The 71035-nt window shown below is 40.9% G+C and overlaps 7 protein-coding genes across 11 annotated transcripts; 2 read left to right on the top strand and 5 right to left on the bottom strand.

Annotated features, from left to right (window-relative positions):
- Window positions 1-9610: 9610 nt before the first annotated feature.
- On the bottom strand, window positions 9611-13127 carry thoc3 (THO complex 3). Its single transcript, XM_083685769.1, has 6 exons — window positions 12947-13127; window positions 11902-12058; window positions 11579-11783; window positions 11259-11420; window positions 10414-10514; window positions 9611-10323 (listed from the first exon to the last, which is right to left on the bottom strand). Exons 1-6 carry the CDS (start codon window positions 13124-13126, stop codon window positions 10160-10162), a joined length of 969 nt encoding a protein of 322 aa, XP_083541895.1. The 5' UTR covers window position 13127; the 3' UTR covers window positions 9611-10159.
- Window positions 13128-14926: 1799 nt separating this feature from the next.
- On the bottom strand, window positions 14927-29075 carry shtn3 (shootin 3; the record flags this gene model as incomplete). The annotated part of the gene is made up of 16 exons (XM_083685811.1): window positions 14927-15080; window positions 15331-15619; window positions 16707-16836; window positions 16996-17058; window positions 17932-18044; window positions 18209-18279; window positions 18374-18536; window positions 18849-19002; window positions 20717-20863; window positions 21404-21498; window positions 22203-22284; window positions 22575-22672; window positions 22949-23111; window positions 23440-23534; window positions 27836-27896; window positions 28992-29075. The coding sequence occupies 16 exons, from the start codon at window positions 29073-29075 to the stop codon at window positions 14927-14929; spliced, it is 1962 nt and encodes a 653-aa protein (XP_083541937.1).
- Window positions 29076-29706: 631 nt separating this feature from the next.
- Window positions 29707-31649, bottom strand: tmem216 (transmembrane protein 216; the record flags this gene model as incomplete). Of its 2 annotated transcripts, XM_083685775.1 has the most annotated exons (6): window positions 31609-31649; window positions 31238-31251; window positions 31040-31133; window positions 30740-30832; window positions 30376-30577; window positions 29707-30116 (listed from the first exon to the last, which is right to left on the bottom strand). In XM_083685775.1, exons 1-6 carry the CDS (start codon window positions 31619-31621, stop codon window positions 30101-30103), a joined length of 432 nt encoding a protein of 143 aa, XP_083541901.1. In that variant the 5' UTR covers window positions 31622-31649. The 2 variants fall into 2 exon arrangements, with proteins under 2 accessions (XP_083541901.1, XP_083541900.1); XM_083685774.1 differs by lacking the exon at window positions 29707-30116 and having other exon boundaries at window positions 30372-30577; window positions 31238-31623.
- Window positions 31650-32270: 621 nt separating this feature from the next.
- matr3l1.1 (matrin 3-like 1.1) lies at window positions 32271-40268 on the bottom strand. 4 transcript variants are annotated; one of them, XM_083686363.1, is made up of 19 exons: window positions 40205-40268; window positions 38552-39455; window positions 38319-38380; window positions 38149-38187; window positions 37909-37961; window positions 37741-37793; window positions 37525-37641; window positions 37295-37408; window positions 36902-37018; window positions 36692-36816; window positions 35673-36507; window positions 35485-35563; window positions 35302-35327; window positions 34994-35122; window positions 34668-34792; window positions 34184-34481; window positions 33824-33995; window positions 32849-32970; window positions 32271-32699 (listed from the first exon to the last, which is right to left on the bottom strand). In XM_083686363.1, the coding sequence occupies exons 2-19, from the start codon at window positions 39428-39430 to the stop codon at window positions 32667-32669; spliced, it is 3378 nt and encodes a 1125-aa protein (XP_083542489.1). In that variant the 5' UTR covers window positions 39431-39455; window positions 40205-40268; the 3' UTR covers window positions 32271-32666. The 4 variants fall into 4 exon arrangements, with proteins under 4 accessions (XP_083542489.1, XP_083542490.1, XP_083542491.1 ...); XM_083686364.1 differs by having other exon boundaries at window positions 34241-34481; XM_083686365.1 differs by having other exon boundaries at window positions 38552-39404; window positions 40205-40244.
- A 590-nt stretch (window positions 40269-40858) lies between these two features.
- matr3l1.2 (matrin 3-like 1.2) lies at window positions 40859-49162 on the bottom strand. The gene is made up of 21 exons (XM_083686243.1): window positions 49107-49162; window positions 47024-47979; window positions 46647-46708; window positions 46518-46556; window positions 46212-46315; window positions 46067-46128; window positions 45760-45876; window positions 45428-45553; window positions 45153-45314; window positions 44876-45000; window positions 44064-44646; window positions 43766-43889; window positions 43575-43594; window positions 43313-43435; window positions 43080-43208; window positions 42867-42989; window positions 42556-42686; window positions 42135-42441; window positions 41893-42043; window positions 41586-41701; window positions 40859-41175 (listed from the first exon to the last, which is right to left on the bottom strand). Exons 2-21 carry the CDS (start codon window positions 47813-47815, stop codon window positions 41116-41118), a joined length of 3456 nt encoding a protein of 1151 aa, XP_083542369.1. The 5' UTR covers window positions 47816-47979; window positions 49107-49162; the 3' UTR covers window positions 40859-41115.
- A 125-nt stretch (window positions 49163-49287) lies between these two features.
- On the top strand, window positions 49288-51422 carry LOC310816198 (polyadenylate-binding protein-interacting protein 2-like). The gene is made up of 4 exons (XM_083686244.1): window positions 49288-49382; window positions 50041-50206; window positions 50292-50468; window positions 50645-51422. The coding sequence occupies exons 2-4, from the start codon at window positions 50060-50062 to the stop codon at window positions 50699-50701; spliced, it is 381 nt and encodes a 126-aa protein (XP_083542370.1). The 5' UTR covers window positions 49288-49382; window positions 50041-50059; the 3' UTR covers window positions 50702-51422.
- An 11527-nt stretch (window positions 51423-62949) lies between these two features.
- Window positions 62950-63600, top strand: neurog1 (neurogenin 1; the record flags this gene model as incomplete). The annotated part of the gene is made up of 1 exon (XM_083686567.1): window positions 62950-63600. The coding sequence occupies one exon, from the start codon at window positions 62950-62952 to the stop codon at window positions 63598-63600; it is 651 nt and encodes a 216-aa protein (XP_083542693.1).
- Window positions 63601-71035: the final 7435 nt, after the last annotated feature.

Genomic DNA, 71035 nt, shown 5'->3' with positions numbered 1-71035 from the left:
TGAACTTACATCTCACTCTCATCTCACCCAGTTTGTCACAACTCACATCATAAGCCTACAGAGAGACATCATCTACACCATCTGGAATGGAATGAGGAATAGTACAAAGCACACACGTTTGATACATTTCTCATTCCATTGTATGCATTACAATGAGCCCATACACCAATTTCTACCTCCACCAGCCTCCTCAGTCATCAAGATACAATACCACTTCAGCTGTAATATGGATGATGCCTTTCCTTCACAGTACCTAGAAGCTGGATACCTGTGTTGGTTAGAACCTTGGCTTAGGCTAGGCCTCTCCTAGGCCTATGACAAATACATAATAGACACATCACAAGGCGATTGATGTTATCTTTTTAGAGTCCAATCAGATAGTTTAGAAAAGGGGAGGATATTCTATTTGTTGGTGACATTGGTATGTATCACTCATTTTTGTATTTCACAGAGAAGTTGCTGATGTGCTCTCTTTATGAAAATACATGTAGTTAAATGTTTCATCTATAGGGGGACATACCATATGCAGTGACCATTTTTATAATTATTCCATATTTGTTTTTAAAATAACATATGTATGTGGATCAATACAGATAATTTTTAAATATGTCGACCAGTTACAAACATACTCTTGTAATTACAGAAATGTTTAGAATGTATGATTGGTTCCAATTTAACATTAAGGATTCATAATTATAATGCACATACATTTCACTATGCCTTGTTGCAGCAATTGAGTGAATTTGGTGGCTGGGTGATTCTCCCTGGAATATGGACATTCCTTACATGTTCAAACAGGGATTCCCACAGACTTTCTCCTGTACCTAGTTGTATAGAGTAGGGTTCATCTCACAGGAAAAACAGCCATATTTCCTCTCCTCGGACATTTCTCAAGGCACCACACCATGTGAACTGCCTTTGCAAAGGGCTTTTTTCATTTCATTTTCACAGAGGCAAATACATTTGTCACAATGTTTGTTCTCGTACATTTTAGGTATTTCATATTTTGGTTGCATGAGAAGATGTTGAAAAAAAACAAATCTGGAGCAGTTTTGACCAACCATTAAAGCTAAATGCAGAAGGCTCATTGACTTGCATATTGAAGATATACCCTTGGGTATTAAACACAATGAGAGATTGAAGAACAGGGAGGGTAAAGCATTCTATTCTAAGCATACTATAATTTAACTTTAAAAAGCTGGAAAAGACGGAAGTATGTCTTTTCCCCCCTCTATGGATTCTATGTGCGTTCGGAATGATGGTCTTGGGTTTAGATTCCAGGATTACTACAGAATTGAGAGAAAATAAACAATAATATAAAGGTCTGATTGTCAATCAAATACTGGATTACTTAATCAGTTTCTGTTGTCAGGGATACAAAACCCTTCAGGAAATCAATGAAATGGGAAATAGTTTTCATTCTACAGCATTCAAAGGCATAACACTCACAGGTACATTTTCCCAAGGATGAATTGAAAGTGTTTTACCTGACCACTTCAATGTCTGCAAATGGTCAAAAATATCAACTTGGTATGGTGATATTTCTGAAATAAGTAAATATTTTACAATATCAAAACAAAAATGCTATTGTATTGATAATATGAGAGATAAATGTTTACTTCTTAAATGTAATTTTCCTAAATGCAATGATATGGGGAGATTTCAGGGGTGATCAGGGTACAGATCACAAATCATATTTTAGAATAAAACTGACAATAGACTACTCCTTTCAACTTTATCATCTGTCAGACTTGAAACATTGTCGAGCTGGATATGTGACTCATATTTTAATGAATGGATGGCTATTGTGTCTCTGATTACCTTATATTAGTCGAGGCTGGTGGAGGCAGAAACCGGAGGACGGGCTCATTGTAATGCATGGAATGGAATGAGGAATGATATAAAACATTTGATACCATTTCTTATTTGTTCCCTGCATTACAATGAGTCCGTCCTCCGGTTTCTGCCTCCACCAGCCTCCCCTGCCTTATACAATATGTCATGTTTCCAAACACCTTTCTCTAAATCTTAAAACAAGTGAAATGTTTAGAAGCTTCTGATTTGCCATGCTGCTGTCCTGCCGAACAGCCCTTGAGGTGTTAAGTAAAGCACTGTGCACAGAATCCCTCACTAATGTTTGTCCTGAGAACATGGAAACTGCCTGTTACTGTAGCTCCATATATCAAGTTGATCCACCAAATCTGCAGAGGATATAACTGAAACTAGTGGTGAGAGATTGAACGCCAAACCTTAAATACATTCCAATCTTTTGGTATTTGCACTAAGATATCTTCGAACATTCAGTACAACGCAAAAATGTTCTGGGATCAACCTTTCTGAACCTTTGTCAACCTTTCTTTTAGAATTCTACTGTATGTGTGATGCATTGTTCTGTACTGTTTTAAATGTGACTCTGATAAAGTTGAAAGGCATCGATGTTTTAAAAAAAGGGAAATAAAAAATGTTTGATGTCAGTTTGAGGATTTTTTTTAAAGATTCAGGGTATGGAAGTTGAGAATGTAAAACATGAGTTATTATAATATTTTTTCCTTAACTGCATGTCATATACTCTATGTGAAACCAAATCACTGTAGAAATGTCTCATCAATGGAAATGAATCATACTTTTGGGAAAATAAATGCATAACACAAATAAAAATGGTTTATAAAAATAGTTCAATTGCATTTTGTTGAATGATTAAGTTTGTCAAAGTACTGCCTTTTCCAATGTGAATATGTATTTCTCATCCTAATTTACTTATACTGTACCATGTACTTTCACTCTATCATATCCCCTGTTTGCTGGCTGGCTAGCTGGCTGGCCTGCAGGCTGGTGGAGGTAGAGGACGTGCTCATTGTAATGCATGCCTGCTTCCACCAGCCTCCCCTGCACTGTGTGTGAAGACTTTACCACTCATACAATTAAAGGTTAAGACTTAGTTAACCATTTTGGGGAAGGTGGTTTTCTCGAGTTATACCAACATTACAGACTGACATGAGAGACAGATTGAACTAAATTCATTGTAGCTTGTAAAATGGTCTAGTCACAGTTAACCAAACTGAAGCAGAGAGTGTACCACAGTTTCTTCTCCTGACTCCCTCCCTCTTTAAGTATTCCCTCTGTGACTGCCCTTAATTAAAGATGTCTGTTGTATAATTAAACATTTTGCTCCTTGTGTTTCCAGCATTGATAAAGCTCCCTCTAATGTGTTAATCATAAAAATGCAGCCCCACAAATGTTTACCAAGCCAATAAACAAAGCCATGGTAGTTGAGTACAGGAAGTGATAAGGGCGGGGATGAAATAGGCAAAGCCTTCACAAACAAACACAAAGGTAATATATAGACTATAGGCTACTAGAGCTCTAACACATAGAAATGAAAATATGTAATTCCTATGAATTACGTATTTGAGGCAAAGTAGTTTGTCATATGGACAGTACATTTTAGCAACCTAACTAGCCTTCTGCCCAACATTAATTCCCACACAGTCTGTTGTTCACATAAGGACAATTCCTGTCTGTTTTTGCAGGGTAAAACATCTGTTTTGAGTGGTTTGAACACATGTACTGAAATAGTAGGGTTGTGAAATACATTGAAGGATTATATTCAAGGAAACCTGCAATAATCGCAAAGAATAAATGCTAATATAGAGTCTGTCCAATGCAATTCATTTAGCCCCCCAAAATGTATGCATACCCTATATTTAAAAAGTGTAATATGAAAACTGTACATAATAAATTAGATTGAGGCTCTACATTTCATTTTTACCGTCTTGTTAATCCTGAAGAAACATATACAGGGATTAGTGTCTGTGTTGTGTACAGCAACCAGAAGAGTAGGCTTCCTTGTGTGTAGCTTCAAATGATGGACAGTTGAAAGTAGCTTAACAAATTTCTGTCTCATAAGAAAAGTGGCGGTCTACCACAAGGCATTTGCATAGTGATTGTGTTGGACCTTTATTTTCTCCAACTAATTCTAAGCAAACACCATTGGCAGTGTAGGTTGCATAATTGTTTGTTTGTAATTGCCTCCCCCAAATCCTCTTGCCTTACATATTGTACAGTACAGTGCATACCCTACTCATACTGTAACAGTATGTACGGTATGTGTGTTTGTTTTATGTATCTGGTGTTGTTAACAAGTTGATATCACGGTAACATTTTATTTTAGTGAACACACACTGTATTAGGCACTCATTTGTAGCTTATAAGTGTTTGCTTTTTACCTTGACCCTCAAGACACCCACACAACAATGTTATTGGGGGCAAGGTTGGCCTTGAAGTTAGGGATGCCTGGTGGTAACAGTTGCTGGTTCAATCCCCGGAAGGTCGCTGAAATCACATCTAAGTGGCCAGCTAATACATGACTTATAACATGAGAATAAGAAAGCACTGAATAAAGACCTAATAAATGGCTAGTAATACCCCAAGAACTGCCCAATTGGCACATCTGTAATGACTGGGGTATTTAGGCAGAGGACTCAAATGCACGACTTGGAGACAAAAACTTAAATCCAATAGAGTAGTCTTTACTATCAAAAACGTTTTGGTACACAGGTAGGCAGTCAATGGGTAGGCAGACAATCCAGGAAGAGGGTAGGCAAAGCAGGGTTTGGTACACAGGTAGGCAGTTCAAAAAGTCAGGCAGATAATCCGAAAAGGGGTAGGCAAAAAGCAAAGTCAGAAACACTATCAGAGATCAAAATAACCAGGAATACTCAACACTAGGAAAAAAAATCACTGGAACACTTGACACAAGGTACAAAGGCGAACTGGCACAGCGGCAGGGGAACACACAGACTAAATACACAGGGAAGGATGATGAGGAACAGGTGAAGCCAATCAGGCGAGGTAGACAATCACACAGGCGGGAAACACACAAGGGCAGGTGGTGAAGTGTCTGAAACAAGAGACAAGGTGAGTTACACAAAAATAAACAGGAAACAATAAATGAAATAACATGAAACAAAGACAAACATAAACTAAGGAACAGGGAGGGATGTTACAAAATCTTATAAGCTACAAATTAGTGCCTTATATAAAGAGTTACCAATATAACCAATGAACGTATACTGAGGATTAGCTCTGGGAAATCTGACTCTAGAGGAAAAGTGGGTTACACTTTAATTAATTTCATTAATTAGCCAAATACACACATTGAAGCTTATACATGCTTAATGAATACTTACATTGCAATGCCTATTTGTTGTATATAATGTATATAAATACTGAAGTAGTGATAGTAGCCTTCATAAACTAGGCACAAATATCTTAAAAATGCTTTATTCTAAAGTCTTACTGAGAAGGTCTCTCAGCATTTGTTGCTTCCCCCTCCTCTCCCTATACTGCTGAGCCAGTGATGTGAATAGAACACTGGCCCATTACTCACAGTGATGCTACTAGTTTATCATATCTGAACAAGCCATCATCCCTCCTACAGCAGTGGATCCATCATTCCCTCATTGTATTATCTGTTTTGGGTCGCTCGGAAAGAAAATGGCTAATTACGCTTATATCCTTTCCCTCGTGCGATCACATGGTTTAGACACAATTTTCTGCAGTCTTTTTGTGCAGACTTTGTGGAAACTGTCCTACATTCAAGACGCTGCCATATGGACAGGGATGAGCAATAAATAGTATTCATGTTCAGCCGTATTAGAGGCAAAGCATCTTTAATTTCCACCGTTTTGACATGCTGCAGTGATTGTGACAGGTGAACGAGATGCAGTCTCCCCAAATCAACAGGGAGTCTATTCAGGTACAGGCAGGACTAAATGGATCACCAGATGCAAGTATTAGTGAATTGCATGTCGAAAGTGTTTTGTCTCAAAATCAAGTACAGTAAATGAGAATGAAAACCAAGGACAACAAGTAGAAGCAGATGCTACCAATATTGTTGCTGGTTGGATAAGGAATGAATGAGCATACAAATAAGGAGCATTTCAGACTGTCAAGAAGTACTATCAAACAATAAATAAGATGGTATGGATCTTGAGTGTGTTGGTCCTATCTAACGTGTGTTTCCTAATCCTGTCAATCCTTGATATTGCTCAAAATGCTCAACAGTTAATGTGGATTCCACTAGTCATGAATCCTGCACATTTGCTCATCATTTAGCCTGTGATCCCATTGCTTTCCCCTACTGTGACAGTATTATGCATTGCTTTACATTTCTAACTTGATTCTCATGTTTTTCTCTGTCATAAACCTGCCCCCCCCCCCCTCTCACTCTCTCCCTCTCTCTCTAGCCAGAAAAGAGCCAGGAAACATGTGCTGTGCTGTTTGTAAGGCAATTTAGAGGTCTGTTTTCCTGAGCCAGTGATTCTATTTAGAATCGAAGTCACCATTATCATTCTTCTTCCGCTCAAAACGTTATTGGATTCCACCAACAGGATATTAAGTCAGCAACTTAAGGATTGCCTGAATTTATATAAGGTGGGAGTAATGTCAGTGCTCATCCAATTCAACTGCTGTAAAAGTTGTATTTTACAGTGCCTTCGGAAAGTATTCAGACCCCTTCACTTTTTCCACATTTTGTGTGAAAATACAGAAATACCTCGTACATAAGTATTCAGACCCTTTGCTATGACACTCTTAAAATTAGCTAAAATGCAAAAATGTCATCAACAAATCACTCAATAAGTTGAATTGAGTCCATCTTAATGCAAGGATAATAGTTCATGTAATTTTGAATTATACAATTGCAACTCTTACTGTATGTAAAAAGTACTTATATTGAAAATTAAGAAATTATATTGAAGGCAAATGTAAGCAAAAATTGGCCCTGCCCCTAGCCTTGGTCTCTGACCATGTTCTGCACAATAGGCCCAAACTTGAGATCTTGAAGATATTCAGCCATTCAAGCACACTGATGATAACTATAGTGCCAAGCTTTGCTTTTTGATGATAAAATAGTTATTTTTCTATTTAACTCCTCCAAGAGTGGCTGAATATCTTCCCCAATATGAATAATAATATGCCAACAGTAGGCATGATTGTGTGTTTCCAGGTAAATGATTCAGCAATATTGCTTTGGAGGAGGTAACTGCACTTGTAACTAATTGATATCCAGATGTTGTCTTTCAGATTACATCATTTCACATTTCGACCTTGTAAAAGTTGTGATTCACAAGGAGTTCAAGGAGAACGCATGTACTGTATTGGAAAATTGCTTAGAGTAATACATCATATGGGGAAGCATATTCATTCCTCACACAGACTAATTAATAAACTTTATATCTTATAATATATTCAAATACTCAAAATCACTGTTCCTGATTATTGATTGCTTCTTGTCCTCCTTACATATGAGTGATGATCTGGTGCAAAAATATACATAACTTTAAATAGTAGCATTGGCTATCGTAGAAAGTCATTGAGGGAAGTAAGTGGGCATATGGGACTATAGTGAAACACACACTAGTACTAAGGCAGAGGTAGAACATGGTGAAAGGGCTATGAGCAAATCCAGATAGTTGACAACCGTTATCTCTGCTCTCTATGGCTACCAACTATGTTTTGTCCAAAAGAGAAACAAAGCAGTTTGACGTCTATCTAAGAGAGCATGCCTGGGAATCAAAGGTGCTCATGACTGAGACTCGAAAAATCCATTAGAGAGCCTCCTGCCAATGCAATGCAGCAATTATCTAGAATGGCAGAAGTGGCCTTTTACTGGTCCAGAAACTAATTCATTTTGACTGCAACAAATGGATGATCTGTTTGCCCACCTCAGCCCTCTTTTTGCATGTGCACGTGCACACGCACAAGCATACACGAGCACACACACACACACATACACACACACACACACACACACACACACACACACACACATGCATGCACGCTGTATTCTGTAATTCTTGTTTTTAGACCATTTCATCAATTTAGAGACAGGCCTCAAATTTAGTCAACATAGGGTTAGGGTTATCAAGTAGGTTATCACACTGTTAACTGTGGTTTTATTACTGTTTTCCAGTTACAGTATCTTATGAGATTGCATTTTTCTTAGTCATAATAATACAACTTTCTGTGACACAAATATGGAGTAGACTAAGGACTAGTTTGAAAATTAGTAACCCAAACCCTAACCCTAATTCAAGACAGTGTTGATCAGAAGTGCAGGTGACAGTATATAGTTATTCAATATCTGTGAGACATTGGTAGAGCAGGTGAATAGATACATTACTGTTCATACAATAAACACTCAGATGTGAGACATATTTCAAGTAGATAGATTTGATTTATTGTTGGATACATTTACATTGACTAACAATTGTCCTTGACCCTCTCCACAAAAGGGTCCAGCCCAATAAATCTAAATTGTAATTACTGTGATTGATTATGGCTGAAATGTCCTTACAAATAGTACAATAGGCATACAATCCATACAGCATAAGTCCTTCTTTCAAGAACAAATTAGCATTAGGCCTGTACCTGTAGCATCAAAATGATCCCACACAGCACAATCTGGCTAGCATACGGAAGGGAACATACTGTAGATTTCAGTCCTTTGTTTTTTTGGAACACACAACGGATATGGGTTGAACCAAATTAAATGAAATTAAGGAGTAATCAGGGGGTGCCTGTACATCCCTGCTAAGAGTAGGAAGCTGCAAAGTGACACATCCTGAAGCCTGCTGCTCAGAACCACCAGAGAGGGGAGAGGCCAGCTGCCACCGCCCCAGTCTGAAGCCTCCAAATATGGGCACAGAGACTGCTCGTGCTGGGCGAGTCTGTCGCAGCTGAGGAAGATGAACGAGGCCACTATGTCTAATCTCAGACACTGGGGTGATTCCCCAGGGGCATTTGACTGGTCCCCAATTCCAAGCAGATCGTTGTTGTTTTTTTCCATCTGCATCGCCGCTCACCTTCTTTATTAGACACAAGGCAGGCACGACTCCATCCTGCAACTGTTGACATCATTGTGTTCTAAGAACAGTCTGTGCTCCATCTCTCCCAAAACAGGCAGTTCTTCCTCCTCCTACAGCTATGGCACTCTGCCATGGTAACAGTGCTGTTGTCTTATACCACACACACAATCTCCTATCAGGACTACTGTGTAACCACTTTGAAGCTACAGGTTTACATGAACCACTCTGCATTATCTCTGCAATTAATCTGTCACGACTGCAATTACAACTGCAATATACACTCACCGAACACTTTATTAGGAACACTATACTAATACTGGCTAGGGCCCCCCTTTGCTCTCAAAACAGCCTCAATTCTTCGTGCCATTGATTCGAAACATTCCTTTGAGATTCTGGTCCATGAAGACAAGATTACATCATGCAATTACTGCAGTTTTTTCAGGTGCACTTTCAAGCTGTGAATCTCCCGTTCTACCACATCCCAATGATGTTCTATTGGATTCAGATCCGGTGACTGGAAAGGCCACTGAAGAACACTGAACTCATTGTCATGTTCATGTCATATTTGTATTGTAAACAGGGCACACCTGCAAAAGACACCTTGGTCTCAGTGTGTCTCCCTGGATAAATAGAAGTTAAATTAAAAAAATACATGCTATAGAACAATTGACAATCTAGATAGTAGATATACAATGCATTCACTCATGCATACATACCAATCAATACATAATACATACAGGTTAAGAAGAAAGCTCTTTTAATATCAAAAACCAATGTACAGTTCACAAAATATAATACAGTGTGTTCAGTTACAAGTTGCATGTTTAAACCAGGGAATGTGGAACACCGGGAAACAACAAATACAACCATTTCACAATTGTGAGGCTATGCCCCCTGGTGGTTTCAGGGGAAATGGTCTTGGATCCATTATCCATACCTCACTGTGAGGAGCCAATGCTATCTTTATTTCAGTCCTTAAACATACGACATCATCAAGTACGACAAATCTGGACTCCCTTTTCCTTTGCAGAGTTAATGTAGCATTTACACGTTCTGCAGCTAAGGTGGCACTCTTTCTAGCAAAAACAGAAGAGGGAGGCATTTGACATCAACTATTGAAGCGTACATTTGTACTGACAACATACCCATCTCCAATAGGTAAATCACACAAAAGTCAAGGACAGTGTGATGAACATATCAGAACAAGTATAACAGTATTGGGAGATTCAGAAAAGGACCAATCATCATATACAATTCCGTTAACAGCATTGACAAGCTAGCGATCCCTCTCAGGAATCATTGGGCAAGCCAAAGAGTTTGACAGTCCCTGCCTCTCGATTGCTGTCGTACTTTCCCTCTTTGTCATCGCAAGCGTACGCCAGCAGTGGTCTTTTAGGATGCCAGGCAACTGTGAATGTCGGTGACTCACACTGGACTTCCCACAGTTTCTCTCCTGAAAAGGACACAAGAGGAAGAAGACAATGAGACAGGAAAACAGGGAAAGTATCAGATCTCAGGCTCACATTTTGTGTATTCAACTAACCTGTTTCAACCTCTGCTATGTCTATGAAGTGATCCTCAGAGGCTGATGCCAGCATTTTCCCATCATGGCTGAAACTCAATGTCCTCACCGGCCAGTCCAACCTAAAACATTTTCAAATGACAAATCAGATTCAAGTAGGCCCTGCAATATAAACATATGACATAGAAAGGACCTGATCTGAGTGTTTGATGCAAACACAAGCTAATAGGTTAGCTGCTAATGAGAGAATGTGAAGTATAACAGCCTAAGCCATATACACTCACCGAACACTTTATTAGGAACACTATGCTAATACTGAGTAGAGCCTCTCTTTGCTCTCAAAACAGCCTCAATTCTTAGTGGCATTGATTCCACAAGATGTTGGAAACATTCCTTTGAGATTCTGGTCTATGATGACATGATTGCATCACGCAATTCCTGCAGATTTGCACTTTCAAGTGAATCTCCCTTTCTACCACATCCCAAAGGTGTTCTATTGGATTCAGGTCCAGTGACTGGGAAGGCCACTGAAGAACACTGAACTCATTGTCATGTTCATGAAACCAGTTTGAGATGACTTTTGCTTTGTGACATGGTGCATTGCTTGAAGTAGCCATTATGAGATGGGTAAATTGTGGCCATGAAGGGATGCACATGGCCAGCAACAATACTCAAATAGGCTGTGGCATTCAAGCGATGGTTGATTGGTATTAACGGGCCCAAAGTGTGCCAAGAAAACATTCCACATACCATTACACCACCTCCTGAATGAGAAGGTGTACAGGTGTTCCTAATAAAGTGTGGGGTGAGTGTATTTGTTGGGGATAGAAATCTGTCTATGGTGTCGGTTCTAAATCAAGACTTACCTGGAGAAACAGCGAACACAGACCAGCTCTTCAACATTCCACAGACTGACCAGGGCATCTGCACTCCCTGTGGCAAAGTACTTCCCTGTGGGGTCAAACTTGATGCAGATGCAGTTGGAGGGATGGGCATTGATCGACTGAATAGGCTTCAGTTCAGGATAGCTGAAAGTATTAAGGTAAACAGGGGAACTATTTTTATAACTAAATAGTGTAATTAAATACTTCACACAAGTCATAAGCATTCTCGTGTACAACACTGACTTCCAGCAAACATCTTGTTTGGATAGGACTGTAAACTGTAAAATAACTAATAGTTTCACCTTAAAATGTTAATGCATCCATTGCCGTTGGTCAGGAAGAACATGTCGTTGGTGTTGTTCCACGAGATCTCATTGACCTCAAACTTGAACTGCTCCTCAGCTCGGGAACGATTGGTTTTGGCATCGATGAAGGTGACCACATCATCCTTGTTCCCAACTGCTATCGTTTGACCGTCTGGACTCCAGCAAATATTTATGTTTTCCCCTACAAGCAAAAAAAAAAAAAAGAGCAAAGAGAGGTTTTGAGCACAGTACAAATCAGGTGTCTCAATACAACAGTCAGAAACTCACATGAACTCTATTCCAAAAAGACAATTATTTACCCTTAGTATTGACAGTGGCCATGCACTTGGTTGTTCGAACATCCCATATGCGAATGGTCTTGTCCCCCGATGCAGTGACAAAGAGATCTGGGTTGGTTGGGTGCCAACAGAGCTGGTCAACACTGTCTCCATGGCCTCTGTAGTTGTTTTCCTTTACCTGTAATATTATGAAGTGTTACAGTGTGAGCTAGCTACATGACAGTGCTCTATATAATCACAGACAAATACGTTAGCTAGTGGTTAAGAAAACTGCTGAACATGTTCTACCAGTCAGTGGTAGCCAGCGCCCAGCATCAAGGAAGGTGACACCAAGAGACTGAAACCAACTTATTAGGAAAGTTGTCCTCCGTGTCACCCTGGACACTGTGGAGGAGGTGACCAATAGGAGGATGACGACCAAACTCCTGGCCATCATGGACAATACCTCCCATCCCCTACATGACATTGTGGCAGAGCAAAGAAGCTGCTTTAGCAACAGACTACTACAATCAAGTTGCACAAAGGAACGCTCTCGGAGATCTTTTCTGCCTGCTGCAATAAGACTGTACAACTCTTCCTCCTCCGGCTGGCTCGATCGCGGTGATCTGAGTCAGGCTGGGGGATGTTAAATCATACTGGACTGCTCTTACTGTATATATAATGTTTCAGATGTCTATTTTATTATATTATTGTCACTTTATTTTGTTGTTGTTTGTGATGTGAGCTGCTGTAACGCCTTAATTTCCTCTCTGGGATCAATAAAGTACCTATCTATCTATCTAGTTTACTGAATGATAAAGCCAAAGCCTTGGAATGGAAGCAGCTAGCTAGCTGTGCCATTCTCATTGAGCTAAGAGGAGAATTGTTCACTTGTCCTAGCAATTTACAATTTCAAACAAATTATTGTTTGCTACCTACAGCTGTTGCTTGCAGGAGCTTCAAAAATCTAGTTAGTTAGCCAGTGTCAGTTTGGTTTGCTTAGACAGTCCCCAGCAGACATGCATGCACGCATGACTCATTCATCAATGCAGGCTAACGTTAGCTTGCTAAATGGCCAGCGACTTACCAAACGGTCTTTTTCCAAGACAAATACGCTTGCAGTTTTATCAAAAGACCCCGACGCCAACCTCCTGCCGTCGCAACTCCACGCAACAGAATGAACCTTAGCGCTGTGTGCCGGGAATTCCCGACTTTTGTTGTTATTTCTGAAGCTTTCTTGCATCTCTTGATAATACTTCGACGCCATGTTGAAAGACTGTACGAACTAATATGACGTAGGGGGGTGTCGTAGGTTGTAACTGGTTTTGGACTTAAGGGTAATTCATGAATCCTTTCTGCATTCACCATTTATAATGCATATATTCAGGGGTTTTCCACATAATCGTTTTTTCACATAATCATTTTCAAATAATACTCATCTTAAAAGTCTTGATAGAGATATGGACATGACATCCAAATGGACCTGCCCATCTAAATACAATATAACTTTATTGATTCTAAACTCTTGACATTTAAAGAAGTGAGGCATTATTTCTCAAGTGTTGTTTTGTAACTGAATTGTAACTTTGTTCTATTTTCAACGTTTTACTTGTTCAATACAATAAGGAAATACACATTATATGAGGCGTTCATTCATTCAAGGGTGTATTTAGTAATAATAATGTAATTCAGTAATAATAATCGTATAATTAATTACATATTTTGGAAATATAGAGATTTGAATAATAACGCAAAACTAATTGTTTGAATTGTAATTTTATTTCATACAAGTGATGCTGAATGAACATCAATGTTAATGTTTAAAAAAAACTGTAACACTCCATTTTTAGATCCCAAACACACACAATACCAAGATTCACACAAACTCAGTCAAATCATTTAATGTGTGACCAGCTGCTTGCCCAATAAATCAAGATGTAACTGTGAACAATGTGACAACCAGCATACAACTCTGTAACTCATTGCAACATCTGGAAACAGAAAATTGCATTTCATTTTTGATGAAAGGAGGCTTCATATAAAGTACTAACAATGGAGTTTGCTCTTTGTAGTTTATGTGTTTTAAGAAAGACCAACAAGGTGAATGAAAGTATGTCTTAAATGTATTTATGTACTATAATGTAGTTGCTATATCACTTTGCATATGTATTCCTCAAATCATTCAGTTGTTTTGGGTTAGGTCTCTGGAAAGCATTATTGCTAACCATACCCAGGAATGCACATTGAATGAAATCAGTTTTTAGTAATGAAACAATGAGAGTATCCAAGCAAATATGAACACAGCGCTGGATGCAGTGTGAACCATTTTGGGAATGTAGGTGGACGACATGTACAGATGTTGTGCCATTCTTTGACGATGACAATGTCTCATGTTTTTTCCCATTAAATACAATTTAGGATAGATAGTCAAGAGGCAAGTGTGTCTATTACGAGGTAGACTGAGGCTACACAAGCACCTAATTCCTCAAGGATGTTCTTTTCAGTGTTAACACGTGCATGGCTTTTATATGTATCCCTACGCTGCAGTAGCATTACACATTGAAGATATAATCCTCAAACTGAAACACGGAGCCCCAGTTGAAACAGCATAAGTGCCTTAATGTGCAATTCTGTATTATATTTGCTTATGATGACCCTGCTTGTAAACATTGCTCTTTATAGATGTTTACGGTGGTGTTTCGCAGGTTTTTATTCTGCGTAAGTAAGCCGTAACATTACCAAAAATCTTAAGTTATTCATTTCAGGAAGTGTAAGGAAGTGAGCAGAGCTAGCATCAAATGATTTTGTGCTGTTAAGATATCATAAGATTCCTGCCGACTATGACAGGGTGAGGAAGAGAGAAGACTAAAGAGGTTGGATTCTAAACAGTGCATTCCTTCCAATGACACAAAAGTCACATCAGCATCATTTGTGCATCAAATACAATAACCTAAAGCTTTTTTTTTTTTTTAAGTGTCTGTAACTGAAGAAAACTGAGCTTCTGTGCAAATAGTGCAGCTTTCCTCATACTGCCTGCCTGCCTTTCAGGGACCCCAGGAGCCCATGTTTAACACTCTGCATCAGCATTCCCATTCAGCGGGTTGGGCACCGCAGGGCAACTTGGAGAGAGCGTGCCATGCGTGTCCTCACTCAGACCGGCCTTGCTGATTCCATTGGACTGCGCACATTTCTCAGGCTTCTGCTCTTCGTTCTCCTCCCCACTATGGAACACAAGCATCAAGAGAAGTCAGCAGGACTCTTTTCAAAAACTGTTGTGGTCGGGTAACATTTTTCAATATGTATTTCCAGAGATGCACCAAATAATCACGTTAAACCATTTTGGAACAACAGCATGTCCCTTTGTTTTATATGCTCATTATATTTGCTTACAATATCTATAATAAGACAACATAATTGAATGAAAATGAAAATAATGAACATGTGATGATGGGGATGATACTGCACATTTACCTGACAATGCAACCATTGGTGACTGGTGGCTCGGAGGCCTCTTTCTCTGACAAAGAGCTGCGGGACCTCCTGTCCTGCCAGGCCCCTTTGGGCTCTCTGCCAGAGTCAGAGCTCCGCCTGGCCACGGCGGGCCCCCTCCCAAAGTCTGGACTGTGCCTGTGCCCAGCTGGCTCTCGGCTTGGGTCTGAATGGTCCCCCGGCCCCTCTGGCTCCTTGCCCAAGTCGGAGCTGTTCCCCCCATTCAGGCTGTCTGACGATGAGACCTTGCTCATTTGGCCGTCCCTGTCATCTGTGTGTCGGGGGTGGGGGGTGGGGGGGCGGAGAAGCATGTGCTGTGATGTAACAGTTCATCCTGTCCACTCTCTCTGTGTCATTAAAGTTCAGACTCTGTTTTTATAGTTTGAACTTCCATGGCTGTCATACTTTTATCATCCTAACCCTCTGTAGACCTTTGTGTGCAGCGCTTGCTGTGCCACATTGGTGTAGCTTCAACTAGGCTCACATTGTATTGCATCTGTGTATGAAATGTACTATTAATAAAGCTTCATTTAATCTTAATTTGATCTCGACAAAGTACATCACGTATTTGGTGAACATTCCACAAATACAATGTGATACATGCTTTTAAAAAAACTGTTTTTATCAAACACACTGTAGCCTACCTATGTCTAAACAAAAGCTTGATACATTTGTCATCTTAGGACATGTTCTAAGACAAAAAAGAATACATTATTTGTATTCTAAGTACTGGATACAAAGAGTGCACTGTATCGGGTATGGAACACTAACTGTGTACACAAATTAATGTGACTCAGCACTAATGAACACTGACATCAGGCATGCCTTATACTGTAGTCCCCTGAAAAGAAAAGCTGTCTGATGACAGGGGTTATTCTGCCCTCTGGTGGGTATACTGTACATAGAATGTCTAAGACTCAAATCGTTATCTACGCCCATATCAGGAGAATGAAAGTAAGCAATTGTAGCATGATACATCAAGGTCGCTCACACCTACACATTAAACGTAAAAAAAACTAATTGTAATGATAAAAAGTACAGTTGGCTTTAGCCAACTCCTATGGCTACATATATCATTAGCATTAACATGTAGGTCTATGGCTAGACATTTATGGCTAGACAATTATACATAGTCATGGGGAGTAGGCTAAAGCAACAACAACAACAAAACACTCTGGAGCCAGGCGAGGCTGGTGGACGTAGAAATCGGAGGACAGGCTCATTATAATGCATGGAATGGAATGTGTTTGTCCTCCGTTTGTCCTCCGTTTGTCCTCCGTTTGGCCTCCTCTGCTGCATGGGTTACTATAGGGCCTGTAACTATTCTAGTGGACATAATGAGATGAGGAAATGATTACCTCCTGAGCCAGGGTCACAGGCCTGTTTACGCCTCCTCCTGAGGATGACTTCCAGCTCGCTGTCCTTCTTCCCTGGAGGTAACGGAACTGGCTCCTGAGACCCTCGACTCGGACTCTTCTTTACTGTCTCCTAAGGGTTCAGACAGACCTCATGTTTCTTTTCAGTTTCACTATTTAAATGACATCATTTATATTTGCTATTTGAATGTATATTTAATCAATTTCATCACTTGAAAGGAGAAAAGGTGTGTTCTTTGAGTTTAAAATACATATCTAGAAGAGGAAATACCAAAATGCCCTTCAGTTCCTCCATAGCGCTCTCCTGTGGTTTTTCTTCAGTTGTCGGAGGTTGCTAGAAAGGAGAGAATATGCAGTGTTTACAAATATATATAAAATAAATAACATGGTATAAGTATGGTTGAAGTCACACAATGTATGTAAGACAATGGAGAGACTATGGAGAAGATCACAGTCCTTGTAGCTTGTGTTCTAGCCACATTATATAGTACAGCTACCTGCATTGTAAGATTAATAAATATAACAGAACACACACATCATCTTACGAACACACTAATCAGGTCTGACATCTGGTGTGAAAGCTTGTTATGAAGCTAAGGTCACTATTAGAAAAAAAAACACTTGAGGGCATTGTATTGATTTGGTTCTTTACAACCTCTCTGAGTCTGCAAGTTGTCATGGTGTTTTAGTCAATCAATATCACCTAAATCAAATCAAAGCAGTCTGTTGGTAGGCTACCTCATGGCCATCTACATGATGCCTTGCTCCCTGGACAATTAGAGCCAAAGCCAGAGCGAGAGGCTTAACTCAAGATAGGCTTTAGAGATTTTAATAGAACAGAAATCACTATAATCCTTTTTACTCTATGTAGACAAAACCATAGATTTGGTTTGATTACTAAGGGAGGGTAGTATTCATGAAAATAGATTTAAGCGTCAATATACTCACTTTTACGGTAACTCGCTTTGGTGAGACAGCCAATGGATTAAAAAAAAGGGTGGGTTGAAAGAAAGGGTCATCAGGATGAGTACATAATGCGTACTCTACATATTCATAAATATATGCACATTTCTGAAGACAAACATCTTTAGAGACAAGATGAGAATGCAGACTTGGAGAGATGGGTATGGATATTCTTAAATTCTTCAGCCTAATTAATGCTTTACTGATTTTGATTTTCTAAATGATGGCAAAGCAAAAGCAACACATATGTGTGTCTAACCTTTGTGTCCTGTCCCTTGACGGGCCTCAGAACCACCCCATGTTTGATCCTCTCCATCATCTCATTCACTGCTTTCACCTTCACTTCATTATCGCCCACTGCACAAGCAAAGAGGGAGGGGAGGGGAGAGAGAGAGAAAGAGAGAGATGCTTTTATTCATTTTATCTACCCAGGAAGTCCCATTTAGGTCAAAAGATAGATGGCATTTCATATTATTGAGAAATGTCAAGGCAGGTGCTGATGACAGTGAATTCAAACTGACCAGGAGCTTGCTCTGACTTTGGTGATCCTTTTGATCCCTTCGATGATTTCCTCATGATTGCAATTAGCGAGCTATTGAATGGAGCAGATGTGTGAATTAAACATAATTAACAAGTGAATTTATTTCCTCACTGCGAGCCTGTTTATAGAGCAGTGCTTTCCTCACCTGAGGGGGTTGCAGCGTGATGGGGGAGGGGGTGGAGGAGGGGGAGGGGGAGGGGGTGGGGGAGGGGGCGGCTGGGGAGGGGGGGCTGGGGGAGGGGCGGTCCCAGGTGCAGGGCCTGGTGCAGGCTCCGGAGTCTTCTGCTGGACCTCCAGCAGCTCTTGCACTATGGAGGGAAGACAATTATGATAATGACGTTTGTAATACGATGCCTTGGTCAGCCTTGTCCAGTCAACCAGATGGACACAGTCTATTCTACTGCCACTGATGAAGGCACATCTCAACAACTCTCTACGAGATTAAAACGTATGTTGAGGCCTGATTTAGTTGCCTTTTCTATTATTGACTCACATGAATGTATTGAATAAAGGTTCTTAACAAACAAAGCCGATATGGTTTGGGATATACAGGAATAGAACATTGTGCTTCTACAGTTTGAGATGAATGGCAGGTGTGTGGGTGTTTCCTCCGTCCTCACCTCTGTTCTCTAAGCTGCCGTTCTTCTTCTCCACCTCCTGAAGCCGGCCATCCACCTCCCTCTTCTCCTCCTCCAACAGCTCCAGCTGCTCACGCATCTCTGCTATCTGCTTCCGGAGAGTGCACTCCTGCAGCTCAGCCTCCAGTGACTTCACCTATAGATAGAGAAAACATCTTCAATGTCTGAACAGACTGCACATACTGGGGCTGAAGGACATACAAACCCACAGTTTGATTCATGTTAAGCCAACATATTCAGTTCATTTTTTTTAGCATGAAGCTGTGAAATTCTGGAAGAAAAGGCTAATGTTGCTTTTCCACTGTCACTTTAGGTACTGGTGTTTGGCCCAAAGCCTCAGACCTTTGTGTTTCCACATCTGAGGAACAACTGTTTTCTCTTTGATTCAACAAATTGCCTCGCCTATTGATTGCACTAAAGCTTCCGTCTCTGACACAACACGCACGCACACACCCACACACGCATGCACGCGCGTGCACACACACACACACACACACACACACACACACACACACACACACACACACACACACACACACACACACACACACACACCACACTCTCCCTACCAATTCCACTACTACTATTTGCAAGGACAGGCCTTTTTGGGCAAAGTGCTGCAGTAGTGGACTGAACAGACTCAGCAGTCTGGAATGCAGTGCTTGAATGTAATACAGTATGGGGATCAGCTCGTCCACATGGTGCTCCGCTCAGCTAGACTCTGTGACCTGCTTTCTGTCTGTCTTTAACTCATATGAAGACGGTGGGTTGTTATGGTGATAGGTAGCCTCTGCAGTGATACTCCATAAAGGCCAGGTGAGAGGTTTTTTTCTATGACTAAGGCTTAGTGGAGGCTGGTGGAGGTAGAAATCGGAGGACAGGCTAATTGTAATGCATGAACGGAATGAGGCACGTGTGTTTGATACCTTCCTTATTCTGTTCCATGCATTATAATGAGCCCGTCCTCCAATTTCTACTTCCACCAGCCTCCCCTAATAAGGACGTTGACTGCCATTAATGAAAATAAATGTGATAAGAGTGAATGGCTTGTGGCTTTTGAAGATGCATACAATTTATGTACATCTTGATACCCAAAGAAGAAGTCAATTCATCACCTTGAACAAGTGGGCTTCCTAAATATCAAATACATTTTAGATGCCATGTGTTTAAAACAGCCATACCGACAAACAGAACACATACGAGACCAATTTCTAACTAGTATCAGTTTGTCATGAAAGTTGTCAGGCCCACGGCTATGCTCCCTTGATCTAGTGGGAGTTAGTTTGATGTAACACCGGAGGATCCTGACATCTCAGCACAGATGTGCGCACCGCACCCCTTAGATCCTCTTAATGTATGTTGTGGCTGCTGGGGGTGGAGAGAGGTTCTGAGCAGCTGAGTCGGCAGGTTTTGTCACAGCTTGAGCACAGCAACCGCTGCCTATAGGCAGTTGTTGAAAGCAGAATTGGGAATGTTACCATTAACACTCTCAACGTTCTGGATGCTGACTGAGTGCGGTAAGACAATAGTAATGTTGCTAAAAGGAACCATGAAACGACAAAAAAGCAACCTTATCACATAGGCGGTGCTTATTGATAGACATGTTCAATTTAGCTCACCGCGTCAGCAGGATGGGCAACTTTTCAATAATTCCCATTGGTCCCACAATGCAAACCCCGCCGACCAGGAGCACTGGGCGAGAGAAACCGTATGCACCTCTACTTTAATCCTGCTGAAGTGTCTGGAGATACATCCCCCTGTAATGCTGCATGGCTACAGTACAGGCAGCCCAGTGAGGGTAGTAAGTCCTTACTGGGATCTACAGTACAGTACTATGTAGTCTGATGTACCTTCTGCTGATGCTGCAGCCTCTCCTCCTCTAGTGTCTTGGTAACGTTCGCTACATCCTCCAGGGCCTTGAGCAGCTGTAGGCTGGGGTCAGCGTTCTGCATCAGGATCATACTCTGACGGTTGGCCTCTTTCTGCTTCACCAACATCTGTAGTGTGGAGGGAGGGAGGGGTGGAGGAAGAGAGGTAGGGAGGGAAGGAGTTAGAAGGCGTTGTTCTAGACAGCAACGACCCTAGCCTACATTCTCCAGAGAGACCCTCACACACACACCAGAGACACATACACACACACACCCTGCCCAAGGCCCAACAGTACACCCTTCTACAGTGGGTCCCGCTAGCATATGTGTGCTCTTCAAACCAGGAGTTTGCGCTCATCCTTGAGGGTTTCTGCTATTGAGGTCAGTAAACATGAATTTAGGAAATCAATACAAAATCATTCACACAAATATTAATTTGCTGCAGAATGTAGGTCAAAGCCTAACAGCTATCTAAGATAATTTGAACATTATTTTGGGTAATAAAGGAACCATATTCTCAGAGAACATTTGAAGTTGATGTTATCACACTTAAAGAATCCAACAACAAATATGGGTAATAGTATACTGCGCATGATGAGACTTTTGCATTTCTCCTTCATGCAGTGGCTTCACACAGTCCCAGACAGCTGTGTTTGAGTCTCCCCCTACCTCGTGTGCATAGGTCTCAGCCTTCACCCTCAGGCTCTGCTCCAAATCCAGCTGCTCCTTCATCCCGTCATACTCATGGGTAGCCAACATAGACACTGAGGAGAGAGAGAGAGAGAGAGAGAGAGAGAGAGAGAGAGAGAGAGAGAGAGAGAGAGAGAGAGACAGAGACAGAGACAGAGACAGAGACAGAAACAGAAACAGATAGACAGACAAAAAGACAGACAAAAAGAGAGAGAGGAGTGAGGCATAACCACGCCAAAACACAGCGACGTGGGGTCTAAAGATGGTGCTAATGCAATAATCTACTTCAAAACCTTTTACAGAACACTGTGATACAGTAATCGCAGTGGAGCAAGACAAGGTGGCTTACATGCAACCCTTTCCCTCATGATAATGTCTCTTGAGAGGATTCTCAGATTCTGTAGCATGCTGTAAATAGTTTGTGTGTGTGTGTGTGTGTGTGTGTGTGTGTGTGTGTGTGTGTGTGTGTGTGTGTGTGTGTGTAGGTTGGGAAAAGGGGCTCATCTTCACAGGAAGCAGCTGCCAGATGCACAGATACCCACAAGAAATTACCTCATAGACAGATGAGCGGCTCTGGAGGCAGCAGCATCAAACAGATGCATCATACAAATCAATGCTCAAACATTGTTTCTATTTCTATATATAACTGGCCCAATGCCTCCTATACCTGATGTCTGTGAGCCATAAAGCAGATTGGTGTTGTGAAGCAAAGGCTTGTGCTGCAGGAATGTGCACAATTGGCTGATTCAAGAGGCTATACTTGCTTTTTTAAACTCACCTCTATTGAATCTCTTGATGGTCTTGCTTTGCTGCTCTATGTTTTTTTGAAGCTCCTTCATCTCAGCTTGCTCCTTCTCAGTCTGCAAACACCATAACAAATCAGAAAAACCCGTCCAACAAGTGAAATTCAGGCTTAAATACTTACAAAAAAACTAACGATGGCACCAGGATATGTGAATACAGGATTATAACCATAACAACTGCTCTCACTCTAATAGACATCATCAATAAACAGAGTAATTCCTCTGCCCCCTCTCCTAGAATTCCCAAAACCAGACAGTCAAACACACTTCCTACTGAGTGTCTGACCTGACCATTACATCTCCCCGGAGAGCTGTTAATACAGTAGCTGACCAGGCCTGGTACTCACAATTGCAGTGAGCTCTTCAATCTGTCTTTGCTGATCCTGCAGCTGACAGGCTAACAGCTTCTTCTCCTCCAACAAGCTGCTCACCGTCTCCTGAAGTTCTGGAGAGAAAGAGGTTCCTTAATAAATAACACATGACATGTGTTCACTAAAGATGAAATTCTCATTCATATAGCCTAATTCAGAATTATGACAATAATGTAATAATGATGAGAATGAACAGTTAAAGGGCCCAACAGAGAAATCAATGCATTTAATAAGAATATATCATGAAGGCAAAATAAATAACAGGAAAAAAAACATAATTTTTTCACAATGTACCATGGAAGCCCATGATGCAGTCAAGTCAAATTAAGCTGATAAGTTCAGCATTGTACCTTTGACCTGCTGCTGGTACTGGCTGTAGGGGTCTGGGCTGGTGTCCTGTGTGTCTGCCTCCTCTTCCAGGGCGATGCAGTCAGAGATGCTGGGCAGAAGCTCTTCCAGGCATGGCCGAGACGTCAGGCTCAGGTACTTCAGCTTTCTGTTCTCACAGTTCAACTGGGGGACAAGGCATAGTGTACAACTAAACCCAGTGACAGGCTGACAGCAACTCAAATATCTATTTTCAGTTTGTAAGTGTACAGTATAGCCCTGTTTTTCTTCTAACAATGTCAGCAGCACACACATTTTACACAGGCTGTAATATTGCCTAAAGTCATGCGCATATTCAAAGCTCATGAAATGGCAATGATGGAAAAACACACTGAGCAAAATCATACTATCATACTACATTCTCTTAATGTGCGAGACTTGGACAAAATAGCTGAGCCCAGGGGTAATGTTATGCTATTGATGAGGTGCTAACTAAGCAGTATCAGTGTCTTACCTTGGTGGCCAGGGCCTCAGCATTTTCTCGACAGGACTTCTCGATCTCCAGCTGAGTCTGCAGAACGCTTACCTCCTCAATCACCATCTGGGAAACTATAATACAAAACAGGGCTACATTAACTACTGCAATGACATACTATAACTGCTGTTCGAATATAAACTTGAATATGAGGATTAAATGTTATTACTATTCAGAGGATCCCAATGTTATTACTATTCAGAGGTCTATGCAACGTTCAAAGTATTTTGTGATAAATTGACTGAGTACTGTATATGGTATGCTGATTAAACAAATTTGCTCAATGCCTGGATAATATGAAAAAAAGTTGTACTGTTTCTACACCGTATAGTTTCTCTCACAATTTAAATGATGAGAGGGGGCAACATGCCCTTTGTGTTCAGTCATCTCCTCTTCATTGAGATATTCAATTTCACTTTGGCAACAGAGCTGGAGCAGCGTCCATTTGACATGCTGATGGGGGCAGATCACATTGCATAGTAAGAGGGCTCTGGGGGTTTTTCAGTGTAAACCATTACAGTATTTCCGCTATCTCCTAAATACTCTAAAATCAGATTACAGTAGGTCACATGAGCTTTCATTGAAGGTTTAATATTTTTCCTGAATGGGTGACAGTGGTTGTTTTTTGTTGACAATCGTACTGAAATGCTTTTACAGTATTCCCCTCTGTAGAGGCTCAAAGCCTCAAAGCATCAAATAAAGTCTGTTGAAAAAGCATACAGAAAGACCTGCAATCGATCAAGGCTTGGTGAATAAAAGGTCAAGAGGTCCACATTCTGAAAGCAAGTAGGTCTACAAGCATACTGTCTATTTTACATACAGTACTCCCATACATATTGGCATATAACACAAGTATCTTTATTTATATGTCACAAGCATCATTGTGCATATAATGTATGTCCTTGTTCATACAATTCTTTGTAATGTGTACGGTATGCTGCTTGTTACTTAATGAGCTCTGCCTCTGCTATACAGTAACCCGAGCTTCCAAAATGGCCTCACAAAGGAGGATTAGGTTTCATCGCCATGTCAGATCAACCAACACCCTATTGTCCCCTACCTCGTCGACAGAGAGGATTTTGCAAATGATGAAAGGTATATTTGTATAGTGCACTGTACTAAGCTACAGCTATTATCTACAATATATTGTATACATATATTGCATACGATGCATATATGTTTCTAGGGTGGAAGGGTGGGATGTACTATTTACAGATATATTACTAATGTATCTTTCACTCTCATTTTTGACCCTAAATACAGTACATGCATTGAAGTGAGGTTTAAGGCAGCCATTTTTCATGAAGTAGTCTATGAATTATGCATTAGGGCTGCTTTTAGAGAACATTCTTTCAGCAAGAAGCCAGTCTGCAATAGTGCAATTCATCATCAGGAAAGCTGCTCAGATATGGACTCAAGTTCAATCATATTTCCAATCCATCTATGAGTTGATATGCATGATTCATGATACTGTACAAATAAGTTAATTTTAACTTTAATTTTAAGTCAAATTTGTACTCAAAGAGCAGCAGAAAACATCTCACATTCAGCCTGCTCCCCTATTCACACACACACACACACACACACACACACACACACACACACACACACACACACACACACACACACACACACACACACACACACACACACACACACACACAGACATACACACAGACACACACACAGACATACACATACACACCACTCTTCATTCACTATGGACAACTGAGCTCTGTGCTAGCTGTGCTAATCATGGTCAAGTAGCAGAGGCCTTATTCAGTATAGTAGTGGTTCTTATGGAGCAGTGGGATAGAGATCCTTCCCCACGTGTGTCACCACAGTTCATCTCAATCCCTGAACGACATCACACACTAACACTGATAACTGGGCGGCAGCTCCACAGTAGTCTACATATTCGTTTTATTCATCTTTGAAAGGATTATGTTGGCTTTCTACAGCTATTTCAACCTCCCAGCTGACAACTACATGTAGTAGCTTATTCCAAATAATAACACAGAGAGGCATATCAGAGAGGCATATTCACTTGCATTTACTGCCTATTAGGCCATGGCATATTATCCACTGCTCGACTGCACCTGACAGAAGGTCAATCCCAGTACCAACATCAGAGCATACTGTATGAGTCAGCAGGGGACCGAATAGGTGGATAATATGCTGGTCATGCACAGGTGCCTACAGTAGGCTGGCCTCTACAGCAGCACACTCTGGTTATGTGTAGATATCCACACTAGCATTATCCCTTGGAACACATGGCCAAGACACGGCTTCATTCTATTTGGTATATGCTAGCATGGATATCGGAATATACCCTTTGAGAGCTCTATTACTCTCTTAAGGAAACACTCCTGACTCACTCACTGAATATCCACTTGTAGCCATATAATGATGGACAGTAAGAGCTGTGCTTGAGGGCTGTCTCTCTCTTGTGTCGAAATTCTAGGTCAATAACTACTCTGTGTTTAATGCTGCATGAGCTAAATGTTGCCCCAAAAAACCTGCAAAGAAATCATAGGAAATATGGTGTTTTTTTTTAGGGGAAAGCCTCTTTAACATTAATCCATGTACACAGACAATTGGGGTATTAAAAGATAACAGTAATTATATTTCCCCATGTGTTCAGGCCAAATCCTACCACTGCTTACAGTACAATACCTAGGACTGACAGGGTAAACAAGGACAGGGTAAACAAAGACTTGTCAATATAACACTGCCCCAAAGCTCTTTGGGGGCAGAGGCACACTGTACAGTATGTTCAGTGGGCAAGCCTGTTTTCTGTTCCCCCACAGCAACCAAGCATTTACTGCCAGTGCTTTCGGGAGGGAGCTAGACCTATCAACATTGACATTTGCAGCGTCATGACAAATATGTCTACGCTGTGAACTTGAGTAGCCTATTCTTCTTTGGCAATGAGGTCTTACCACAGCCTGCCATCGTTAGGCCATTACAACATTGATATAGTAGGCCTTTTGTTTGTTTTCAGGATTTCAATATCATATCATTAGAAATATAAAGAAGCAGTCCTAGCTTTCAGAGGTAGACTTTTGGGAACATTGTAGTTAGTCGGTACTGATCTCCTACTCATACTCATTTATATTTTCACCATTTAACTCATCTCTCATCTTCAAAATGCATGTTTAGACTGTATGAAGCTAATTTCCCCACATTGAGTATAATGGGCCTATAAAATATGGAGTAGCAGGTAAAAAGGACCACAATAGACAAACTGTAATGCAGGAGCAGCCCCTCATTCTCTATTAATGAATAATTCATCATTGAAGATTTGAATAATTCAATGAAATAACATGGCGTGGATGACTGTGGTCTTCATCGGTGTCTGTGGCCCTCCCTGGGGAAATGAATGAATGACGATCCCAACATGTAAAGGATTCCCCTGGTTATTTTAAGACTTGCAATATGTTCCAGACACTATTTGTCTTTGTTTTAAATGTTGCTTGGGTTAAAGTCAGGCGAACAAATGCATATAAGTTCAAATGGTTCCAGGATATTTGTCTGTGAAATACTACTTGTTGGCAAAACTAGCTTGGTTGAGTTTAGAGCATAGATAACTGTATTAGGTCATTATTATACTGCATAATGCACTTAAAAGGTAAGTGTTATCATAGGCCTGCTACATTAAAAAGGTATCAAACAAAGCCATACATGAATGTTAAACAGTTACCGTCTGATCTACCATCAGTGATGACATTTCACTCAACAACCCCAAAAACAGATGAAAGCAGTGAGAGGGTAGGAAAACAAAAACTGGACCATAAACTTAAAATGTTAACCCTAACTCATATTTTCTTACCTTTCAGAATAATTTCCAGACAGTCAGCTTCAGCACTCAACCTTGTTTCGAGCCAAATCAATTGATAATGGTGGTATTTCATTACATGTTGCTAGGAAGGATTGGGCAAGGTCGCCAAAACACAAATCTATCATCACTATGATTGGCTATATGTAGTCATGGAAACTGAGATGCCCTCTTACACACACCCATTCAGAAGCCAGTTTGCGGATGCTGTCATCATGAGAGGGGAGTGAAAAGAGGTGTTAAGGGGGCGGAGACAAGTTTGGGCAGGGGGAATAGTGTCAAAGTACAAACATGGAGTGGATTATGGAAAATAAAACTGTGGCACATGTTAAACCACACTGTGGAGGGAAAGAGATTGGCACACTGTTTAATAGCAGGAGGGGTTAAAGCTCTACAAATGCACTTTAGATTCCTTTATGGTGGAAAAGGTGATAAAGTGCAATCATGCAAAACTACAATTGGGGAAGTGACAACATTAGAGGTGTCTTTTTGTTCCTGTCATCATGTTCCAATCATGTTAGGCCGTATGGGACTCACCTCGCTTGAGTTGTTTCAGCTGTCTTTCAGCCTCATCTCTCTCCTCAGCCAGTCTCTTGCACTACGGAACAGGAACGGGTGGTCATGGTTAAGTCATGTCGTTCTACAACAGACTGTGTGGTTGAGGTGTATAATGGACATCTGACTACCTGGATCATATTAACCCCAAAATAGGATAAACAATAACATGGACAATGCAATGCTGTGCCAACAACTGTCTACCACAGAGTTTCAGATACACGCGTATTGATGTTTCTCTCTAGCATGGTCGAATTGTTGGACAGACAAGAGAGCACTTTCAGCATAGATCATTTGAAGAGGTAATTGGACATCAGAGGGCATGCAGAGTTTCTCTGCAATACAGATCATAGATTTGGAGTACATACAGTATTGTAATGGATTGTTAAGCCACAGTATATTTTGTCTATTTCCAATTATTCTGTAACGATGGCTAAGGCCTTCCTGCAAGGGATGCTCATGACTATTGTGAAAGTATGTGGCCCACTTTCACCTACTGTATTTTGACCTGCTCTCTCAGCCACAGTTATTTTAAAGGTAGAAAACTAAATTGGTATATGACTTCATCACACTTCCACAATTAAGTAATATATACTAACTTGACTGAAATTATCGTTATAGCCGTTTTAAAATGTTATAGTGCTGATATAATTCATCGCCTTTTGAGTAATTATAGGCTTCTTTATAAATAGGCCGAATGAATATAGCCACAAAATATGAAGGCCCACAAAAAGGCCCAATTCGATGCAGCCTATAGGCTATTTCTATTTCAGAATGGAAATAAAAATGTTGTAAGATTTGCAGTAGCTTTGCTATCGAAATCAAACAACTCTCAAATCCCATTCTTGCAAATGTACTAGAATAAGACTTCATTTCAGATTTGTTTTAGATTTTTTTTTTTTTACCAAAACACCGCTGACACCAATTTGTTCTGTCAATGGCAAGAATAGCGACAATTTAAGGGAGGGGTCAGCTTTGATGTCTAGAATACCTACACCCAAACCGCAACACAAAAACGTGTCATCTTGACCTAGATAATTTATGATAGGCTAGTCATACATGTTTTTTGTTTCCTTGATGTTAAAAATAACCAAGATAAAAAAGCAGTTGGTCTATAACAAAGAAGAGCATCTATTACCTCAGTGGGCACTCTCTGATCGTCTCTCTCATCCTCGCCACATCCCTCCATCTGCACCAACGCCGAAGATGAACAGGGTAGCATTATTCACCCCGGGATAATAAAAAAATAACAATCTAATATCTAGGCGTGATTACTAACAGTATATTGTCCAATGCACAAACAAATGTTTTTTTTTTCCTAATAATCAAACTGGCAAGCCACCTAAATATGGGCCTCCGAGTGAAAGACCATTGTATCTATATGGGATGAACACCGCTACTTCTACCATGCAAGCGCACTGGATCCTTTCACTGACAGCATCGCCTGCACCGGTACCCCCTCCCCGCCCCGATTCGGGGTTTATGCGCATGCATCCGGATGTCGTATACGCGACCAATACGATGAAGGAGCTACAAGCTCCACCCTGTAGATTGCTCTTGTTGGAGCTGGATCAATATTTCATTCCATTCAGACAATTTAGTGCTAAATTAGGAGATGTGTTTATTGTTGCAGGGTTTAAACCGCTGATCTAGCCTTAAATGTTTGGTTTAAACACATCGAACCCTCTTACTGCATTCTCAATCGTTTTCTATCAGATGTTTGCTTTTTATTGTTCGACAATGACACTTATCTAACTAATATCTTTCCAATTATGTAGTAGGTAATACTGTAGGCCGTAATGAGATTCATTATCAATGGATTCAGTCAGGACACAAAGTCAGATGGTGGAGTGCAGAATTGTTTTAATCACGCATTCAATATGTGGATGTGTGCTGGAGTCTTGCTTTCCATTTAATCTTTTTATAAAAAACATTCTGTATTCCACATATATTTAAAACATTTCATAATCAGATACAAAAGTAGATGGAATACTCCCATAAGACAATTCCATTGGTCTTTAACCACACAGTATGTTAAACAGTGCATACAAAAACTAGTAAAAAAATAAATACTTACAAATTGAGATTTCATCATTACCAAAAATATAAGTATAAGGCTATAAACAAATATAAATTAACACCAAAATGCTCTAAATCCACACTACAACAAAGTGGGATTGAAACAGGTCCACAGTGCAGCTCCAGTGGAATTCCATCTTTCATGTTTATTGCACGCTGGACTCTGCTTCAGTACATTTTCGACCTAAAAGCGAAATGAAAAATCACATTAAATAGTTAGACAAGACACAGATCAAGTGAACTATTTCTTTCAACATCGTTTCACATTGGCATTACTATTGAATAAATACCAAATGCTTAAGTAAATGCATCTGTGAAATCTATTCAGTTATTTATGCAGTTATTGTGAGGGAATATCTAGTGGGCCTAGATCACAATTGAATGAAACCAAGAAAGACATACACTAGTAATTTCAGTAAAAAAAAAAAGCTCCCAATAGTTACCTGGAGAATGCCGATATTGACATCACGCCCAGCAGAAACTCTAGGCTATAGAAGCACAGCAGCACAGCATTGAGAATAAACTCTAGACGCAGGACAAAGGTCTGCAGCAGAAGATAGTACACAGCCAACACTGTACATGGCACCAGGACCAAGACCGACACTGACATGGCCAGAGAGCGCTCACACAGGTTCCCCTTCCACCCTGAGAATGTGTGTGTGGGGGGGGGGGGGGGGGGGGGGACATCACAACATTGGCTAAAGAGTGGCAGATATGATGAAACAGAAGGCAATGACATACCGGTGCCAAATTCCAATTGAGACAATAACATGGTATCTTAAAGGCACAATTACAAAATACACTAACCGTAAAAGATTCTGAGGGTTTCGAGGCCAAGGTAAAGAAGAAGCAGGACAATGTCCAATGTAAGATTGGCTGGGGGGTATGGGAGCAACAACCCTGTAGAAAGACATTTATCCTTATCCTGCACAATGCATTTCAAAAGGTGTGCATGATAGGGACATATCTACAATTAAATAATCATTCATAGTTAACTATTTCTGTCTGGTAATGGGGCATGCAAGGGAAATTATCTATCACTGAATAGGAGACAAGTTAAAAACACAGATCAATTTTGAATATGGTCTTATTGGACAGACTACAGACCTTTGTAGACAAACATGAGAATCTCAGCAATGAAGAAGGCAGCAAAATACCAGCTGTTGAGGTAAAAAAGGACCTGCAATGGTGTAGAGGACAACTGAGAGGTACGGTTAAGGCCATATCACAACACTTTAAAACGTTTAAGGCAGCCAGCCCACGGGCAAACAATTTTGAAATGATCAAACATGGTAGAAAGGATACAATTGGAAGTTTCCCTGCAAGAATGAAACATGTGAAACAAATAAGCAAGTTCAAGTTACTTGGTAACGTTAAGCTGGTTATAATTGACATCGGAATCATTTCACAACTAGTTAAACACAAACCTTTTTACAACATACAATAATTCATGTTGGCTCAAAAGACAACTTGCTTGCAACGCAGTAGCTGCATTCATTTAGCAGTTAGCTAGCTGGATCTAACTGTAGTGTCGTTAATGGCGTTACTAGGTCGTCCTACAAGTGTCGGATCTAGAAAGCCCATGTTAATACTACCACTCTGATATACTTATGGTATGTGGTTAATGACCATTCATTAATACATTCACTCAAATTAGCTACCTAGCTTTGACTCACCAGACCCCGCCATGTTTGTTTACCATGGAGACAGACGCCAAGTCAGGCAGGGAAATGACGACACACCAATCAATCAATGGTGCGCTTGTTCTTTCATCTGACATGCCCCGAGTGCGGAGCTCGCTCGATTATTTCCATCGGACATACGAATCCATTCCATGTGCACAAATTGCTGCATAGCGCTGTAGGAGTATTTGTCCTGGTGTTACGATGTTGGTGTTATTGATTGCTATGCATGTTGATGGATTTTGTGCCTAGAATAAATAATTGGGTGCTGTTGCCCCGAAATTGCCTATTCGGTTACTGAGTCCATAGCAGTCTCCAACCACACCCTGGCAGATACAATGAGGATGGTGCAGGAAGACCAGATGATGGCATCACCGTCACAAGTCCCCACCTGATGAGGTGGTCATCGCAGGGTCTCCTGTTCATCTCTGCGTCCTTCCCACATGACATGCAGTTAATCCCTCTAAATTTAAATGTAATCCCCTATACTCCTCACCAACTCAGCACAATTCTAATTTCTGACAATCCAAAAAGCGAGCGGAATTTCTGAAAAGTGTGTGATTTGGTTGATGCTCATCTGCAGTCAATTCGTAAACTTGCTTGAAGGTACAGGGAATCAAAGCATGCAATTGGAAAAAGCTAAACCAAAACCAATGTCACAACCAACAGTTTATGCATCTGTAGTATCACATCGTATTTATTTACACAATTATGTTACATAATTAGTAGCTTCATGGATATAATGCAATACTTTACATAAAAAAACTATTTGAAGTTTTTCATCCAATACAATTATCCAACACATTTAAGGTGTTTCCATTCTAAAGTCTAGTGTGATAAGATGCTAAATAAACTGAGAAAAATACAACAAATCACAGAGCATGTACAGTTGTTCATACAGTATGACCCATACAGTAACATGAATAGTCTGTAGTAAATCCTGTGCCATTTTCGAGGAGTCATAAATAGTGTTACAAATAGCTCTCCATTTAGTTGATAAAGTGACACCATTCTTCTGAAGTGCAAGACCTTGTCACTTTCCTTCAGGAGTTTCAGCTGGAAGCAGCATCTTTTCCAGAATGTTCCTGAGAAACAAACACAATTTTATAAACGTGAAAAAGGTGGAAGATATACACAGCAAATAATAACACATATTGTACACATAGTGAAGAAACACACACAACACAAGGTGATACTCTAATGATTAACTCCCAAAATAAACAGAGCACTTTACCATAAACTTCTGATAGTGGGATAGGCTGCTACAGTGTTGGTTTTTCGCTTCCTCCTCTTCTGCATAGATGACTTTACACAGGTTGCAGAAGTAGCCCACAACAGGACGAATAAATTCCCTTCCTGTAACAAATATGTAGTGTTATGGGAAATACATTCATAGAACTATTTTCGGGTTATACACTTTCATATGACTGATACAACTTGTGTAACTACTGTGATTACATTTTCTCTTGCCACACCTCTAAGGTTCTATAGCCATTGTTCATTCTCTCCCGCCCTTTCTCACGTAAGCACAAGCCCATCAGCCGATAGCCTTGGCGGCGCCTGGCATTATGTTCAAACTGTATAAAAGACAAACCTGTTCATTGTCTCTTCAGACTTACGCTGAACTGACCCCCGGCTCTACGCTGGGCTGCTGTTACGCTCTTGTCTCTTGTTTGCAAGCAATAAATACCAGACTCAGATATTGTGGCTACTCAGGATTTGTTTCTTGATTCTTGCCTCCGAAGAGCTAAAGTACAGAGTGGCAAATCCTAGACTTCCACCACAGTAGTAAGTCAGAAAACATTATCCATGCGCCTCCCTACACCAGTCCAGAGAACACAGTAGTTAAAATGAGCATCTTGCACCATTAAGAGGTGAGGTTTCTATATAAGCCCTCCTGGGTTTCACCCACATATGTATCATTTTGATTTCTTTGGGGTTTTTTGGCATCACCAGTCTGCTCTTTCTTGTGGGCAAAATACTTTTTATACTTAAACCAACAAGTTAGAATCTTGCTGCCTTTGTGCTGAGACTACAACCTCAGCACCAGGAGAGGCTGGTGGAGGTAGAAATTGTAGGATGGGCTCATTGCAATGCATGGAATAGACTGAGGAATGGTATCAATCACACGTGTGATACCATTTCTCATACCATTCCATGCATTACAATGAGCCCATTCTACCACCACCATCCTCTGCTCATCACTCACCAACAGGGTTGTTGGGCTGGTATGACTCCATACATGGAGTCACTGTCTCAACATTCTCTGGCCTTGGTTCAGCCTTCTTCTCTTGCCTGGTTACCACCTTATCCTCTGAGGTGCAGGCCTGCTTCTCCTCTTCATCAGCACGGACATCCTTTGGACCATCGCAACTTGCGTCCTGAAAAATAGATTGAATAAGTTTTGTTACAGCACCATCTACAACAATAACAAAGCAACAATCATAACAAATAAGACTTCAAATAATTTGGGTGAGGTTGCATCATTTACAAACATCACTAAGTTACAGGAATTAAATGAAAAATAACTACCAAGATGCCCAAAAATAGTAAAAGAATGCAGATTTACAATTTTTGCATCTGATATCTGAGAATGTAAATTGTTAGAGGGTTTATCGCCGGTCACATCAGCCTTGTCTTTGTCTTCCTTTTCATCCATGGATGGCACATCCGTTTGTTGACACTCCTCCGATTGCGCAGTTTTCTCGTCCTTGACTGAGGTCTTTTTAGGCGAGTCCTCTCTCTCAGTGGTCTTGGACTTGGAATGTGATCGGCTGTTCCGTTCACTCCTCCTGCTGCTGCTGCTCCTTCTCTTGCGCTCTTTCCTCCGCTCACTATTAGAGTCAGAGTCAGATTCAGGCACCCACCTGGGAAATAAGATTGAGTGTTTTACTCAGACAAGGTTTATAATGATTCCCCTTTATCTGGATTGCCACACTACATCTCGGTGCATATACTGCATACTAAGGCATATTCAAGAGGAAACCATAACATCTATATTTGAAGCTTCATGTTGGTGCGCAATCAATAATCAGGTGGTCTCTATTACTTACCCTGTTGTAAGCGTTTGGTATTTTCTAGACAACTGGACAAACAATTTTCTATCATTGAAAATAACATCCTTTAGCTCCTTGACAGCCTTCAATGCGTCAGCAGAGTTCGACATCTCAATGAAGCCCTTTAAAAACACCAAGACCATGGTTAGATGTCAAACATTTTAGATTTTTCAATTCAGGAATTGCATTTCACTGCCAATTCAACAATGCAAATCTATCATTCAATATCAGGTAACAATCTTCTCATCTTTAATCACACTACAACTACAAACATTGCTGTATTTCTTGAGTCGTTAGCTCTATTGCTCTATTAAAAGATGTACCTCTCGACGACTGCGAATGAGGAAATACCGTGACACTTTTCCAAAGCCCTTAAAGAGCCTAAGAAACTTGGAGTCTGTATAGAAGCCTTTGGGAAGCATTGTTATGTAGATGACTCTTCCAAAAGAGGTCTGAAAGAACAAGAATGCATGTCCATTACAAAATACAGAACCTCAACAAAAGTAGCTGACAAATGTAATCTTATCTAATGTAAACCTCTCCCTTGTATATTTAGCAGATATTTATTGACAACATTAACTTTTTACAATCCAAACTATATACCAATAACAAGAGGAACAGTTTTGCTGACCTCGGACACATTTGTTGATTTCTCATCTGCAACAAAGACAATGAAGAAAAGAAAGTCTTACAATAAGTCTTGCTTATGAGAAATGTTCAGCTCATTCAAAGTGATGAACAACTCCCAACCATTGACTATACAATATACAGCATACATACAAATACAATGTGTGGATAGGTTTTGTTAAAGTACCTTGGTCATCTGACAACTCTTCATCTAGCTCATCTAAAGTGATACATTTATCAAGGCTCTCAGGGAAATCTGGCTCCTCCTGTGTGCATAGAAACAATGCCAGAGTAGAAACATTCACCATGTCATAGAAAAATCTACAATAAATTACACAACACATATATATTCAGAGATCTGAAATTGTATGTTACCTCATCATCATCTAGAACAGCTGCATTTTGGTCCTCGGCATCCCCCTCTTCTTCTTGTTCTTGAGCAGCTGAGAGCTCCACTGGTGGATTGGCTGTCTCAGTTGGAGAGGTTGGGTTCTGGGCAGGCTGCTCTGTAACCTCAGTCATTTCTTCTTTCTTGTCCTCCCGTTTCTTCTCCTCCTCCTCCTCCTCCTCCTCCTCCACAGCTTCAACTGCCTCTGAGGGACAACCGTCCATGGCATCGTCCAAGGCATTCTCTTCTGTCACTTCCTCTAAGAGTTCAGCCTCAATGTCAACCAGGGATTCCACAGACTCGTCTTCCAACTTCTCCCCGTCCTCCCCGATCACCTCCATTCCTTCTATGTCGCTGTCCATATCACAGGTCTCAGTAGCCTCTTCCTCCCTGCTTTCCTGAGGCATGATTTTGTCATGTCGATTGGCTTTGTCTGTGTCTTTGGGTTCCTTCACAGTTGCAGATAGGGCCTCCTTGGTTTGAGGAGCTTGAGAGCTTGTGAAAGGATCTGCCTTGTTCTGCTTGGATTCTGTTTTGGCAGGACCTGTGGACTTCTCATTGGACACACTCTCTCTGATATGGGAGCGTGGGCTCCTGGCAGAGCGATCAGTGCTATCACTGTGTTTGCTTAAGGACCTTGACCTGTTTTTCCCTGGACTTTTTGACTTATCTCCTTCTCTGCGATGACCGCTGTCCTCTCTACTCCTGCTCTTTAAATGTGGAGAGTCTCTCCTGGGGCTGTGGGTCCTCCTTCTAGGACTTGGGGTCCTCTTCCTTTTTGTCACAGATCTGTCTTCAGACTTCCTGTCAGTGGTCACGTTCCTGTTTGAACGGGCAGAAAGTTTGAAGTTTGACATTAAAAACAACGGCTGCTGTTGAGCATAAAGTCAACACTCCCACAAGTTCAGCAGTTCAAACACAGGTGCCTTCAATATTTCTTTACGTTAATATTCAGTAAAACAAAGGAAGTAGCATGACATGGAAAACCACACTTTTAATAACTTACTTCAGTGTATTGTACTCTGAAGAGAAGGTTACTTTAACAGCTATGCCATCAATTTTGAGAGCCTTAGCCGAGTGATGTTCCACCAGCTTTTGAGCATCCTGCGCATAGGTCATTTCCACATAAGCCTACAAAGACAAAAGTATCAGTTAGCAAATTCTACTATAACCACCAAACAGAAAAGTAAAAGGTAGGTAAATAAATAGTCCTTACCCGAGTAGGTAGGAATAATGAATACTGGACAGGTCCAAAACGTTTAGCGATGGCAATCAGCTCAGAGTCCCACTCAGTACCAGAAGGTACAGGGGAAAAGCCAACCACCCGGGAACTCTGAAACAAGCATTTACAGAGTGAATCAATGAGAAATTATGAGTGAGATTGCATGATTGTTACAACTTTTGTGTTTAGCATCTATCAACAATCTAGTTTGTGTTCATCTTGTTCACCAGCACAACTCAACCTGATAATGGTTTGCATGCAAATGAAGTGCTGCAATGAAAATTGTGCCAGACTACTAATTAAGAAGTTGTTTTCACCTGCTACAAACATTCCCTTTAGATTTTGTAAAAAAAAATTCATTAATATGGACTCACTAAATTAATTTACCTGAAGGAAATTAAATGTAGATGACACAGAAAAGGAGACTTGTCTTCCTGGGTTCTTGACACAAGAGGCAACGAGATCCTCTGCCTGATTAGTTGAGCCCATCTCCACAAACGCCTGAAGTTACAAAATTCAAACAAATATTTTTAATTGATTTACATTTTCAAAATGAGAAATTAAAGTGCAAATGGAAACTGTTTTAAAACATAAAGTAAAACCAATACTTATCTTACCAGTGCAGGAAACATAATAATTTTCACAACTTCCCCAAATGGTTTTATTAAATCCTTCAAATAATCTTCAGTGACAGATTGGGCAGCAAATTTGGCACAAACCACTTTGCCACTCCCCTGAAACACAAAAGCAATTGAAGGGGAAATGAATGGGGCATTATTGGCACGAGTACAGTATTACCATCATTTTTGAGCAAGGCGAAAGAGAAACAATACCTTCCTCTCTTGGACCTTTTCTTTTCCTTCTCTTCTTGAATTTGATGTTTGGCCTATTGGATGGTGTAAAGTTAAAGTTACCTTACTGTTATATAGGCCTACATGTCTTTAGAAACAATAATCACATGCTCTTAAAAACAGAGAGAACAAACTGATGTCGTCACTTACCAGAGTACTCTGTGGGTCTCTTGGAAAGTCGAGCAGGTTTTTCTTCATCAGGCCTGAAGTGATTAAATGCCAGGAGGTACCATAATACAGTACCAAGCACCTTTGTATAGATCTCATTCATTGCCACACCTTGATTTATCTTATTTATAGGTCAAACTTTGGGCATAGGCATTGATCTTACCATGTAATGTGACACAAAGAATGATTTAGGATGTACATTCAAAACACAGATGCACTTACTTTCTGGTGGTGTCCATCCGACAATCCCAATCAGGATACCTTTAAGATAGGCACAGGGGTAAGAGATGGAAATATGGAAAGCTTAGAGATTTCAGTCATCAATCAGCTACAATGAAAATACTGGTTTGAAATGTCAAGTTGGTGTGGAAAATGACAAATGGACTACTCACAGTTGGAGGAGTGTGAGCTGTCCATCGGCATGTTGAGCTCCATTGATGTGCACAGTCCAGTACTGCAGGGAAAGAAAACATATTTCAAAACCATTGGTTGAACATCAAATACATTCTTTCACATTTAAACCATTACCTACCTCCCTGCTTTCAGTGTCCAAACCAATAGCTGCTGAATCACAGACCTTTTGACAAAAGACCCAGATTGAACAAAAATAAGAGGATGTACTTACCTTTTCAGAGAGAACAGTAATATCACAGAGAGAGCATGAATAGGGATACGTCTGAGGAATTTCTCCATGGAAGTCATATGCAGCCTTTCGGGAGGGAGTCTTGTGAAGTGTGCTGGTGTTAATCTTTAACAAAGCATCCTGATCAAGTCGCTCTGGCCGTTTGAAGTCTGCAGTTGATGGGTACCTGTAATCAGCAGCTGGCTGAGAGGAGATGGGTGGTGGTTTACGGCTGCTTTCTCCTGATGGTACACTGTAAGCAGGCCTTTCGTAGTTTGAATTTACACTTCCTGTATTACCGTAGTTGTAGTCAACAATGTAGCTAGATGGTGCACTAGGGGGTGTGTACATAATTTTACCAGTCTGCCTAGGGTTGCCCCAACGATCCTGCCAGCTGTGAACCTGTTTTGGTGGAAGGGGTTGTGGTGAACGAAGGGAAGGGTCCAACGAATACTCTACTAGGTGACAACCACTCTGCTCCAATGTACGGGATTGGGGATTGGTGGCAGGTGGACGAGGATGAGATGTGTTGGGATGAGACGTAACTGAATAAGACTGTGTCCCCCTCTTGTTCCTAATCTGCATAAGCAAGTGTGGGAGATTGTCCATGGTGATGAGATCCTCAGGCATCTCTGCTAGCAGAGCCAAGTCATTGGGTTCGAGCCCACAGCTGTTGAGGACGGTCATAGCTCTATCTGACCTCTGGGCGGAGTAAGACTTCACAGAGCCTCGAGATGAGGATGGGTAGGATGGCATTGTAGAATGAGATGGCTCTTGAGATGTTCTGTAGACATCATACTCTCCCGGGCGCAGGTCACCTGAAGCATTGTAAGTTTCTGGATCTTTTGTTGATCTTCTATAGGGATAGGTGTTGTGAGACATATTGGAAGGTAAACGTAGAGAATATCTGCAGACAAAGTTGCCAGGGAAAAGATGAGAGGTCAAAGTGGTAAGCTAAGGGAGCTACATTACGTAAATCTTGATCGTTGAAGCTGATTCCATGTTGTCATGTCAAAAAGCATAGAAATGAACAGGTCCTTATGCTGAAGGTGCAAAACTCAATAACAAGTTAGTGTACGACTTCAGTTAGGAGCCTACCATCTGGAAATAGCAAGTCTGACTGAGACAAGAAGACATCATTCAGGGAAATCTAATTAGAATTGGGGCTGGTAACTGTAGACTAATCAAAGATTAGCCTATTGTACTACTACAATTATACTGAGTGTATTAAAAGTAGAGAAAACTCAGTGGACAGATTGGTTTTTAAGGAGCATAATCGAGCTAGCTAGCTCTAGTCACTGCAAGACCAGACTGGATAGCAGTCGCTGCTCTCCAATCCAAAACCAATATATGACGATGATATGATACAGAGGCTAGAACAGCTTAAGTTAGCTAATAACATAAAATATGGCCACATTAGAAGTGCAGTCTACATAGCTATATTACAATTAAGAGTGACAAAAACGCCTTTCAGTTACTAACTAGTTAGCCAGCTGTTTTGCTAACTTGTTTTGGTAGCTAGCTTTGACTTGACGCCGGCTTGCACACACCACATCATTGCTCAAATAACTACCATACAAGCAATAGCAAATTAGGAAGGTGAGCAAAGTAGTTTCATTCCAAGACAGAAACGGTGTTAGCTATTAAATCTCTTACCTAAAACTGTAGTGGAGACTGATTTGCGTAGGTAGGTAGCTGCCTCGGTTAGGATGAAATGTACGTCTTTTCAACCACATTTAAAAAAAGTACTTCCGGGTCACGGAATTTTTCTAAACAAAAGTCCCAAAGTAATAAATAAGAAAGCTGTATTTATTCATGATTTATTAAAAAATAACTGTCTAAACATTAACAATGATTCATAATTGTTGATATTTAAGTGACATTTGTATAAAATGTGGGGTTTAAAACATGTTTCATGGTCAAATAAATGCAGCCAATGCAAATTACTATCTCAAATATACAGTATATTGGCTTAAAGCGGAATAATTATTCTAGGCGGTAAATCGTAGAAGAGTCTGTAGAGTCAATATATGCTGTCATATCACGGGGCGCTGCATAATTGCAACTTTTGCTGGCGTTTCGCTCCCCCTATACCATTGGCCACAATGAAAATCTATATATATTGGCTAAATATATATATTGGCTTATAGGGCAAAATCTATTCTCACAAACTGTTTCAGTCTAAAATACAACTCAGTATTATCATAAGAGCAGATCTATCATCAGAAATTGAAAAAACATGATAAAGCAAACTGTAGAATTGAACATTTGTTACACCCCCCCCCCCCCATCAAAAAGACAATCAAAAAGTCCAAGGTGTGAGGGTTCTTTAATAAAAATGAAATTCACTGACACAAACAATATTGAATCTGAAGACAAGAGGCAATACCGCACTAGGTACTAGGCACACACACACTCATTCAATGTTTGATCCTTGCACAGTTTTAAAGTAATAGTAACTAAGCTTTTGACCAAACAAACAAAGCTTAAACAAATAAAAGTGACCACCTCTGCACAACTATAAACTCACAATGCATGCACACTTGATCAGACTCTTCGAAATGTAGTTACAGAGATTTCTTCCCTGTGTTACTTTGAGCTTTTGCCTTCTCTTTCTCCAGGTGTTTCTAGAAGAGAGCAGGACAAAAAGTTACTTTTCCATTTTTTAAATTCAAAAACACTATTGAAAGGCAAAGGTTTGTTTTCAGGAATGGCTAACTGTTAGTACTGTACTCATTTGGGTCATGGTTTAAAAGGTAGACTTTGGGGTATGACATCATAGTAAAACAAGCAGCGGGTGACGCTGCCAGAGACTTTAAAAAAACAGAGATGCAACAGACTAGAATAGTCTGAATAGAGCGTGTTGTGATTATACACGATTGGCGCATACAGTCTGCCATCTTATGTCGGAGGGCAGTGAAACGAGTGAACTCTCTAGTTCACTACAATATCTTTGATGGAAGTTGCTCTGTTTTCACAGGCGTGAAGTCATATACCAGAGTCTACCGTAAAGGTGAGGTTTGAATTCTGTGCATACCTTCAGTTTTTCATAATGAGATTGACTGCTGCAGTGAACCTTTTTGGCCGCCTCCTCATTGGAATAGAACAGGAAGCAGACTCTACAGTAGTATCCCATCTTCACATACTCAACACCTGCAATCATAACAGAGTATTTCACTTCCGACTTTGAAGAACCAACAACATGTTTCTTTACATTTGAATCCCAGAATTGCTATTAAACTTCCAATCACCTTTGTGATCATACATTTGAGATTTGAGCAAGATGGGCATCAACCATGTCAGTCTGATGTCTAAAAAAGTAACAAAACAACAGATGCCCTCACCAACAGGTTTGTTTGGCTCGTAGGTGCCAAGAGGAGTGGGACTGCTTGATGGCTTTGTCTCAGCCTGGGACTGTGAGATTGCTGTCTGCACATCCTCCTCAATCTTCACCCTGGTAGAGATGGTGGTTTCCACTTCTTCATGTTTGACCTCCTGCAGAGTACAGTTTTGGAGTATCAGTTACCAATACAAAAGATCAGGTTACTGGTAGACAAGCCAAAATACTGAGGACAATCAAGCTTACCACATCAGTGTCCATCTTTTTGACATCGGAGCTCTCTGGGGGTTGGTCAGTGGTCTGCTGGATGACCTCCTTGATCACCACCACACTCTGCTCTTTGGGCATCTCAATGGGCTCCTTTTCTTGTGCTTTTTCATCAGTCTCAGACTCTGTAGCCTTCTCCTCCTTGGCCTTCTTGACTGGGGGCTCCTCGTCTTGCTTGGCTGCGTTTTTGGCAGGTGTGCCACTACTGTTGGAGTTTCCTTCCCCCTCGACTCGCTCTCTCTTGGACGGCCGCTTTTCCTCCGCCTCAGGGGGTGGTGGTCTGTGTCTGGTGTGGGAAAGACCAGTGTGCTTGTGTCAGTGCAGACAAAGTAACAATGATAGGTTACATGCATCAATGCAAAAGGCTCCATGTAAATAGAGAAAGGACAGTTTCACTCACCCATACTTCAGTTGTTTATACTTTCTGCTAACGTACACCGTTAGGCGTTTGCCTTGGAATTTAGGTGGATTGTCCTTGTAGGTTTCTGCCATTCTCTCTGCCTCTTCCCCACGTTCCATTTCAATAAAGCACTAACAAAACACATAAAAACATACATATGTATGAACAACTATGAATCATTTAGATTAATAGACAGGTATTTACTGCATCCCTCTCATTCATTTATTCCTCTGGCTTCTTACATGACAATTTTATTGACATTTATTTTTTCTAATGATAGGACAATATGAAAAATTATAGAGATTAATTACCTCATTGCGAGATCTGTTGAGGAAATAGCGTCTCACTTTCCCAAATGGCTCTGAGATTTTCAGGAGGGCAGCATCAGAGTATTTACAGTGGGGAATCTGGCCTACATACACCACTCGACCACTCTGAAAGGGAAGCATTAAAACCAGATTGGGTCAACACAATCATCAAGCTCTGTTGAATCATAGTGACCAATCTTCAGATCTGGAGCTTACCTGGATGGTAGCATATGTTTGTGAATGGTATATTTTCACAGCTTTCCCACAAACAGTGGCCTGCACATTTCCGCTGTAGAAATTGACCATTGCTTTCGCCTCTTCTTCAGAGGAGAGTTGCAGAAAAGCCTATGATTTGTAAACAAAAGATTGTGGAAGAAAAACTCATACTCAATAGTTCAACATTCTGTATAAAACAAGCTATAATCAATTCAGGAATGGTGGAAACTTACCTCAGGTCGTACATCAAGCACCAGGTTTTGGACAACTTTACCAAAGGGCTTGGCAAGTGACAAGATTTCATTGACAAAACCATAGCCTCGTTTAAATCCAACAACATTGACAACCCTTAATCCCTACAAAGGAAAATCACAAGATTGTTACCTTCAGCAGTACCTCAAAGTAAATATCTGGCACACCATACAACATAAAACATGTTGTGCATCATGTTTAGCCACTTCAAAATGTATGCGACAAATTATAATGGTCACCAACCCCACTTTTCTTTGAGCTTCCTACAGAGAGAGAGAGAGAAAGAGGGGGGGGGATGACATGACTTTACGTCAACTAAACCAACACAGGTTGCACTGTATTTCATGAGGGTGGCATTCTCCAAGTGGTTTGCTATTCCAAAGCCAATGTCATCATAATATCATTGATGCCTGAGGTTAAGTTTAAACTTTTACCTGAACCGGAGTCTGAATGTTTGGATTGAGAGTCCTGTCTATCAAAGTCTTCGTCTTCAGCCAGCTCATCTAAAGTCACAAAGTCATCCATGTTCTCAGGAAAGTCCTGCTCCATGCTTCCCTCCTGACGGACAGGGCAAAAAACATTTAGCCTACATATCTACAGAGTAGATATGGCATTATGTTCAAAAGCACTACATCACAAACTGAAGAACAGAATAGCCCAAACTAGTAGGCAAAACACATTTCAAAGACCAAAAATACTCAGGAAATAAAAGCTTTCGTTTCACTACTGTACCTGGCCCTCAGCAAGGTCCTCAGTCAAGTCAGAGCTCTCTGCTGGTACTGCGTCATCTTTGGCCTCTGTCTCCTCTGGGGTGGCTTCAGTTTCTGCTGGGGCATTCTCAGCCTCTGTCTCCGCCTGCTCCTCTGACACAGCCCCCTTCTTTGCTCCTTCCCCATCAGGATGTTCTGTGACATCAGCATCACTGCTTGGAGCCTTCTCCTCCGAAACGTCACCCGACTCCGGAGCTGATTCCTCCTCCTTGGATTCAAGAGGAGCGTCTGCAGACTCTTCGTTGGCAGCTTCTTCAGTTGTGTCCTCTAGCGCATCTGCATCATGTGAATCCTTGTCTATCCCGTAGTCCTCTGCATCATCATCTCCCTCCATAACACCAGCGACCTCTTCACCGGACTCCTCAACCACCGCCACATCATCTTCCGCAGGCTTCGATTCTTCCTTCTTGTCCTCTTTGCTTTTGGTGCTAGCGGAGGCAGATTTGGTGCTCTTGGAGGAAGCTTTAGTCCCTGTGCTGCTACTCTGCTTCCGTACCCTGTCGTCAGGCCGCCCTTGGCCTTGGCCGCCCCTCTGGCGATTCACACTGCAATGGAACAGCCCCATCAGTCCTGATAGTTGCCCTAATAAACTAACACATTTTGGAAGCAGCAACCAGCATGTAGATCTCTCTCACTTCTCTACTGTGGTCACTTCGATCCAGCACCTGGGCTAAGTATTTTTGGATGTGGCATCCCATCTTCCCACACAGCTCTAAGAGTATGGGCATCTCCACTGATATGACATCTAACATCATACAATATGGGATTACTTACTTTAAGGTCTTGTACTTTGTGCAGATGTTCAAGCGGATACTCCTGCCTCGGATGGTTAATGGATTTACAGTGTAGTACTTCACCAGCATCTCGGCATCTTCTGGGGTCCCCAGTTGAACAAATGCCTTGAAAACAACAGCGGAGGATACGTTTTCAGTGGTTTTGTGCTGATTTCTTATATTGCATTGAATCTATGAATATTGCACCCACAATACTGACCCAAACACTACATTATAAATAGAAAGAGCATTTTTGGAGACGGTCTAATTTTTTTCACCTCATCATTTAAGAAAAGGTGTTTGTCTACGGTGCCAAAACGTCGAGCAATGGTGAGAAGTTCCATCTTCCTCTCAGTCTCCCGTGGCATGTTGGAGAAGAAGACCACTTGGCTTCCATTGCCTTTCACCTCTCGGTTGGTTCTCTCAGATCTGTCGTCTTTCTATATTCAAAAAGAAAATATCACTTAATACGTATAATCTCACCACTGACTTTCATTATTTGGTTTTATGAGTGCCATCATCACGTATACAAAGAAAGAAGTTTGAACTGTACCTCGATCACCAGAAGTTCTTTGGAGAGATAAAAGGTGATTTCTTTCCCATACAACACTGCTGGTTTCTGCTGGTAGTAATGCACCATGTCCAAAGCTTCCTTGTGAGTCTCCATTTCCAAAAAGGCCTGTAGAGTAGGCGTATGCATGAGCACAGAGTTACAAAATCGCCGAGGATGAGATCTAACATGGCACAGTGATCTTGTGTCAACCAAGCAAATGTATGCAAAAAAGTTGGTTGCACAGTTGTTTGGGATGGGGTTTCAAACCATTTGAAATCCTAACAGTTTTCTTCTTGAGCAGTTGACTGTCTTATAAAAGACAGGGGTTTTACCTTGTTCTTGAGCACAAGGTGTTCACAGAGTGTTCCAAAGGGTTGAGCAAGGGCAAACAGGCTTTTGTTAGAGAGAGGTTTCCTCTCATATTTGGCCACCACGACTCTGCTTCTTATCTGAGGATCAAAAACACATTTATGACATCAGAGATATTAGGAAAGTGTTTGATGACTACACTGGATTAAGTAGATGGGGTTTTTTTTAATCAAGAAAATAGTATAGAAAAAAATCCAGAAGATTGAGATCAAGCAGCAACAGAGTTGCAGTTAACAAATATGAAGGTTACCCTATGACAAATAGATTTACCTTATTAGGCGGAGCAGAGTGAGGCTGAGATTTGTTTGAAAGATTGGATCCAGCACCACTGCCTAAAACAAATCATAGTGATTATCAAGCTAGATAACAGAAACTATGCATTCAACAAAGCATTCAACATATGCATTCACATTACCCCAGCTTGAGCTCATGCCCCCTGTCTGCTGTCCAGTGGCCATTGGGACAGGTCCCAGCAACCCGGCGGAACGGTTGGTTGTCTCCAGTAGAAGTGAGCCCGAACTGCAAGGGACAAACATTTGATAAATAAGACAAGACTGTTTCAATATATCTACTTTCAAAACACCTCAAAAGGTTACAAATTATGTTTGTGTTCTTGATGTAATGTTCTTGGGACTCCCAATATAACAATATATAACAGTCTCATATCATAACACTTGTGCGTGCGTGTATACATGTATCATAACGAGCAAGAGAGACAGACCTTCTGTTTGAGGCCACATGAGGATCCCAATCTGGGTACCTACAGTGTATGGGAGAACATTTGGGTGGTTATTTAACATTCAAACATCAGAACAAACCCACCATCACAAAAGGTGTGTAGAATACTTACATTTGGAGGAGGAGCCTCCGGTTTTCTGCATGGCGTAAGCCATTGATGTGTTGAGTCCACTCCTACAGATGTAAACGAACATTGTATGAATGACTAAATTACTGCAGACATTCATTGGATTCCAAACCAACTATAAATCAAATGGTAACTATGGCTCTCAAAGAAATCCAGAAGCTGAATAAGTGAGGATATGCAAATACAAAATAAGAGACTGATGCTGAACCATTACTTAATGTAAATTGGCTTTGATAATGATAAACAAAGACTGGATCATAAATTCTCAAAAGCTGTCTTGAAAGTGGACGTGCTTGCATGAGAGCAATGAACTGGGTTCAGTGTGTGGATGTTACAGGAGGTAAGTCAGAAGAAGTACTCACCATTGTGGAATGCACATCAAAATCACAAAGTGAGCACACGTGGGGAAACATGTGGGGCATGACTCCCAAGAAGTCCTGTACTTTGCCTTGGGACGGAGACCCCATCCTTCTCTGCATAAAGATACTGTCTGATGCCGAAGGACCCATGCCGTGGCCACTGTAGGGATCACGGGAAAGCTCGGAATACTGCCGATCTCTGCCACCGCTGCCATTGTTGTGACCGTAATCAAACTCATAGCCTCTAACTGGAGCATCTTGCATGGAACTGTAACCAAAGTCTCCTTGCTGAGCGCGGGCTGAAGTTTGCCCCATGGAACCGCCCAGCCTTCCAACACGCATATCCTCCCAGTCTTCTCTGTTGGCTCTGTAGGAAGTCTCGGGGGACAGCGATGACAGGTCCCTAGGGTTGCCTGCCATGCGTCGGTCAGACTCCACCTTGCGATTCTTAAGCTGCATGATAAGGTGTGGCAAGGTTTCCACACTGATGTTGTCTTCGGGGATCTGCGCCAGCGCGTCTAGGTCTGTGGGCGACAGCCCCAAGCTGGCAAACAGCTTCATGGTGTTGCTAATGTGGCTGCCGCCACGGCGGGACAGCTGGGAGTCACGATCTTGTCCCTCCCCACCACCACCCATACCCGAGCCAAGGCTGTTGAGCTGTCTGGACGAGGTGCCATGGAGGCTGTCCGAACGCTGCTCGCTCATGCTATAATTCAATGTCTCAGCGGCCGCCAGGAGCCCACGTCCCACAGCAAAGCCCTTCTGAGCACTATCAGAGGGAATCTTCTGGGACATCGCCTCTAAATGGCTGGGCTTTAACTCTGTTAAAATGGCACAAGAATAGAATAAAGCAGTTGGCCAAAAAGTCTTTGAAGGGAAGATTTCGCAGTCAATTCAAAGAGTGAAACAAGTCAGCGTGATGAAAGGAATACTCCTCTTCTCAGGTGGAATATATATTTCTGCAGAGACACAATGAAGCAGTAAGTTCTTGTATGCCTCCTCCACAAAGTAAACATGGGGAAATGGCAGCGCAACATTATCGTCCGCAGGTTCGATTACAATGTATAGCAAGTGAGGGAAATGACCCAATTCAAACAGTCAAATGAATTGTGTTTAGATGTTACGCTAATATGAAAGAAAACAGGAAGAGTCATTTATAAAGCATTGAAGAGAGTTAACTGATAGAAAAGCTGGGAAATGTAGCCTACAAAGATTCAGGCTTGAATTTACCTCATACAAAAGCAGAGGAAGATATATAATAATGAACTACGAGTCATGCCCAGAAGAAAAGATGGAGCAAATTAGGTTAATCTTCATTAAGCCAGCCCAGGAGGACAATGTTCAAAATTAATCATATGACCTCTAATTACAAATGAAAATCAGAAAAAAGGTATAACAACCCTGCAAAAGGTTTGGCTAGACAGTGAACTAAAAAGAGAGCTTAACTGTGTGTCATTACGAGGAATTACTGTGACAAGAGGCATTGGATCCCAGTCTTCCTTGAAAGAGTTAAAATAATTAGTTAGTGCACTGGGGTCAAGTTTCGAAAGCTCCGAATTGAAGTGAATGGAATCGAATGTACTTGCCGTTTGAACTATATACATACAATACTAATATGATTGATCAAAGCTGACAGTTTTCCCCAAAACAAATAACATAAAATCGTGGCTAACCACGCTAAGGGTAGAGGCCTGCATACACAACGCTGCAGGTTTCAGTCATCGTCAGCTCAAATACTCTCTTTGTCGTTATCATCACCATCCTGGTAGAAATGTATTGATGTCATGTTGGCAATCAAGAAGTCTGATCATGTTAATTTCAGGAGTTTGCAACAGTAAGATCACAGAGTTTCTGTCTGGGTGAGATCACAGTGGCTAAGCTAGCTTGCTTGGTTTGGCCTGCAGAACTGAGCTAGCTTGCTAGCCTGCTGTGTGTATATTATCTGTGAGGCGAATATGTGAGAACAATAATTCACTCATAGCTAGATATATACGTCGCTAGTATTCGTAATATTGTTGCAAGCTCGTTGTTTCATACCACTAATTCAGATTTCCAAAGACAGTGAACTCCGGTTTGTCGTCCTTACCTTGGCGAGGTCTTGCAGAGCTAACGACGTTCACGCGGTGAAACCTAGCCCACAGGAGCAATGGGCACGCGCGGGGGGGTGGGACGTGGCGAAATTCCGATGTGTCCAATCACAGACGAGGAGATTTTTCACGTTCAAAGAACATGTAAACAAACAACAAACGTAGTGTAGACAGCAGCAGCACAGTCAGCGACGGAGAGCAGCAGCCATTCACCAGAGTTTGAGAGAAGAGTTGGACATTTCAAAGCTGTTCCATTTCATTTGTTCGAGTGACTGGTATGACATGTCTCTAGTTCGAAAGCTACCTACTAACGTATTCGCATTCAATGCACAATGACTTCACGGGGTTCATGAAAAACATTACCCCGTGTGCTGCTTTTTTTTAACAATCTAAAAATGGCAGACAGCAAGGTATAGGGTTGTGACTAGATGGCATATGGCTACCGTCGTATTCCCGTCTACGTTTACTTCGACTTTTTCGTGAACCTTTGTAGCATTGAGCAGGGAAAATATGTTACTAGTACTCATACATGTTACAGCGACTGGTAACTACGTTCACAAGTGACGATACTGATTGATGTTTATCTAAAAATAAACGATGAGCGCATGTACCTTAGCATTTTTCAGTGGTTTGCAAGCTACGTGGGCTATACTTCATACACACTGTGATAGCTGTCAGTCAAGCAAAATCCAACTCGTAATTTAACGTGAGTTAACTTCGGGATTACGACGGTAGCCATATACCATCTGTCCACAACAAGGTATAGCTTGCTAGCTAGCTAGCCATACAGTAATCGTTATGGTTAATAATATTGATCAATACTCTTTACCTGTCTAGTAAGAGGATGTGCGTAATCTAGTACTGTCTGTAGCCTGCTGTGTCTTTCCCTAGCCCAGTGCTCTAAAATGTCCTTCCTTGTCTTTTTTTGCAGAGAGATTGTACAACAATCAAAATGAAAGACCCAAGTCGCAGCCGCAATACACATAGGCAAAGCGTCATCAGTAACGAGGTTGTCATCATAAATAGCCAGTTCAACAATGACGAAAATCCCTTTGCTGAATACATGTGGATGGAAAATGAGGAGGAATTTAATAGACAGGTACTATTCTGTTTCTGTAAGATGCACTACATCACTTACAGGTATAGGTAGTGAAAGTGTCTAAATTGAATTGGTTTGGTTACAGATTGAGGAGGAGCTGTGGGAGGAGGAGTTCATTGAACAGTGTTTTCAGGAGATGCTGGAAGAAGAGGAATACGAGTGGTTCATACCAGCGAGAGATCTTCCCCAGATCACCAGTGAACTCCAGGACCAACAGGATTTATTGGTCCTTTGTGACAGATGCATTTCTGATGACATTGTGGTAAATGCTTCAATTGCAAATGTCAAACTTGAATGTACATGTTTGACCTACTGTAAAAAGTAGCCCCTTGCTTAATCAATATGTCTCACATAGATCTGTGTTCATTAGGATAGAATCTGGATTGTGATATCATTGTCATTCATGTTATTTTTGTCTCTCTCTCTCTCTCTCTCTAGATCAACAGCAATTTGAACCCTAATGCAAAAGAGTTCATACCAGGACTAAAGCACTGAAACACATCCTCTACATGAACAAAGCACTGGTCCACACGCCAGTGTATGAATAATTAGTTGTTTAAGTCTTGTCACTCTGTTGCACTTAATGTGTTGCCAAAGTTTTCAGATAGCTTTGCATGTTAAAGTTTGAATAATGTTATGTACATAAGCATATATCAATTTGTTGTAACTTCTGAATGTAGGCAGGGCTAGAGGATTTTCTTGAATTTCTTACTGAAATAGTGTATTTATTGTTGAAGGTTTTACTCCTGCAAAGAACATGCATACTTTTCAGTTAATTAATTGTTAAGTGGGTTTTCTAAATATATATATTTGTCTGTACTTGGACCTTGTTTTGCAATATAAATTCAGCTATTAATTTCAGATATCTTTTAAAGACACATACCTGTACCATCTCCTTGTATTTAAATAGTTGGTTGTTTGAGTTTGTCTCAAAGTCTAGGCCTCGTATGATAGCTGAATTATCGATTCAGTATGTGCTTCTTACGTTTGTGTTCTCTTTTTTAACCTGCATTCAGAATCTGGAATTCCAGGAAATGAACTGCTTCTTTTAGATTACATTTTCTTTGCTCCTCTCAGCTTCCTGTTACTCTTCTCAGAGTCTGGTGCTTAATACTACAGCGTAAAATTGATTTCGTTTTTCTAAATGCACATAACAATAACTGTATAAAAGTACCAAAAAAAGTATATTTTTTCAGTATTTGAAAATAAAGGTTGATGGATGATACATTTTGTTTCAGTGAATGATTGCTACTTATTGGTTAATTTATTATACTACATTATATATTATATAATTTCTATACTATGTCTTGATTTGTTATGGTTCCCTATTCACCTTTATGAACAGTTTGATACAACAGTTTGAGCCTGATAGATATAAATGCCGGGAAAAGGTTTGTGAACACTAATGATAATTATGAGAATTTCATGTGTTTCCACGATTAGCCCTGTTTAATCAGAACCAGACTTAACCAGACAGCTTAATTATTCAACAAGGTTCATATCAAGTGTGTGGAGGATGCCATCTTTTTGCACATTCACCATTAAAATATGTTTAAACATCTTGTACATTTTGTACAATTCTGTACAAAATGTACAAAAAGGAATACTGTAGTTCAATAACATGTCTTTTATTGTTATTGAATTCATTGTGCAAACTATTTTGAAACTACACTGAAAACAGACATCCTCTCTGGTTCCTACAGTATGAATACATGTAACATATGATATGACTTATGGCATGACTGCCTCAGTCAGGATTCATCTTCCACGAACCTCTGTATGAGCAGGAACATTACTTGAAAAACACAAGCTTAAAAACAATGTTATTACATGAAATACATAGTGCTCTATGTGGACAGAGACGCACAAAATAATTACATATTCAACCCCCTTTCCATGAATGCAATTAAAGAGCATGAGTCTTGCTTTGTGATTAGTGTTGTGTGCTAATGATCAGGCCTACCTCCAGCTTGGGCAGGTTCTCTTCATTTTCACCCACTCCTCTGCCCCCTGCACCGCTTCTCCCTCAGCATCTTTACAGGCAAGACAAAGATCATTTGGTACTGACCTCATCCTCTCAAACACCCCACCTAAGGCCTCTCTCGACTCCAGAGGATCCTGATGAGACAGCATCACTTTACCTCAGTGTGGAGCTGGTAGCTTTTCTTCTTCAGCTCTGCATTCTCCTTCTCCTGAGAGAATAAGTAAACAAGAATAATGAAGCAGAGAAAGTCAAACATGCACATGAGATGGCTTACCATTGCATTAGCTAGCGAGTAGCATTTATTAACACATTAAAAGTTGCGTGTCAGGAAATCTGAATATTCCATGTTGCTAAGCGTTGAGGGACGTATCCTTGGCAACGCACTACCGGGCACTTCACCGCAACAAGCACGCGGGGTTTGACAGGTGCGAATGTGACGTCACCGATATTTAAAAGAGTTTTTGGAACTATGAAATCAAACCAAAACAATGCGATTTCTAGATATTCGGTTCATCACCATGGATACGCTTAGCAATAGGGAATATTCTAATTTCTAAAACGAACGAACGGTCAGAGTTGTTTACAACTTTACCCAAACCAGGTGCACTGAGCTTGCTCGTCTGCCACAAACACAGCGATCCTCCTACGACTGCATTTGAGGCCTACCTACAGCATTCATACGATAACTAATCCCTGTTGAAGAATATAAATTGTTGATATCATTTTTGCCATTTCATTAAATAGTTGTATTGTGTATCACTGTCAGTTGTTTGTTAGCTTGTTAGCTGCTAGCTTGTAGTTAACTTAGATTTTGAATTGCGACACTAGGTGGTAAGTTAAAAAGATACGTTTTAAGGTTTGCTAGAAATTTGTACTTGTGTCCATGGTAATGCCTTGCAGGCCACCACCTGGCTTTGCAGCCCTAGAAGCTACCCCTGCCCCTACCCCTTCTCCTGCACCTGGCCCTGGCCCTGACCCTGCACCTGTCCCTGTCCCTGTCCCTGTCCCTGCCCCTGCCCCCACCATGATTAGCCGACGACCACCTGGCTTTGCAGCTGTAGAAGCTAGCCATTCTCCTACCCCTACCCCTGCCCCTACCCCTTCTCCTACCCCTGCCCCTGTCCCTACCCCTGTCCCTGCCCCTACCCCTTCTCCTACCCCTGCCTCTGTCCCTGTCCCTGCCCCCACCATGATTCGCAGACGACCACCTGGCTTTGCTGCTCCAGGCTCTACAGCAGCCTGTTCCATGGCTGACCCCTTTGTCCTGATCCTTTACAACATGCACCTGAGGATCCGCACTCAGGTAAGATACCAGGGGGTACCTGTAAACTTTGACGGAAGTGTGATTCTTATACAGCTTCTTGCACTCTCTAGTCCCTCTAAGGGCTGGTAAAAAATAATTGTGTCTCATTTCTCGCTTAGGAGAAGGAGAATGCAGAGCTGAAGAAGAAGAGCTACAGGCTCCACACTGAGGTCAAGTGATAATTTGTCTTTAGGCCTTGTTGAGGCAGGATGTTAAAGGTAGTGAGAATCTTGAGGATCTATGGTTGTCTCACCTGTACAGGTGCTGAGGGAGGAGCGGGCCGTGCAGAGGGCAGAGGACTGGGTCCGTGAGAATGAGGAGAACCTGCCCAAGTTGGAGGTAGGGTTGGGCCTTTGCACACCAGCGAGCCTCATGCATCCACTCTCTCAATGCATTATTGTCACCGAAAAGATGCTAAATACACTATGTGTTTGTCTTTCTGTCCACATAGAGCATTCTCCTTGCTGAAGAAGAGAAATTGGACCAGTGCACTGGCAAGCTCTTGACTACCATTGATGAGACTGAGGAGCTGCGTCTAAAGGGGGATGAGGTTTTTGACCAAGCTCAGGTATGCTGAGAGAACATCCACACTGCATGTAGAGGTCAGTTTGCTGTCAGAGTAGACTCTCACTCAGGTTGTTGTGTTGCCAGAGGCTGCAAGCCACCCTGAAGAGTCTGCGTTGGAAGGTGGAGCACCCAGAGGAGGTGGAGAAGGAAGAGGCACAGGAGCTCATCCAGGAGTATGAGGGGCACTATGGCAGCCTGGAACCTGAGGAAGTGCAGGAGGAGATGGTGGAGGGGAAGACCAAGGAGAAAAAAGAAAAAAAAAGGAGCAAGGAGAAGAAACCCAAGAAGAAATCCAGCTGCTTCTCCTGAAAAATAATGTAGTACATTTTATAACGGGTTATAATCAGGAGTATTGGGACAAATCTAAGAAGCCTAAAGCATCGATCGAGAAAGTGTTATAAAGTATGATCCAGTATGTACATTTGTTTGTGAGAAAGAACGTCTCCTGCTGGACTTGTGGATGCTAATGAATGAAGGAGCCATTGACACAATCAGTATTCTAAAACTGTGTTTGCATGAGTGTGATATAATAGGTACACTATGGACACTAATTACTCCTTAGGGCAGCTCAATTATCCACTGAGCTCCCCTAGAATATGTCACACAATCAATGTGGGAGTGTAAAAGAATGTCAAAAAGATCTCTACTCAACCCATGTTCTGTGTATCACATCCTTTTTGCAGTGTATAGGTTCTCTGACTGTAGTTCGTTCTATCACCAGTAGATGGTGATATTGGTCCTACTTATACGCTGCAGAGAGTCAAAAGCACTGACTTGAGAAGCTATACTGGTTCTCCAAACTAGAGATTAGTACGTGTTACTACTTTTGTCCATGATTGGGACAAACAAAGGCAGTTTAATTTAAAGGATATTCAGGCAAACAACTAATTTATTCATAAATCTATGTATATTCAACACATGGCTGAATTCAACACATTGCATTGTGGAGCGGGTGACCACACAATCCACATCAGATCTGGATCCATGATCCTACTTTCAGTAGGTTACCATGTGCCCTTTACACAACAAGGTCCCGTGCACTACATCCATTTTTGTCTGAATGGTATGGAGAATGGTGCGGTCGCCTAGGGGAAAATGATCATTCTTGGAAGGTTTTGAAGGAAGGGAAAGTGTGAGTCCCCTGAAAAGGGGGTCCTGCTCGCTTACTCTTAAAAAAGGCCAATTTTTAGAGTCTGCTTCTTTGAGTGTGAACATAAAGGCAGTAGCAGTGGTGAGCTATAGATCAGACTGCTTCTCTATTGTTGCTTGGGCAGGTCAGATACCCCCAGACTGAGGCCATGCATGTTGATGAGCCAGGGCAGATGTCCACGAATATTTTGGGGTTTGTTGCGGGTGTTCCGAACAAAAAAGGCTGTCCCGAACCGAGGAGGGTCCTCTGGGACTTTCTCATTTTGTCTGTGTGCCACATTCTTGCAGAGAACCGACACTCTGTTATGTCATTAACCTTGATATGGAGAACGTGCAGTGGGAGAATGTGTACAGATGTCCCAACAGAGTCACAAGTTCATGACCCTCATGTCTTGGCAGACACACCCTTGCATATCATCAAGCTTTGGCTTTGGATGCTCCCTGAATGATATTACATGTGTATTGTTCTAGTTGTTTTCTTCTCTAACGCACGGCTTTGAAAAAACGTATTAAGAAAACGTATATTCACTCTGTCTTGGGATAGTTGCAAGCAAAACAGTGAAAATACTTTCATCCATTTTAATAAACATATACAGTAATGGAATTAGATATTGACTCAGTAATATCAAGCCATGTAATGGCAGTGATGGAGGTATTCTAGATCACCCTTTGGCTATCGAGATCCATCATTTCCCTGAAGAAAACAACATAAACTGTGAACAGCCCCAGGGGGTAAATTGAGGGGAATGGATTCCACCATCTTGGGATGTGAGACAGCATACAGTGATGATTTAGAAGATTTCTGTTAAAGTTGATCATGGAAAAGAAACCAAACAGGGGTACACTGTCTCTTCCAACATACAGAAAGATTCAATGAAAGACCTAAACATGTTCTCCACAGGCAACAATATAGCAAGATCCGTTCAGACTATTGGTTCTTCATCACAGAGTCTCCTAACTGTACCTTCCTATGTTTCCAAGGTAGTGTAAGGCTGGACTCATATATTCTTTTTAACACTTGCTTTGGCACTGGATGCCCAGACTGATACAATGGAGTAATGCCAAGAGAGGAGTGAAATAAAGTGCTACCAGTGTCAGAGAAAGTTAATGATGGAATGTTCAGTCTGTGCTCTTTTATAACAGTTCCTTTTATTGCTTGGTGGTCTTACTCCCTTGATAGTGAAACCTCATGCAAAAGAAGGGCCATTGTCTCCTCAGATTCTTTGTCAGACCACAGCCTTGTTTTGGGTGTTGTGTTAATCTAGCATGGGACTTATAGGAAGAAAATAAAATGGCAAACTCTGAAGAAAGGTCATAAGTTTGTTGGACAGATCAACAAGTGCATTTCATGTGTATGTGCGTCTCCTGTCATTTTTTTCCACTGACCTCTAAATTTACTGGACGCTGGAACACTCTGGAAAATAGTTTTTCTTATGTGTAAAATAACTGGAATATTCACAACAAATACTACTCTTTGTCAATATTTGTTGCGAAAATTTAATTTACTCTATAGTCATTCAAATCTTTCATTTCCAAGATCTGTGATATAGGTTGAGAATTGTTCCTCAAATGGTGAAAACAAAAACTGCATCCCTGATGCAGAGGCTTACCTCCTTCCTTCCCCCTCTCTCCCCCACTCTCTTAACCCATAGCTTTCAGATGCAAAATAAGCAGACATATGGAGAGGAGGTCTTTCTCCAGCCCTCCTAAAGATTCAGATTGTATGACAAATCACGTCCACCACCACCCCCCAAACCCCACACCGAATCTCCAGACAACAGCTTCATTAGAGTGAAAGAGGGAGTTTTTGCAGCTTTGTCGAGTCAAGCTCAAACCCCTTCCCCTGCTCAATTACTCCATTGTTGGCACCAGCTTCAAGTTATTGCACTCCAAACCATATGGCTCATTTGAGACTCCACAAGTGATGCCATGGCTGTAACCAAACTTTCAAAGAAGTCCTCTGTGCCAGCACAGAGAGGCATGGAAAATAAACTAAAGGATACAGTCGACAAATAGAACAACAAGACCGACAAAACAACAACAACAATAAAAACATTATTATCATTATTACTTTCTTACAATACATTAATTATTGTTAACATTATAATCATAAAAATTGTTGTTATTTATTTTTCATCATCATGTTAGAGATTTAGTAAAATATCATAATATAAAGGGTCATCATTCAAACAACAATTTGCATAACCCATCATATGCAAACACAAAACTCTGTCAACTCAAAATCATATCAAACCTTTATAAACATATCATATCATATCATAAAAAACTGTTGCTGTGTAATTGAAAGCAGTCACCCAAAGAGTTACACATATCACATCAGCAACCGTTTTAGGAGAACGAGATCCCTTCTTCTCGTGGCATATGGCCATACGGTCCTGTGTATTCAGCCTGATGAGGCCAGTTGTACATAGGGATTATTTGTCACAGTTAAAGTATTGCTGTATATTTGTTCTCCTCTAACAGTTTACCCTGTGCAAAGCATTTGCTCATTTTGCTGAATAGTTGCCATGGATGCTTTGAATTATAAAGTCTTTAGAGACACTATTTTCATTGTGGGCCCTAATGTAGGGTAAACTAGAGGTAAATTATGCACTTGTGCAAATACATGAAGACAAGTGAATAGACCACAGTAGGCCTTGCATTTAGGCTGGGCCATCTGATTGATAGTGCTAGGTTCAAAAACTGCAGCAGTTTTGGAACCAGTTCACAATGAGGGCATAAGATTAGCATTCAGATTGCCTTAAATAAGATTCCATTGCATTATAATAATAGCACCTGTTTGGAATTTAAATTGAAGATGTTTCTTAATCAAATAACATAAACTGGCATCACAGATAGAATCTAATTGATGTCTAATTGACTCACCCTATGGAAACAAGTGTAAAGAGATAGGGATATGTATTTGTATTTGTATACATATCAAAAAAGTGATGTTTTTGCTTCAAAACAATGATTGGCATGGCCTACTGAAAACGAACAGTGGACCTTAGATGAAACATAAGGTGTTAAAGTGTAATGAGATGTAAGATAATGTTTCAACCAAAAATATTGAATAGTTGGATGGATTAGAATGGATTCTTAATCACTGCACTAAATGGCACATACCAATGGCATATCGATTATGAGCTTCTTCACGTAACTAATTAGCTAATCAAAGCCACATCATGAAGAATGATTTGTTGATGGGCGCTGTCCGTCAAATAAAATAGATCCGGAAAGCTAATATTCTGTATTTCTCCTGTAGATTTTTCAATATTTTCAAAGAAGGGTTTTGTGTGTGTGAGACAGATTGGTGGTGATAAAGGAAGATGCTTTCATTTTTAAAGGTTGTTTTTTTTGCCACATTCTTCATAGAACCATTCTTAGAATGGTAGTGGGGGGGTTTCTTAACAAAATATCAAATATATTTACTTGTTTATTCAGAAATAAAAAAGTTGAGCTAAAAACGGTAAAGCAACCAAATCTCGTGAAACATATACCCAGTTGTTACAAGGAGGTTGGTTTCCATCACGGTTGTAAGCAAGGACTTTGTTTTCTTTTTCTCTCTTTCTAATGCCTTTACAAAGATGAAGGAGAGCTTTCAGATGTGGAGAGCAGTATCTCGGTACAATTGAAGCACTGGAGTAAGGAATTAATTACCATTCAAAAGTAATGGCCCTATTCTGCCCTGCTTGAGTTTTTAACAAGGAGGAAAAAAAAGTCTGCTGGCACCAGTCCTGCTTCAACGCCAAGGGAAGGGATTATTCCGCGGATTACCATCTGAAAACTCCTATCAGACTTTCTGACTCAAAGATCTTTTGCGGACAGTAATCGCGTTAATACCCGGGGATTAATGCTTGCAAAATGCAAAATTGAATTTTAATTCAAGTTGTATAAATAGATATGAAATAAATTGAGGAATATGCCACTAAAGAATGGACTGAGTCTATCCCCCCACACTTCTTTGCTCAACTTCAATAGGGGTATTAGGACCTCAACGGTATAGGCACCTTGCAGTAGGCATTTATTTTATATGAGTTTAGCACCTGCCATGCAAATTAATATCGCCTGCTCTTCTTCAGAGAAATCAACCTAATGCAACAGATTTCAGGAAATATGTACAGTGCCTTCGGAAAGTATTCAGACCCCTTCAATTATTCCACATTTTGTTGTGTTATAGACTCAATTTAAAATGGATTAAATTAAAAGAATTTTCCATCAATCCACACACAATACCCCAGAACGACAAAGCGAAAACACGATTTTTTACATTTCTGTAAATGTATTCAAATTGTTACATTTATTACATGTATATCTTATGTACGTAGGTATTCAGACCCTTTGCTATGACACTCTTAAAATTAGCTAAAATGCAAAAATGTTATCAACAAATCACTCAATAAGTTGAATTGAGTCCATCTTAATGCATGTAATTGTGGAATTAATATCTTTGTTTTTATAGGGTCTCTGATTTGTATAGGAATCAATTGCACACTGTGTAGATTAGGATGTCACTACCAACTCAGCAAATTTCATAATTTTCTCTCGATCCTGACAAACTCCCCAGTCCCTGCCGGTGACAAACATACCCATAACTTGATGCACCATGATGACCACTATTCTTCACACGAGAGATGGTGCGGAAACTGCATTCCATGTGCTGGATTTGCAAACTTAATGCTTTGTAGTAAAACCAAATAAATACATTTCCAGCCACTTTCTTTGCTGTATCACTTGAATTCATTGTTGCAAACACAATTATGAGATATATTATTTTCCATTAAGGGATTCTTTTTGGCCACTTGGTTATAGACCAATTTTGTAGAGTGACTGAGATTATGTTGTCCCATCGACTGTGCTTTTTCCTCTCCACCAAGTCTCCCCAGGCCTCCAGCAGTTTTGTTCCTCTCCATTTGCTCAGTTTATAATGACAACCTGATCCACACAGTGTGTAATTGATTCCTATGCAAATCAGAGACCCTATAAAAACAAATATATTAATCCCAAAATTACATGAACTATTATCCTTGCATTAAGATGACTCAATTCAACTTATTGAGTGATTTGTTCATGACATTTTTGCATTTTAGCTCATTTTAAGAGTGTCATAGCAAAGGGTCTGAATACTTATGTACATGAGGTATATCTGTATTTCAATTTTAATCAATTTAAATTTAATTTAATCCATTTAAAATTGAGTCTATAACACAACAAAATGTGGAAAAAGTGAAGGGGTCTGAATACTTTCCGAAGGCACTGTAGGCTAGTTGACGAGTTTCCTATCAATCCAGTACAAACATTAAATAATCGAAGAGGTTCCTAAAACAATGAGTAACAGTGCACTATTTCGTTTTGCAACTTAATTGTTTTTTTGTTCTTATTGGTTTCCATATTCTTGCATAGACCCTCCTTGGGATAATTCGGTTTCATTTTCTCACGTGTTTCTGCCATTGAAATGCAATCGCATCCCGTGCACTTGTGCCTAATCCTGTCAGAACATCTCCCAGGCAACCCCTCTCAAGTGTGGGCAGAAAATGCTTTCTCTGTACCCCCCAGAAGATAACCTACTCGCAATGCCGCCAGCTCACAATTCTTGTGGAAATCAACTTAAGTCATATCAGTTACCTTTTATCACTTTATAAGACCAATAAGCATGTCCCCTCACTAATGTCCTGACTAAAACCAAAATACTCATTCAAGCTGTTTCTCTACTTTGATGTTATTATTGACAGGTTGGTGTTGTGATAATAAAATGGATCCCCTCCCTTTCACGTAGGTCGTGGCTTCCAAGCATTGGGCTGAGGAGGGTGTAAAATGTATGTTCTTCTTTTTTTAGATCCTCCGCAGTGTGTCATTCATATGTGGCACAAGTGTGATATCGTTCTACAAATATAAATAAATATCATTTGCATGGAATTACACAAGCAATCTCAACAAATATAGGCAATAGTGTGTGTATAAACAATAATAATATTTGAGACAGAATATATGTGCATGCCTCAGAGCAGGCGTGTTTTTGTTCACGCTGGGACTATTTGAATAAGAATAACCCCAATAGAGTGGCCCAGGCAGAAAAAAAGAGTGACAAAAGCCCAGAGGAGCCGAATTTGGACGAGGGACAACGTGTATAGAACTGAAAAGAAGTGAGGGGAGACGCGTACAATGGAACAATTCACCTTATAATCGCTTTGATATATTATACATGCCTGAAGACTCTAAACATTGTGTAATTATTTATAAATGACTGTTCCTCTACTCTCATAATACCAGAAGGAGAAAAGCGCTGCAGGTCTCTGGCCAAACTATTTCTAAATAGTGCCCCCATCCACTTTTTCAAAAGAGGGGCGAGATGCTGGAAATTGAATAAATAGAATAATTAATGGAAAATTGTATGCCTGTCTCATAAAGATGTCTTTAAAAACACTTAAAGAAATTGCCCAATGCCTCCGCTAGACATTTTTACTGCTGTGCTCTTCATGTTTTGAATCTTAATTAGCCTGGGTTTACCATGTAGGATCTGAGTTGAAGATGTGACAAGTAAAGATGAAGTAATGAAGTAATGTTTTAAAGCTATAGATGTTGGCCTAAACCTATATTGAATTAACCTGCTAGCAACTGCATACTAACATATTCACAGTGAAAAAAGTGTTGCAATACTCACATTGAAAAAGAAATGTAATTCACATTTTGGGAGATGGTAATTCTAAACATATATATTATTATATAATGATACATTAAATATATTATATTATTAAAGGCAATACTATTTGATCATATGTCTAGAATATTCACGTCATGTTGATAGTAGGTTACAGCAATATATTTCCTGTGATATTTATGTTTTTAAACTTTTAGAGACTGTCCCAAAGTTTATATGGCACGAATGTCTATCTAATTTCCCTTAACATTTCTAGATTTATAATATGTGGAAAACCTGGAAAATAGTCTCCCAAAGGATAGGCCAATTATGGAATGGAATCGAAATGTCATGACATGCGTTTCTCTGTGACAAATAGGCGATATCTAGACGATGGATGCGTTTGCCTTCGGATTAAATTCTGGTTGATACTCCAATGGAAGCCATTTCGTTTATACACCATGTCTTGGAAAAGCGTAATTCTGCGGAGCGTGCCCTTGCCTTGGGGGCTAAGCGCTTCAGTCATTTGGTCAGATTCTTCTTTCATTTAACTTTCAAGCTTTAACTTAAAGTGGGCTTGGTCTTTGGTTCAGGGATAGCAACAGTGCTGCTCGCGTGGCTGGGCAGCGGTCCCGTGCTCCCATTGGACAGTGATGATTACAGGCACGCTTCGGAGGGTGAACAAACAACAGGCATACATTATGCTAATGAGATGGCAGTGCGGCACGGGGCAGACCTGATGCACCCCATTCATCCATCCTTCACACAAATGCCAAAGCGAGGGGGGTACGACTATTGTTTCACCAGGGTATATAAGGTAACTGAGGCCAGTCGTGTGCCAGGCTCACTGGCTCACACGAGCTGATTCAAGACCAAGACCAAGACGCGTGCCTTATACTCTACATTCAAACTGTTTTTCGGACTTTGGCTCCTTGCAAGAGAACTGACACTTACACTATCCAAGCATACTACCAAGGTAGGTTTCTTCTGTCCTGAGAGTACTTCGGTTTTGTCTTGTGAATATATGCATTCATACCTAACCATGCACTCTTGCATTTGCACTAAATAACCCCTCATCTCTCTTATTCTGCAGGAAAAACACTATGTGCACTGCGATGGAGACTGTGTACTCAGACATGGACAGCTCTAGCTGTGACTATTCCTTTACGCACACAGATGACGAAGACTCACGCAGTAGCATGCACGCTTCCTCCCCGGCATCCTCAATGGGCAAGTCCTCGTCTCCAGCGAGCGATAACCAGAGCACATGCGGTAGTGAGCCGCAGCAGAAGAAGAGGCGCAGAGGGCGGGCGAGGAACGAAGGTACCGTGCACGTCGTAAAGAAGAACCGGCGGGTGAAGGCAAATGACCGCGAGAGAAACAGAATGCACAGCCTCAACGATGCTTTGGACACCCTCAGGGGCGTCCTTCCAGCGTTTCCAGACGACACCAAGCTTACCAAGATCGAAACATTGCGCTTTGCGCACAACTACATCTGGGCACTCTCTGAGACCATTCGAATTGCCGACCTGAAGTCGCGAGATGCGCCCCTTCTGCTTCCGAACCTGGCGTGCGTCGCCGACGCTCCAAGCCCGGGCAGCGATGCTTGCTCGTGGGCATCCAGCGCATCGACCTCCTCCTCCCCGTCTTATTGCACTTCAAGCCCCAGCAGCCCAGCAGCCACGGATGATTACGGATTTATGCAGAGAGATGTTCTGTACGGCTACCACAACTTTGTGCCAGGCGTCTACTAACCACAACCATAAACATTTTATATACTGTGATAATATCATGATAGAGTAATAACAGAATAATTACTGAAAAGGGAAATATGTTTCAGTAACTCTGTTATAAGCAACGGAATGAGACAGTTTATCCTATTCACGGTTTGCCTTAACCACATCTCTGTGGGTGTTTTATACTATTTGTATATTTTCCTATTCACATGCTCTAAATTACATTCGGATTGCAAATGAGAATAACTTAATTTTTTCTACGTTTTGTATAGTTGTTTTGCTACGTTTTGTATTCCTCCAAAAGCTTTGCACTTTTTCCAGCGCATACAACATAGGCTACTAGAAGTCCACTTCAAATCTTGACCTCAACCTCTATTAGAAGAGTATTATAATTAAAAAGGAGAAGACAGATTTGCTTTTGCAGACTGAGGTGAAAAGTCAATTTTACAATTTGTAGACTGATAATGCAGAAAAACGAGCGTGGAAATTCAGTTTCAACGCTTTGACAATAGACTGAAAGGCCGTCAAAAGACAAGGAGCTGGCCTCATACATTATGTATTTTGACCCCCTGAAAACTGCAGTCCTGCTCAATAGAAAGACTCAATCTTATGAAGAGGCAAGGATCGTTTCTACATTTTCCTAGTTTTTTTTTTATTTATTCATGTTTTGCTTATGTTTTGCATATTGACATGTATTTTGTATTTTGTATATAAAGAGATCTATTCTATTTACCTGAAAGCGTGGTGCAAACCATTTTTCTACAAATAAAAACATAACGTTTTAAAAATATATATATATGTATTTGTGCTTTTCCTTCTTGTTGCTATATATCAAGAAATATATAACTGACTCAACCTCCTGCTGAAAAAAGTTGAAATAACATCCCCCCAATCTAGCCTAGTCCATAACGTTTAAGTCATAGCCTAGTCTCGCAAAAACAAAAGCACAACAATTGTCTTACTTATAAAAAAAAAAAAAGAAGAAGAAAAAAAAGGACAGAGCCAGTGTCCTCGCGTGCTACACAAGACAAAGGGGGTGTGATGCATTAATAAGATAACGGTTTTGCAGACAGCATGGTGGCAGGTGGATCCACTAGTTGATGCTATTGTAACGCATACATAATCAAGCCTGCCTGGCGATGCTAGGCCTTTAGGGAATTTTCAACAAGCTGTATTTCTCAGAATGCGTTGAATTATGCTTTTTATAAAGCCAATCTATGGCTCAAATGGTATAGGCTAATATATATTGTTTATTTGGAAAAACCGTTTAAAACTGTAAAAGGAAAACAAATGTGTTATTAGATGTGCACTCAGCTAAGCTTATCTAAATTAGGATCTACAAATTTCATTAGCCCAGGCTCATTTGGAATGTTCACACTTGCTTTTAATTTGCCCCAAAATACTACATGAACACAGAAGGCTAGACCTGCAGCCCCGTTGACCGATTGGGGGGGAAGATATAGTCCTTGTGTTTTCTTCCCCGAACTCAGATATGGCTTTAAAGAGGTTTTCATTCTAAGTGCGACTTTTTGATGTCGGGATCATTTTATTTGTAAAGAGGTTCAGGTTAAATCCTCCATTTGTGAGTTCGGCATGAGGTCCTTCCAAGTCTCTTGTATGTGCACGTGTCGGGGATCGACGGGATAATAGGAGTGCTGCACGCCCTGGGGGACAAGCACATGCCAACTTACATGAAGAAAAAAAAAGACAAGGAACCCAATCTGCCAAGCAGAACAAAAATGATAATCCACTCTCGAGGAGTGTTACATTTGGAAGTAATGTGGGCTACTATCTTTCACGTAACCTACATTCCCTGCTTGAACCTGAATTGCAATTGAACTACAAAGACAATTGTTTTTATGGCAAACAGTAAAAGTTGTTTTCGTGGGGATTCGTGTCTGGGTATACTGTAGGCCTACTGCCACCTGTTTCCATGTTGTGCGAGATGATAATGGGTTGAAGAATTGCATCTGCACTGACACGTTATTATGCGCATGCTATATGAATATGACTCTTTGTTCATATGCACAGGGCCATAAGCAATTGCCGAATAGGATTAACCGACGCTGGGGCCATGGGCTCGCACCTGCAAACTAATTGCTGGCCGCCCCAGTCCAATTCATTAATTGGATAGTGATTGTCATTATCAAAGTAAATACATATCATATATCACTATTAAATCTTAGAAGATTCTGTTCAAATAAATATGTCTGATTTTGTACAATCTAAGTGACTGTAAATGTGAATAGGAGTGAGTAGGAGTTCTGGCTGAATTGTTTTCCATCCTGCTTTTAGCTCATCCTACATTTGAGTAGAAAATGGCCACCCCTGAATACCCTTCTTTAGTTATTCCACCCCCCATTCTCCCTGGGCTGAACGCCAAGACTCGGATGCACAAAGGGCCACATTTCATCAGGGGCAGAGAGACCCCTAACCTCCCAAACAGATAGGATCCTCCATTCCGATGGGCTAAAACATCAAAACTATATCCCTGTAACTGTAGTTATGTGCACAACCACACATGCAGCTTACCCACACTAGCCCTACACACTTGGGATGAGTCTTGTGTTACCTATCACTGCACATTGTCCAAAATAAATGTTCATTCATAAATGGTTATTGTGCTGTTGTCTAGATGTGTTGTGTTAGACTATTTGTCTTCAAAAGTCTACAAAAAAAAAATTCAGTCCTCTTAAATGATATTATTGTTAAATAACTGTTATAGAACTGGTGATATGATTGTTAAGTAATTTAGTGACTCTTTTGTTTTTATCATCCTGAAACTGAAATGGTTTCTAAAGAATAAGTGTGTTAATGTTTGGAGGCTAAGGGGCAGATCGTTTAGGACGGGCTTGACTCTGCTTAGTCATACCCCTATTTCACTTACCATTTTATGGCAGCCATTAATTATTGATTGTGGCAAGATGGTGAGTGCAGCAGGTTGCCAACCCCCTAGGCTGGCCTTAGCCTCTGGGTCTGAACATTAGAGGAGTGCACCGTTGGAGTAGAGAGGGCTCAGCTGGGTCAGACTAGACTAGAGAGACATGAACCAACCCCAACAGCCAGAACTTAACTGGACACCTAGTGAGTCATTATGTAGCAATGTCTGTGCAATAGCAGTGGAGTGGTCTAATTAAACAATAACTACAAGTTAATGACAAACAGATGGTATGGGAGAGAGAAGGGAGAGGTATATGCTTCATTCACAATTATTTAAATGTGATTCTTAGAAGACACATTATTTCATAATTAGTAATTAAAAGGTGATCACACCTGACAGTTGACCAGTGCTGAAATAGATTTTTCAGCACATACAGTAGCAAATGTGCGTTTACAACATAACTCGCCTACAATACAATTCTTGGTAACACTTTACATGAATTTGCCCTTAAATGTATGTAACTACATACATTTAATAACTGTGGTATCAACATTGTACTCGCGTAGTAACTACTATGTAACTGCTATGTAATTACAGTCTAGCGGTATCATTTATTACAGTCTGTGTGATCAATGTTAAAACTCTCTCTCCCTTGTAATAGATAACAGAATAACTCCATTCAACATGTTAAAATGGTCAAAGGTAACACCAAATATCCTAGTGCATTCCCCTTGTGTAATAACTGATACCACTAGACTGTAATTATATAGCAGTTAAATAGTAGTTACTATGTAAGTACAACGTTGATGCCACAGCTATTACTATGTAGTTACATACATTTAAGGACAACTTAATGACAATTCTCACTTGTATGCAGAATTTGATGTATCTGCACCTACTCCTATCCCGCAAAATGCACATGCTTCTCCCCTGATTGCTTGTTTTGGGTTGTCACCACTCCTTTGAAGTACATGTGGGGTTAATTCTCTCTGTGGAGTTGGACTCATCCCCAAACAGGGATTAGCAGCTAGGCTTGCTGACATGTCCCCTCCACCTCACCACTAACTGCAGATCCCCAGTACTCAAACCACCTCAAGGTCGGGGAATCCCCCTCGGACAGACTCACACCTTGTCTCTCTGTCACTCTGAGGCCTGGAGAGGACCCTGGCAGCAGGCATAGATGATTAGGAGGGATAATGACTTGTTGGTAAAATAGAGACTTAAATTCAGTCTAATTGGTGTTCTAAGTATCACAAACTGCTTAGCACCTACTTGACAGTTAAATAAAACAAAAATAAATGGGTATGTTTGAGTTGTTGAGATACGAACAAGGCAACTGTACCTGTGATTTGTGATGGCAGTGAATAAAGATACAAATTTGCATTTAGGTCACATCGTTTTCATTTCAAAGTTTTATGATTTACAGTATGGCTTGACTCTGCTTAGTCATACCCCTATTTCACTTACCATTTTATGGTAGCTAGTAATTATTGATTGTGGCAAGATGGTGAGTGCAGCAGGTTGCCAACCCCCTAGGCTGGCCTTAGCCTCTGGGTCTGAACATTAGAGGGGTGCACCGTTGGAGTAGAGAGGGCTCAGCTGGGTCAGACTAGACTAGAGAGACATGAACCAACCCCAACAGCCAGAACTTAACTGGACACCTAGTGAGTCATTATGTAGCAATGTCTGTGCAATAGCAGTGGAGTGGTCTAATTAAACAATAACTACAAGTTAATGACAAACAGATGGTATGGGAGAGAGAAGGGAGAGGTATATGTTTCATTCACAGCTATGCAAATGTAACAAATAAAAGACACATTATTTCATAATTAGTCATTAAAAGGTGATTATTGCCAGTTGACCATCTTTGATATTTGCGGACTGCAATTCAGTGCTGACATAGATTTTCCAGCCTAAATCAAAAAGAAGTTTACAACATAATAGGCCAACAATAGAATTCTCATTTGCTGTATGCAGAATTTGGATGTATCTTCACCTACTTCTGTACTGCAAAATGCACAAGCTTCTCCCCTGATTGCTTGTTTTGGGTTGTCGCCACTCCTTTGAAGTACATGTGGGGTTAATTCTCTCTGTGGAGTTGGACTCATCCCCAAACAGGGATTAGCAGCTAGGCTTGCTGACATGTCCCCTCCACCTCACCACTAACTGCAGATCCCCAGTACTCAAACCACCTCAAGGTCGGGGAATCCCCCTCGGACAGACTCACACCTTGTCTCTCTGTCACTCTGAGGCCTGGAGAGGACCCTGGCAGCAGGGATAGATGATTAGGAGGGATAATGACTTGTTGGTAAAATAGAGACTTAAATTCAAGTCTAATTGGTGTTCTAAGTATCACAAACTGCTTAGCAGGGCTACTTGGCAAGTTGACAGATAAATAAATAGATATGTTTGAGTTGTTGAGATAAGACAAGACAATTGTACCTGTGTATTGCGAATGCAGTGAATAAAGATACAACTTAGTTTAGGCCACAAGGTTTTAATTTCAAAGATATATGATTTACAGTATGATATAAATGCTGTTATAGACTCTCTCAAGAACTGCTCAACTCTAGACTATAGTCAGAAGAGCTGCTCTTACCTACACAAAAGTCTGATTAATAAGTGCTATGCTTGGCTGAAATAGAATAGTATTGATCCTATTGTAAATTCCTTAACATTGTTCTCAATTTGTAAACCCACTTTATAAGCTTTGTCTGATGAGACTAAAGACCCCACAGTGCATCCCTCCCCACTGCCAGTTTTACGACGGGGGTAGCTTCTTTTTGTCCTCCCCTGTTTCCAGAGCTGGAGCCCACAGTGTGAGGGAGGAATTTCTGGTGTCAAACGCCTCATGGCCTTTTCCTTTCTGTGTCGATGATGACTTCCTCTCTCTCTGTCCCACCTGGATTTGGCCACTGGCTCTCAGGCCACATCCAATCTCTTCTCCAGTCACTCAGTCTACCTATTCATGCATCTCTCAGTGTTAATGGCTGGGGAAATAGGTCAATGAATGTTTTACACACTTTGTGTTGAGACTTGAAAGGCACATTACCGTACCACAGCAATGGGACCAGTGCTGGAATGCACTGTAATACACATAATAGCAAGTTCCACCAAGTACATTTTCCAAATCAAATTAGCACACAAATATCTGATTATAACATCATTATATCAATATGCATTGATTTGCCAAAATTGAAACTGAAATACATTTATCTTGTCTGTGATGAACAAAATACTTTTTGTAAGAGGGGTGATTTTAAGCTGTGCAATGCCGTAATACCATGCCACTGTAGTCATTGATTGCCTGTATGGTAATTCGAGACTCGCTTCTGCCTGTACTGTGCAGATGTTTCTCTATGGTAGATTAGGCATATGTCACCCATAACCTGAGGTAGAGAGGCCAACTTCACATTTGGGGGAAAAGTCCACTTAAGAACGAGGAGGAAACAATAGCAGAGAGGGCCCTTGCCTCAGGGCTGCCTGTTCTAAGTGACTGCCCCCAGTATGTAAAGATATCTTGTCTTCATTTGTAATGGAAAGCCTCAAACACACATTTATGGCCATATGCCTCCCCCACAAAACACATGCACAGGTGCGCACACAACACACACACACACACACACACACACACACACACACGCACACTCTTTTGATTTTAAATGTAGTGGATTAATATTTCCTTTTTTAGGGAATCAATCAATGCTTTAAGTCACTAAATCCCATTCAGTGACAGCAATGCAGTAACAGACATTGAATTATTTAGTATTGAATATTTTATTTCTGTAGAAATACAGTATATTGAAGTTATTGGAAAGGATTTAAGGTGTTGATGATACAGGGATAATGCAAGGGTCACAATTGAACTTGTTTGGAGGGGACGCACTCGCGAGGCTACAAGGTAAGTGGGTGGCAGCCGGTTACAAGTGCTCTCGACCATGTTAAGTGCTGTCTAATTATCCTGGAGTGGCTGGAGAGAAGAGCTGGCGATAGGGGTGGACTCGGTGCACCTACCTGAATTGATACGCACTGTCACCTACACCCAGAAGAGCAAGATCCCCCCACCCCCTTCCCCTGCTTTCCTCTCGGGCGAGGGGGACACATGCCCACAGAGGCAGAACAGAGTCACAGGAAAGTGTCAATCAAGAGGGTAGCCATGCAGGTCCCCCCCGTATTCAGAGTTTTATTTCTCTACAAATAGATGGCTTTCTAGCTTCCAGCCCCCTTCCCACTCTGAGAGGGGAGGAGGGTCCTCTGAGACCTGAGATAGAAATCAAGGAAACTCAATCCCAGGCAGTGCTTAGGATAAACAGATGTGATTTTTTCCTCTCAAAGCAATACAAGATAACCTCTTCCCCTCTCCTCCCTTCTCACACTGCCAGTGATTGCACCTGTACCCGGGCCTCAGTGCTCGGACCAGGGTAGTATTTCACCATACTCACTCAATTTCGGTTATTTTTGGATTGATTAGTTCCACTATGGATTGTTGCTTTGATTGAATTGTGTTGTTTCCTTGTCTACTAATTATACAAACCACATGTTATAGTCGACAACATGTAGCTGCACAACATG

The sequence above is a fragment of the Argentina silus genome, assembly GCF_951799395.1.
Source record: "Argentina silus genome assembly, chromosome: 15".
Classification (NCBI taxonomy): Eukaryota; Metazoa; Chordata; class Actinopteri; order Argentiniformes; family Argentinidae; genus Argentina; species Argentina silus.
The sequence above is the reverse complement of the archived record's forward strand: the minus strand, read 5'-3'. Positions and strand labels throughout refer to the sequence as shown.

Coding starts and splice junctions, on each gene's coding strand:
- thoc3 (XM_083685769.1), bottom strand. CDS start 13,126: ATGGCGTCGAAGTATTATCAAGAGATGCAAGAAAGCTTCAGAAATAAC. Junction 12,059..12,946: donor TCTTGGAAAAAGACCGTTTG/GTAAGTCGCTGG, acceptor ATAATATTACAG/GTAAAGGAAAACAACTACAG. Junction 10,324..10,413: donor CATAGCAGAGGTTGAAACAG/GTTAGTTGAATA, acceptor TGTCCTTTTCAG/GAGAGAAACTGTGGGAAGTC.
- matr3l1.1 (XM_083686363.1), bottom strand. CDS start 39,430: ATGTCTCACAACACCTATCCCTATAGAAGATCAACAAAAGATCCAGAA. Junction 35,123..35,301: donor AATCAACAAATGTGTCCGAG/GTCAGCAAAACT, acceptor TTGTTCTTTCAG/ACCTCTTTTGGAAGAGTCAT. Junction 34,482..34,667: donor TACCAAACGCTTACAACAGG/GTAAGTAATAGA, acceptor CTTATTTCCCAG/GTGGGTGCCTGAATCTGACT.
- matr3l1.2 (XM_083686243.1), bottom strand. CDS start 47,815: ATGTCCCAGAAGATTCCCTCTGATAGTGCTCAGAAGGGCTTTGCTGTG. Junction 46,316..46,517: donor CATGTGGCCTCAAACAGAAG/GTCTGTCTCTCT, acceptor TGTCCCTTGCAG/TTCGGGCTCACTTCTACTGG. Junction 43,436..43,574: donor GAAGCTCAAAGAAAAGTGGG/GTTGGTGACCAT, acceptor TTTCCTTTGTAG/GGATTAAGGGTTGTCAATGT.
- LOC310816198 (XM_083686244.1), top strand. CDS start 50,060: ATGAAAGACCCAAGTCGCAGCCGCAATACACATAGGCAAAGCGTCATC. Junction 50,207..50,291: donor AGGAGGAATTTAATAGACAG/GTACTATTCTGT, acceptor GTTTGGTTACAG/ATTGAGGAGGAGCTGTGGGA. Junction 50,469..50,644: donor GCATTTCTGATGACATTGTG/GTAAATGCTTCA, acceptor CTCTCTCTCTAG/ATCAACAGCAATTTGAACCC.